Consider the following 71289-nt stretch of genomic DNA (forward strand, 5'->3'; position numbering starts at 1 on the left):
CAGTCTAAGCGGGGGGGTGGGGGGCAGCCGCGGAGGGGAGAGGGGTTGGAGGAAAACCAAAGCAATTCCACTCGTCAGAGGAAAGTGTCAGCCAAGGATGAAACTGAAACCGAGGCAGCAGCTCGAAGGCACCAGCACCCTGGGATTGTCCCGAGGCTTGGGTTCCTCCCACTCCCCGCCCCCCCCAGCCAGCTGTGGAGATTAGTCAGCCTGCAACCTCGACTTGGGGTTGAGGCAGTGAGGCCGTGGCTAGCACGTGACCCCATTAGTGCCCATTATCACATTAACACAAATTAGTATATCAGATCCTCTCCCAGTCACCTAGTGGGGCGCAGGGCCAGGCTGGAGGGAGAGGCCACAGCTCAGGCCCTGCTCCGGGAGGAGAAGCCAGCATGTGGGCATCAAGGGAGGGGGCAGGCTGAGGACTGCGGCAGGTCAGGTTGGGGACAGAAAGAGGGGACGGGGGACATCAAACTTTGACAATACGATCCTTTTCCTAGGTCGTGCTCTGGGAGGAGACACTTTGGGGAAGGGGTTGGTAGAAAGGAGGGGGTTTCCAGGAATAGCTGGGCACCGCCCTGTAGGAAGGAGGCCCGGGCTCTGAGGTCTGGGCGGGAGACAGACGGTATTTCTCCTGGCACACAGTGAAACCTGGGAACGTTTAGGATCCTTTGGGTTTTTTCCCCCCTTTCCTCTCCTTTATGGAAAATCCTTAGATAACTTTCTCAGATGGCTTTGGACATCCTGAAAGCAGAGGAGCTGGACTGATTGACGGAGGAGAAGAGGCACCCAGAACCGTAGTACAGGGCATAGCTTTTATATCTTGGCACCGATAAGGGAGACACACTCTATCCATATATTTATATGTAAAGTTGTATCATGGAAAGAGCCAGCCACTGGAGCTTCTGGAAAGGGTGAGGCTTGGAGCCCCCAACAACTTTTTTCTTTCAGCTTAAAGGTGTCTGGCCACAGGTTATTTTTGTGCCCTGATACTCTCAATATGTTAACTAACCAGCCACCACATAACCATGAACCAACATGGGAAGGTCAGCTGCATCATGACTACTAGAGCTCAGGGCCTGCACGGAGGTAGGGCACAAAGTTCTATCAACCGAGGCCAAGGTTGCAAGTTTCAGCCCCAGATGGGCATCTTCGCTTTTTTTTTTTTTTTTACATAGTTGCTGAAGACCGGGTTGACAAGCATGGAGTCCCTAACCATCGCCCTACATCCAGCCCAAAGCTGAGCCCCTACCCCTCATCTAGCACGAGCCCTGGTCCCAGACTGCACCCCAACGCCGGCCACAGCCTGTCCCTTTGCAAGAGATGCATCCTTGGTCTCAAGGGAGCCAGGCTGGAGAGTGGTTGCTCAGGGAAACCCACCCCTAACGCTGGGGAAGCGATTCAAAGTTTCCATTCTACTGCCCGCGGGTCAAGAGCGCCATCCCCGGAGAGGAAACGCTGCCCCTAAACCGCGATCCCTTAGCTGGAGGCGAGCTTCCCCGAGCTCTGAGGGACCCGGTAGGTGCCCCGAGGGACCCTGAAGAAGCGCGCACCAGGCGGCCCCACGCCTGGACGCTAGCGTAGCAGGTCGGCTCTCCGAACTCTGCCGCCACTCGGGTGGGAGCGCCGGGCCCGAACGACAGTGGGGGTTGTGGCGGCCCCTTGCGCCTTCCCCTCGCCATCCCTTTACATGGGCCGCCCACCCTGCACCCCCGGGATTCCCCTCGGGGGCAGAGTTCCCCACCCAGACCCCCAGCAGCGCGCCCACGGCGCCTCAGCAGCGCCACCTACAGGCAGAACGCGCGCCACGTCTCGGGCCGAGGCGGGAACTGGCTGCGGCGGAGGAGGAGAGGGGGAGAGGTCTGCGCCGCTGCCCCGAGCGGTCCCCGCTCGCCAGCGGCCTCCTCGCGCCGCCCCGGCCCCGAGCGACCTGGCCAGCCCCGAACCCCGTCCCGTAGCCCCGCCCAGCGCTCCGACCTTCCACTCCAGCGGCTGCACTCCGAGCGGCCTCTTGACCCGGGCGCCTCTCCTCGGGAAGCAGTGAAGTCACACTGAGCCCGATCCGCTGACTCATGAGAATCCTCCCCCCTCCCCGGCACACCCCTTGAAACTTCCCCTCAATCCCTTCTTTCCTGCCCACCCCCCTTCCTCGCTCCCCGTCGGGCGAGAAGGGGCGGGTGCGGACTCCCGGAGAAGGACTCGGTGGGGCAGCTGCGAGAGGAGCGGCGGGAGGGCGGGAGTCCTCGTGGAGACCACCAAGCTCGGTCTCCGCCCCTCCACGCCGCTCTGTTCTGGGAGAGAACAGGTGGTGCCCGGGAGGGCAGTGTACATTTGCAACTTTAGGCAAAACTCCCATCAAAGTATCCTTTTGCAGTTATCCATCTCACGCAGTGAGCCTCGCTGCTTCAGGACTGGCTGGGGAGTTCACTTGGAAGCTGAGGTCTCTTTGGAACCTCCTGTTCTAGTGAACAGGCCAGCACAAGGGCTGGCGCCACCAAGGGGACAAAGGCGGAGGGCTCTGAGCTTTGAGCTGCCCTCCACCCCCTGCATTAAGTCAAGCTGATCAATTGCCTGAGAGGTTGATGTGGCCTTTCTCCTAGAACTTGGTATTGGCCCCGGCCAGGTTGAGGTGAGGGTGACTTTGAGGCCAAGGATTCCCTGTTTTCACCACCAGTCTCTGCCCCCCGCACTGTGCCACTAGTTTGAGGACTCCCACTGTAGTGGGAGACCAGAATCTCACTCAGGCTGCTTGGGATATTAGTCGCAATAAAGGTGGCCGAGGACCTCAGGCCTGGGCCAAGGAAGGCTTCACGCTGGCGGGGCTCTGCAGGCCTGCTCTGAAACACCTAAAGCTCCCCTTTCCCTCTGGAGGGACAGAGATCCTTAAGCATCCTTTTCCACCTAGCAAATCACAGTGCTGGATTTTCTTTCTTTCCCTGTATGCAGTTTCCTTTTGTCTCTATGGTAAGAATCGGGTGGTGAAGCTTGCCAGCTTCCTGGCTCACTTGTCTCTGCACTTCGGGGCAGGGCTCTGCCAGGACCATGGCCAACGTGGAAATGGCCATGGACTTAAGAGCAAAGGGGGTGTACAAGCTAGTCTCAGGACTTGGGGCTTATGTGGTATGAGGGGGGTTTTCTGAGCTAATTATCTCGGCATCAAGTTGAAAGCTGCCTGGGTTAAGGTGGCTGTTCACCGGCCAGCTCTGCAGGGTGTGTTTGTTGGGGATTGGGAGCCACTGAATGGCTGTGTAGGAATATATGTGCTAGGATCATGGCTGAGCATTGTCTCGCCATAAAGCCTTCCTGGGGAAATTCTGGGCTTTCATGGAGCGTAGATTTAAGGCTGTCAAACTCTCCATGGTGAGCAAATCTGGCAAGGAGCGATTTCTAGGGGCCTAGGTCTAAATGTTACTTGCTGAGTCAAAGAAGAATCGTAAGCCTCAAACTAAAACAAACAAATAAACAAAAATTCTGTTGAGCCAAAGGGACAGCGGAGGCAATGTGGGGAGACATTTGCCAAAGGCTTTGGGTCCCATTAGCATCTGCTATAGACTTAAGAGATGAAAGGCAACTGAGTCCATGGAGAGATGAAGAAAGTCCTGGGCAAGCACCTGAGAGACGTTTCCATACACAGGACGTTAGAGCTGAGGGTGGAGGGATGATCTGGTCTGTTCTCTTCATTTTACAGATGAGGCTGCCGAGACCTAGGAAATTAGCTGCTCTGGGTCATCCAGGAGTGAGTGGCAAAGCTGAGATGCAAATCCCGAAGAGCGCTCTTTCCGCTGTGCTCCCCAGCTTCGGGAGGAAGAAACACGGGCAGGAAGCACTTACTGGAACCTGAAGAAGAAACACAGGGAGAAGGAAAACAAGTGGGCGAGGAAGGAGGGAAAATGAAGGGGCTGAGGAAAAGTGAAGAGGAAGAGGGGTGATCTCTTTGGGCAAGGAGGCTGGCAGCTCCATCCTCTGTATTCAGGATATTATACATATTTATTTAAGAAAACATATTCATGTTCTGCTCCTAGAGATGAGAGAAGTTACAAGAAGAGAATGGAGGAAGAAACACGATTTGGCCGGTGGAAGAAAAGCCTGGGCTAGATGGAAGCAGAACAGTAAAGCCATCTGAGGAGTGACGAAGTTCCGACGTGAACTCACACGTCATACTCCCAGCACTTCTGTTGCACTGATGGTTCCTGTTGACCCGTCTGTGTCCGCCACTAGGTGCTAAAGCCATTGAGGGCAGGGACTGTATGTTACTCATCTTCTTATCTCTGGGGCCTATTGGCCCACGGCATGCAGCAAGTTACGCAGTATGTTTGCTAGCTGACCAATAAATCCATTTACGAACGTATGTATGTATTCATAAATTCAACACCCATGTTGGGTGTTCCTCCAGAAGCATCTCCGTGTTGTGCTGCAAATGCCAAGAGAGCACAGGCGGGAAGCTGCTTGGGAAGCCAGACACCTCTGTCCAGGCACCAGATGCGACTCCTGGCCTTCTCCAACTGAGACACAGACCTTGGAGGCTCCACTGGGACCAGGTAAGGTCTTTAAGAAGGTATGAGACTAGGCAAAACTCACAGGTGGGCCTCCCGAAGGTATTTTGGCTCTTTGTCTCCAAATTTTCAATGCCCACCAGCCAAAGACCACCAGGGCACTCTTGTGGTCGAACAAGTTGAGTTCATTGCTCACTGCAGCGAGGGAGGATGCATGCCCTGGGGAACCATGGGGTGTCTCAGAAGAGGGTGCTTGCTGGGAAGGACTTATTATAGGATTCAGGCCAAGGTGGGGGATTTGCGGGAGGGTTTAAGGAAGCCGGGCTTTGCTCTGAATTGGATGCTGTCAGGGAGTGTCTTACTGAATCAATCATATCCAATAGGAGGGCAGACCGGAGCGAGGCTCTTTATGTAATTGGTAAGGAGGCAGCAGTCACTTAGATTAGCCAGGACGGAGGGCGATATTTGGTCATTTCTGTGGCTTGGGCAGTGTTCATATTTTTGCCTGTGTTCACACATGATTCTGGAGTAGTCTTGCTTTTGTTTCCAGCCACCATGATCAGGGTGGCCTTGTACGATTCTAATGTCCCGTGAACCTGTTTACGTTCAACAGAACACCCAGGCCTAGTGGGGCGTGTTAAGCCAGTTTTTAGTGACACCAAGGCCTCGCTGACAGTCCCAGGCCAGCTTCCAGATGTCAGGGGCTGCGTTTCTCTTTCTCAAAATGTTCATTTTGAGACGATCCCTGTCTTCCAACCAGGGCTTGGCAGTCCAGAATTTAAATATTCAGACCCTCCCTATACTCTGACCCAGTTCACACCCATCTGTAGAACCAGCCAGCCAGGGGAACGTCATCACTGGCCTGAGCTATGTGTCTCTGTGTGTGGTTCTGTGTACATCTGTCTGTGCCCGCCAGAAATTCCCCGATAAGATGGGAAAGAGGCCAGAGGCGGTCTGACTTCACCTCTGGGCCCGGCAGGACTTTCCCTCTGTCCAGGGAGCGGGGCACTGGGATTCAGTCCCAATGGTCTCTAGGGCAGCAAGGGTGCCCAGCTTTAGGTGGAGTCAGGGAAGGACGGAAGGGATATTGCAGCAGCCAAACTTGAGAGGAGCGGGAAAGGGAAGGGGTAGTGGTGGAAGGGAGGGGAGAGTTCCTTTGTATAAATGGGTCTCTAGAGGGGCTGCTGATTTTCCTTCAAGGAAGCAGCCTGCAGTAGGTCACTGTGGATTCCCCACCCCCCCTCCCTTTCGCTTTAAGCCTCTTGTCTCCAAAACAGGCCCTGTTGATTAGAACAACAAAAAAGTCACACATGTTGACCTCATCCTCCACTAAGAGGCTTACTCTGACCCCTTTCCAATCAAACACACTTCCTTCCCTCAGGTCCATTTCTCCAGCTAAAGTACGAGGACAGCCCTCGCCGTGCCTTACAGGTGGCCAGGCAAATGTTAGTACCATCGTGAAGCGGTGCCGAGGTACCACCAGATGTCAGTTGTAAAATGGCAAAGAAAAGTGAGGTTGAAGTCAAGTGGGTGAGCCCTGAAAGCTTGATACTTTGGCAGAGCCCCAACTGTGCAGGGTGTGGCTAGCCCTGTACTGCGCTGCGCTGTGGCCCAGCTAATCACAGGCCAGCTATCAAGGGCCAAACCTCAGCTGGCACTGGTCGTCTGTACAGTCAGACATTGGTCCTTGGGATACTTGGGGGCCTAAACAGGTTAAATGCATCTGGGTAAAGTGGCAAGTCGTGGCAGTGGGTGAAGTAATGGGGGTCTGATAACCTGGATCACAGAGAACTGAGGCTACAAGGCAGAGGCTCACTCTTACAATAAGCCCTGGTATCTAGCATCATCCAACCAAGCAACCAAGGACTTGGTCAGCACTTTGCCGGGGTTTTGGGGGATGGCGCATGTTGTCCCCATCCTGAGAAAAAGAAGTCTCTGCTCTGGGATAGCTTACAATCAATGTAGGGAGTGAACACTAATAATGCAGAGAACGACTTAAAGGACAATCAAGTTCAAAGGCAGTTAAGTGCAATCGAAGTTCAGAGATGAAATCATGCACGGGCACTAGTCCAACTGGTACTACATCACCATGGTGGGATTTCATCTGGGCCTTGAAAGATGAGCAGGATTTGGATACGTAGAAGGGAATAGGGACGGTGTTCCAGATGTGAAGAGCACAAACAGAAGTTTAAAGGTGGCAATAAACCAGATGTATATGTGCGTGTGCACATGCACGTGAAGTCGTGGCAGAGGAGACCCGCAGGGCAGAGTGGGCTGAGGTCAAGAGCGCCATGGAAGGCTACGGACTTGATGTGACAGGGAGTCAATGTACGTTGGTCACCAGGAGGTAGGGTGGGGGGATATGGACCAAGTGATGCTTTAGGAAGTGATCTAGCAGCAGTAGTTGACAAAGGACGGATGCTCTGGCTGATGTCCATTCTTGGTGTGTCTCTTCCTGTGGACACAACTGACTATATTATACTTCTGCGTTCACGTGTCTGCTTTCCTCACTGACACCAGGAGCTCCTTAAGAGAAGTGGCCATGTTTTCTCCATCTTCCTCTTCTGCCATCTACCTGGCTCACAGTAGGCACTCAATGAACACTGAATCGAAGAATACATCCTTTCATTTTAATTAACTGAATTATTATGACATTCCATACAAGGATGACAACTGTCAAAGAACTAGACTACATTGCACCTGATACTAAAACAGGCAAATCACAATTTGATCTTTTTGAAAAATGATTTGTGAGACACTTCAGGATCTTACAGTTGTAAGATCTTTGTAAGCAGCAATTACTGTATAATAAGTCCCGTTTCACAGGATACTAGATGAGTTTTCTACCTAAATTATGGACTTAGATATGTCATGCCTCAGATCATATTTCACTAAACCTGTATACATATAGTAAGAACCTGTTCTAGTACAGCTAATTCTTAAAGTGGACATTTGTCCTGTTCTAGTGTTCAGAAGGGATTTCACTGTAGCTGCAACTCCCTTTAAACAAACCCAATATCGAAAAAATCCAGCCTGGTAATAATTTTCTCTTTAGAAAAAGATTCACAATAGGACTCTTGAAAGTAGTAAAAATGTCCTCTTGATTGAAATAAGATTTGATTTTTTAAAGTTAAGTAATTTGAAATGCAAAAAAATGAGTTGATTTATGAAACTCTGACTTCTCTTCCCAGGAAATCATTTGTAAAGTGAGGCATGCCTATAAGCCTATTTGAGATAGAAGGGGTTAGGAGAGGGCAGATTTCTGGTTTGGGGGACAGTGGGCGGAGGAGTTGAGAGACCACAATCCCTCAGAGTCAGGCTCCAGGCTTAGCCATGAAGCAGCAGGTCTCCGAACCTTCGTTTCTGTCTGCAACAAATGCCTTTTCTGCCCTCCCCTCCCAAGACCAGTTCAGTTCTGGGCTGGGTGGGTACACAGGGGAGCTGTCCCAGGTAGAGCGGAGTCTAGTCCACATGTTTATGTGTACACTCATTCAACGATTCACTAAGCACCTACTGTGAGCCAGACCCTGTGCTCAGCTCTGGAGAGAGAACCACGAGGAAGACAGGAAAGCCATGGTTCTGGCTTCCAGGAAGCTGCAGAGCAGCAGGGAGACATGTAAACAAGGAACAGGCTTGGAAGGATCAGGAAAGTCTTCAGAGACCGGGACGTTCCCCAGAGGAGGGGAGAGGGGTCAAGTGCTGTGGGCAGAGGTCACAGCAGGTCCGTACCGGAGGTCTGGAGGGGTGAGGGAGAAGTTCAGTGGACTGAAAGAAGCTGAGAGCGTGTAGCAGGGAGTACAAGGCCGAGGAAGATGATGCACTTGGGAGTGGCTCCAACTGACTTGCTCTCTAATATGCACAGCTTTCCTCCCTTCACCCACTTGCTCCCTTTCAAAGAGAAGAGAATGTAATTTAGAAGAATCAGGTTTTATTTAGTGATGTGAACATTAAGAATTTGCCTACATGGTTGAAATATTCACAAAGGACTTGATTATTCACACTCATACATACAGAGGAAGTCTGCTGAATAAAAAATGCTCCTTTACCCGTCCATGCTGCTGTCGGGGACAGCAGAGGGCCTGCCTGTCCCACAGCAGTCTTCAGTCTTCATGAATGTTGAAAAGCTTCGCTACTTCGTTGAGATCTTCATGTTCCTCACCGTCCTTAATGATCTGAGGGACAGAGGAACAAGGAGCGTGTGGGCCGGGCCGCACACCAGGGCAGCCCGGGGCCAGTCGCCACTTCACGCTGGGAGGGAGTTGTGGGAACGGCTTTCTACGAAGCCCAAGTGAGCATGTGCCAACGCCCACGCTACCCAGCCATGTCCCGAGTGAAAAAGAAACATACCCGAGCCAAGGCGATACCTTTGTTCTGCTCAGGCACAGTCTGACCTCGGTGGACAGTGCGTGGCAGGACATCCGACGAAGTCACAGGGACGGTTTCCGCCCACGCCTCCCATCTTCCCCTCAGAGCTCTGACGTGCGGCACCTACCTTCCTTGCTATTGGCATTCGGTTGAAGATGTTCCACAGCACGATTCCCACCACCACTTTGTCCCTGAGGTAGAAGATGACGCCTTTGCCGTAGTCCTCCCCTTGGGCGGGGGCCTGGGGGACTACAGGGCTGCTGGGAGGAAGAGTGATTTCTGAGGCCTCAGACTCTGTCTCACTCTCTGATCGGATACCAGTCCCTGTAGCCAATCCCCAAAACAAACAAGCAGAGTCAAAACAAAACAAAGTCAGTTCTTATGAGCTTGGAAATTCTAGAAGGCAAGTATCTTTCAACACCTGCTTCAAGCTGCTTCTAAATGATTTGTTTTTCTATGCCGCCTCAGTAAACACTGGCCTATTCCAGCCCCTCTCCATTGACAAAGCCAACAAAAGCTCTTCCTTGCCAGCTCCTGGGCACTGGGTCAGTCTGACCCCAAACTTCCTATCTCATTTTAAATTTACACTACGGATATTTCCTGGTATCTTTTTTCAAACTACAGAAGACTTGCTCTTGTCCCCTGAGAAACATTCTAGAGCTACATGGTCAGTACAATAGCCACTAGTCACATATAGCTATTCTAATTAAAATTAATTCAAAATGGAAGTTTATTTTAGTTAAAATGAAACAAAATGTAAAATTCAGCTCCTCATTTGCACTAGCCACATTTCAAATACTAAAGAGCCACATGTGGCTGGTGGCTAATGTATTGGGCAGAGTAGAGATAGAACACTGCCATCATAGCAGAAAGTTTAATTACTTAGATGGCACTGCTAGAGACACTCTGGCCTAAGGAGAAGGTACTTCCATATGGAAAAACCATAGTGCAAGTGTTTCCTCCCGTGCAGGGTGGTGGCAACAGCCTGGGGAGAGGGCATTTTGTCTTCTGGGAACAACCAGGCTTCAAGTAATACTGCCCAGTGGACAGAGTAGTGACCTGTAGTTTATAAACACCTACTGTATAAGTCCCTGGGTCCCCCTCCTGGATCCACTTCCCAGGAGAGGTCCGAATTAAGGAGTGGGTATATGTAATCCGCTTAGATTACACAGGAAAAGGACCTCATATCCATATAATGTCTTGCTTTCTCCTTCTTAAAGAGCAACTTGTCCTTGAAACGCCTCTAACAAGAGGACACAGAGGTTAAATAACTTCAGCCAAGGTCACGAAGGGAGAGAGGAGAGACCTAGGAGTTAATGAAAGAGATGTGTGTCGGAGAGAAGTTCATTCCGAGAGGTGCCTCCCGTCTAAAGAAAACCCGCTATTAAGATCTGACAAATGGAATTAGAGGCAGCTCAAGAACTACTCAGCCCAGTTCTTCACTGTTCAGGGCCCAAGGAGGGGAGCAGGTCCCAAACTAAGGTTCTCAGGCCTAGTTCTTGGGATCAGCAGGAAGCAAAAAAAAAAAAAAAAAAAAAGCCATTGAAAAAGTTCACGGTTTCTTCATCACGCAGGTCTTCCTAGTCCCTCGGGACAAACTAGACTTACAGAGTCGTTGAGTTAGCCACCGTCCAAGAGTCCAAGAGTTTAGGACGACAGCCACAATCCACAATATCTATGCTTTGACCAGGATACCTGATTTCGCCAGCTCTCAGACCACTAAAGAGTGAGGACTTCGGGTTTGGTTTATTTTAAAGCACAGCACGAAGAGAGGCTTTCACTGACAGTTCCCTCTGGCCAATACAGATACACCTTGTTCAGGAGGATTTGGACCATGGTTTCTCAACACTCTTCCAAGAGAAGTGGTTGGGCTTCCTTACCTGACTGCTCTGTGGCAGATTTGGGGTTGTCTTGTGCAGTTGCTTTTGCAAAAACGCCGACTGTGGGCAAACTACTGTCCACAAGACCAATAGCTTCATAGCCAACATCGGGGCCCAAATCACTCCTAAGGAAGGAGAGAGAAGAGGGCGTTCTGTCAAAGGACTGTAAAGGATGGTGCGGTAGAATGTTTCCTCTAAGGCACCACACTTTCATGCCAACCAAAGAAACTGGTATGTGCCACAGCAAGAGAAATGCCAAACTGATCTGTCGCCTGCTAGGACATCTGGGGACAACTGTGAGAAAGCACAATTATTCCAAACAGGTTTTATTTCCCTAACAAGCCACTATGTATATCACAGGTCCATACAGTGATCTATACTTCCTTAAATTTAATCATTTAATTTTTACCATATCACATTTGGGGGGGGGGTTCCCCACATTTACTATTCACTACTTTCCTTTACTCTTTTTAAAACTGTCTTTTTGAAACTTTAAAGAGTGCTCCATATTTATGGAATCCAGAATCTGGGATATTTTGTGGTTTTATTAACTGACAATATTTCCTCTTAGCCTTCAATTTTCAAGGCTGAAGCGCTTTCTATAAAGTGGCACCTTCACTCACTTGGTCATTTTATTTTCATTGTTCTTCCTGGAAACTTCTCCTATCATCATCATGCTGTTCTTAATATGCTAGGAACTTCACAGAGTACTTGTGGCACAGACACACTATGGTTCTGTAATCATCCAAGCTACTTGAGCTATTTTGTTTCTTGTGCTCTACATTTTGTTATCTTCTTGGCCACAGAAGCTCACTGGACTGGTGTCTTCAGGGAACAGTCTACAATGACTTCTTGGATTCTGTTCCTGGAACCTAACTGATAATTGTATAGCTACAAACTACTTTTTTTCCTAACTGCATTATCTTACACGTGTTGACCCTGAAACCCATCTGTTATGGTTTTTGCTGCCCACTCATGAAACTGTGTGTGATCGTCTTAAAATGTACTCCCATCAGCTGAGAATTTCCCCAACAGAAACTGCTTAGAGGCTTCTGAAACCTTGAAGTTTTATGTACCCTATCTTTCACATCAACAAGGTGACACTGGGCCAAACAGGGCCAGCTCCAGTATTCAAGAATGTCCACTGCTAACTTTCTACTATCCAGAGAGCTGCCTATATGCGTCTGACTCTGAGTTGCTGATCTTAAGGGTTACATATGAGTGAGCTGCCTTTTTTGTCAGTAGGTTGGGCTCAAGTAGAATTAGCAGCAAAGAGCAAATAAAATATACTGCTGTCTGTATCTAAGAGCACACTTTTGTACTACCTATTGTAGCTCGAACTCTGAGCTATTTTAGCAGAAGTGCTGATGCCATTTCCATTCATTCACCTAGTCTAACTTGTGTCAGATGGAACCCTTTTACCAGAAGATGGCTCGGGGGTAGAATGCGTGGACACAAGATGGAATTTTTTCACCCTCTGTATGAAGCTAACTGGCCCACCAGGAAACCAAAGCATATAACTCCGGATCCATTAATTCTGTGTTCTAACCAATTGAGTCCTCAAGGCACAAAACTATTACCAGAACATTGACTGATGCCAGTACGGCTTAGCAGCTCCAGTCATATTTTCTCCAGCCAATCTTCCGCTCACAACAGCGTGATCATGGTGCTCCACCCGCCTCCTACCCAACTTTATATCGTAGAAACATGCCGCATCTCCTGCCTTTGGAGACAAATACATTACATGAGCACATGATACAAAAGCAAGTTAAGGACAGAACATACACTTTTGGGGCTCAAAAAATGCTTGTGATGTTAACTAATGATTTCCAACCACAGGCCAGAATCATACCTACACTATCAAAAACAGCTGCGCTTCCATTTTTACAAAAACCATTCTATGCTTCCACAAAGGTAACCTTAATCTGCCATGCTCCAGCTTACACCTATTTCTTCTCATTCTGCCCTCAGCAGAAACAGGATATTTAATAACCATGATATGCAGAATATTCTTTCCTGTGTGGAATCCAGTTTTTAGATGTGACTGCCTCTCACCTAGACATCTTTTCCAAGATAAAATGTTTTGGTCGTTCACTATTCATTCATTCATTCAACAAGTATTTACAGAATACTTACTCTGTACAAAGCATTATGCTGTCTGGGCTGCAGAGACACGCCTGACATAGACCTTGCCCACGAGGAGTGTATAAGTGAGTTGAGGAAGGTGTGGCACTCTTCCTCACTAGGGTGTACCATGCCAGAGGTACGCAGTGAGTGAGCTCAGTGTTTCAAGCAGAGAGAGAACCCCCGGCTGGAGGTGAACAAGGCCAGCTTCACAAAGGATGTGGTATGGGAGCTCTCTCACCCTCTGTTCATCTTTGTGGCTATTCAGACACCCCCAAAGCAACCTAAAAATCCAACATGTGAGCAATGGCGAGATAAACTCTGAAATCCACCTAATGGAATATTATACAGTCGTTACACTGTTTATGGAATCTGAAGCAATGTGGAAAAAACTTACATTCGAATGTCAAGTGAAAAAGAAAATACAAATGTTTATACGTAGCACGCTCGCCATGACTGTCTACAACAAAGAAAAAAACTATGCGCGAGAAAATGAAGGGAAGAAACTACACCTAAACATCAGTGGTTGCTGCAGGGGAATGTCCCTTTCTCCTTTTTGCCTGTGTTTTTCATACTGAGCGTGTTATTGCTTTTATAACAATTTTTAAAAATCCAGTACACTGTAACTTTAAAAAAAAATCTTTACGCAAAAACCACCCTGCAAAGTTCCTATGTCCTCAGTTGCAGAGTCCATAATCAAACACAATACACTTGTAATGATCTAACAATAGGGAAATTACCTCATGGTTCCTACATACTATAGTCTTGTTTGTGTCATAACAGATTTTTTAAAACAGCTAAAAATAGCACTCAAGGAAAATGAAAATGGAGTAATTTTCCTTTCCAGAGAATGTTATAAAACTGCCTCATCCTCCATTCCCTGGACTCGTGTTCAGGCAAGGGAATAGCAGATCAGTCTGAAAGCTGCGCACACGCCCGCCAGGGTCATGTCGATGGCTGCTGCCAACGGTGGAACCAGCAGAGACCTACTCCTGTGGGCACGCACACCGTTCATTTCCTTTTCCATGAGCCTGCGGCGTGAGGCCAGACCTGATCTCGTAAACCAAGCAGTTCACAAGTTTCTGCTCTCCACCCTCAGCTTCCAAACACGCTGACCCTATTTGGGTGAGCTGCTGCTGAGCCTTCGCACAGCACCGGGCAGACCTGCTCCCAGGCCGGGACCAAGGCGCTGTGCCTGGTCAGGCTGTCATTGCATACTTACCACCCAGATGTTAGAGCGGGCCTGGAGCTCTGCATTTACCCGGAAGCCACCAAAATCAGAGTCTATCTCCAGTCCGCCAGTCTTGGCCAACTCAACATTGGGCTCCAGGCCCACGGCTGCCACTATGTGGTCAGTTTCTACCTGAGGACAAAAAGAATTCAGTCAATTATTACAGTTTCCTCGTATGCCTATGAACCCAGCGACTGTAAATCACAGTCACAAAAAAATCACAAAATAATCGGGGCTTTACAAAAAAAAATCATCGGGTAACTCTGGTCAAAAGATTTTAAGTTCCATTTCATAAAGTGCCACCCCTCCACACACACGTACCCCCTACCATCTGAAGAGAAATCTGCCACCCTAGGAAGGTCTCAAAAATCTGTGATACACATAGGAAGAGGCTATGGGAAATGGCTCCCAGGCAGCTACTCTGGCTCTCATCATTCTTCTTTTAGCAAAAGACAGTTCATTAAGAAAATTATGACAGGTTAATGGTGACTGCCAAGACAACTAATCTACTGGTATCAAATGAAGGAGTAGAAATGAGGAAAGGGCAGAGCAGGCTTGGAAGGTGTTCTGGCAGCCTGTCTTCCCCTCCTTACCTTCCGGCCATCTTTCAGCTTGATGAGTAACCTGCCACCGCTGACTCCAACTGATTGCACAATAGCACTGGGCAGCACCTTAACCCCCTCTGTAAAGGCAAACGAGACCTGAGGCTGAGCCTGTGAGCCTACCACCTTCATGACAACCAGAGAAGCTGACGAGAGTAATCATTAGTACGCAGGCAGCCTTGGAGAGCCACAGGCACCCACGCCCACAGTTCACTTCCAGCACTTCCAGGAATCTGGTGTGTCAGATTCAGAACACCTACATGAAGCTGGCTGACAGGAGAATGGTGGAAACTTTTCGTCGGGCAGCTGGTAAGGCTTATGGACAGGGGGTTCCCAAAGAAGCAAATTTTGCCTTAGTCTTCACTCAAGGCAAGAGTGGGAGCATATGGAAAGAGGGTCTCTACCTTGCCTGACTTTTTCCATGGTCCAGTTGCTGAGGTATTCGGGAAGGATCTTTCCCATATTTCCTTTCTCAGGGAAGAGCTGAATCACTTCTGTGCCCGAGGCTCGAGCTGGGAAGAAGAAACAGAGTAGGTATAGTGGAGGCAGAAGTCAATCCTAGAAGACAGGAAGAGAAGTAAAGGAGCCGCAGGCAGCCATCTACTGCACACAGGGCAATGCCGCAACCCAGGCCAGAGCGCCCATTTGTGGGGCACTAGGGCACAAGGGCATCCACAAGGCAAATACAACAGAGGCCAGAACTTGTCCCTGGATTCAACTGCATACTGTGAACTCAGTGCACTTATACTTAGGCTTACACAAGTGCCCTGCAAGCTCTGAATAGTAAGCACCCTCCCGAGAAGATGCCCTGATTTCACACAGCTGAAAAATAACATTAAGAAAAAAAATGGTTGCCATGAAACATTCAAACTGGAACTCACAGATCTGTCAAGCTGGGAACCATCATGTATCTGAAAGAAGTCTTTGACTTCTACAGGGAGCAGCAGTTCAAAGATACATACAGTTCTGTAGTCTACATTGCCCCTACCATCTTAATAACTCACTTTCCTTAATATTTTATTTCTAAGGAGTCCTGGCCTAGAGGCGAGAGGAAAGGAAAAAGGAAAGAAAGCGGCACTGCTCAGCTGCTCAGATGACAGCTTTTCTATCACTAAGGCATCCCTCATCAGAGCTAAGCTCAGTGATTAGTTTTTCACCATGTAAACCTTAATCAAACTCTTTCTACTGATCCTGGTAAATGCATCTCTGAAAAGCATGTGATACAAGACCAGAGAAAGAAAATCGAGGTCACCCCCCAATACTCACCCTTTCTGCCAAGCGCACAGGCCAGTTCGCTACCAAGGAAGCCCCCACCGATAATTGTAATCGACTTGACTTCCCGGGAAATCTTCTCTAAGGTTCTAAAGTCTCCAATCTGCAGGATCACACAAGTTTAGTCCATTGATTTCCCAAAGGGGCATAGGATGATAATACCAGGAAATATTTTCGCTAAATCTTTGACAACAGTAATTTGCACATAAAATCTTCTCCTTGTATAAAGTGGCTCAATTATAGCCTCTATTTTATTGATGTAAATTTCTTTCTCCAATGTAACACTCTTTCTAATAACAGTGGTTCTCAACTGGGGGCAGATATACTCCCCCTCCCCCAGGGGACATCTGGCAATGTCTGGAGACATTTTTGGCTGTCACGACTAGAGTGGGGAGATACTAGTTGAAGCTAGTGGGTAGAGTCCAGGGAGGCTGCTGAACACCCTACAATGCACAGGACAGCCCCTCACAACAAATGGTTATACGGCCCAAAATGCCAATAGTGCCAAGGTTGACAAACCTCGTTGTATCAAGAACTTAAAGGACAGTAAAAACCTTTTCCCATACCCATAGCGGTGGCTGAAATTTTTCAGCAGTTTTCCTAAGTAAAGCGTGGTGTTAAGAAGCAAACCCCCGCTTCCTTTTTCACTTAGGTACTCTTAACTTTTCTCCCTAAAGTCTCCACAATAGCACTTGCAGTGAAAAATGCCAAGAGGCTATAAGGAGTTCCAATGACTCAAACGCATCAGGAAAGAACAACTGTGGAAGGGCAATCGAAGGAACTATAGCAAGCAATAAAAAACACTAAATCTGTTTTTCTCCCAGGAGCTCAAAACCCTTGAGTGAGGTATCTGAGGTGCAGAGAGAGGAAGTGACTTGCTCAAGGCCAGATAACAAGCCTGTAGAAGAGCCATAGTTAGAACTTCAATCTCCCAATTCCCCGGTGGGTACTTGGGGACCACAAGATTATGCTACCTCTTCAAAACCGCCACAACGAAAGCACTAAAGCTGACAATTACCTTTCTGAAAAGTGTTGTTCTACTCTTCACCTCTGCTCCAGCCCTATCAATGGCAGACAGACTTCTTGGAGTGCCTCCTGGAAATAAGAGGAGAAAAATCCGTTAGCCCAACGAGCAGGAGCTAGCCCAAACAATCCCCCCACAAAGGTGGTGCTGTGGTGTGTGCTGCTGGTGTCACAGCAGCATCAACAGGATACAAGGCTTTGTGTTCCCTCCACTCACCCCACAGTGGGCTTTAATCAATTTCCTTTGAAAAGCAGATTTGAGAGTCTCTCTTCAAAGGGCCCACCATTCCCACAGATGGCCAGAAGCTCTCACTTTTTGCTCCCGTTCTCTTCTACTTTTTCATGAGGATTCACCAGAAAGCATGGCTATGTTTGTTTAAGCAACTGCATCCTTCTCCTCTCTTGATTTCTGATTGGAACTGGCAATGAAGCCATGAGGTTATATCACTTTCAGGACACAGGGCAGAGGGCAGAAGGCAAAGGCTAAGCAGGGAGAGAAAAAAGAAAGGCAATCCTCTTCAATACCCATCCATCATGCCTTTCCCAGAAGGAACAATACGGATAATCCAGAGGGGCAACTGATCAGATGCTTGTAGTTAGCCAAGCTTTGCACCAAGAGAAGACACCCACTTCAGAGTCTGGGTTTCAGTTTTCTTAAGATTAAGTAATGCCTTTATACTAAAACTCGAATGAGCTGTATCAGGGAATAAAGCCATCTCCAGAAATACCCACCTGTTGCAATCAAGCACTTTTCATAGGTTATTTGAGAGCCATCATTAAGTTTGGCCACATTGCCTCTCACATCCAGCTGTACTACCTGGTACAGTCAAACACATACACACACAGAAAGATATAAATTGGCTTTAAAATTTTTTACTGAGATATACAACATAAAATTCACCATTTTAAAGTGTACAATTCAGTGGGTTTCAGTATATTCACAAGGTTGTGCAACCATCACCACTATATAATTCTGGAACATTTCCATCACCCCCAAAAGGAACCCTGTACCCATCAGCCCAATGAGAAGAGTTAATTCTTGACCTAAGGTGATCCTTAAGAAATAATTTCTAGGTAATCACTGGCGCTACAGTTTCTGGTACCCAGTTTCTTCAAGTAGTCATAATTTCCTAAGCAGCCAACATTAGAGTTAAGTCCCTACTGTCCCAAAGTTCCTGCCCAATTTGTGGAAATGGAGAACAGGGACAGACTTTTCTGCCTGGCTCTTTGGGACCCTTACTTCTTTGTTAACAACTCTCCTACATCCTCAACAGCTTTGCAGGATGCTTTCTCCAACTTCTAGCTTTCACTAAAACTGAGCCCGCTCCCCCCGCTCCCAGGAAAGCTCATACATAGAGACTGCTCACTCACCCAAACTCCTCCCCATCACAAGGAGAGGGTGTTGGCTGCTGGTGGTTCCAAGTTATTCTTGTACTATCATCCCCTCTGAAGGACACCGACATATATCCCTACAAATCAGTGTTATCCAGCCTCCTCCTGGTCACTCCTCATTCACTGAAGTCCTTGGCAGCTGGATTATACTTCTCCTCTGAGCCACATCTAGAATCCTATCTCTTAAACTTCTACTTCAAACATCTCACTCTTTGGTCACAATTTTCCATCCTTCCAGCTTTCTCTTGGTTCCACCGTCACCTATCCTTGCTTTTGATTTTCTCCATTTACCCAGTGGGCTGTTCCATTCCAACTAATCTGGGCCAACAGTAGATCATCCAAACTGTGCTCTTGCCAGCATCCCTAATTTCCTTGCACCCTGCTCCTTAGGGTGAAAAGCTTGAGCTTTGCACTCAGAGAGACTGGGGTTCCTCTGCTCTACTCCTTATGAGCAGTGAGACCATTCATTCAAGACATATTTATTAAGCACCTAGTTTGTGTCAGGCACTGTGGTAAGCGCTGGGGACACAATGTTGAGAAAAACAGATACCTTCCTGCCTTCAGAGTGTAGTAGCCAAGACAGACAACTGAACAAGTACTACAACCAAGAGTGAAAAATCGAGTGAGAAATGCTCTAAGAAGGACAGTACAGGTAGCGCTAGAGACATATGACAGGTGCACTCAATCGAGTTTTCCGGGGTGGGGGGGGTGGGGGGGCAACGACATAAACTGAGATTGGATGGGTGCGCAGCTTCCTTAGCCGCCTTTGATTTGTCCTGGGTAAGATCCCTCTTCAATCCAACCCCTGTACTCAACCCTCAAACTGATAAACTCTCAGATAACCACCTGGTGTCCTAGTTTATTGCAAAGACAAGTAAAGCCATCAGATGTGATCTTCCTCAGCTTCCCGTACGGATTCCCACCTCCCAATGCCCAAATAAAAACTTTACTTCCTTTCTTCCAGCTTCTGGGATGAGGTGGCCTTTCTGTCTGTTTCTATGCCTGACCCCCTTCCCTTTCTTTCTCTCCCAGAACATTCCCCTATTAGTCACCTGCTCATTCCCCCATCTCTCTCCTGACATCTTACCCCTCAGCCCATTGACATGTTTAAGTCTGTCCCATCCTAAATGCCCCACCTTTGATTCTATGTCCTCCTCAAGCTTTTGTCCACTGTCATCTCCGTTTTGTCATTTAAACTTTCTGAACGAGAAGTTTATCCTCTTTTCTAACTTAACAATGATATCTGAACACCTAAATGTAGTGGGTCTTTTTGTGTGTGTGTGTGTGTGTGTGTGTGTGTGTGTGTGTGGTACGTGGGCCTCTCACTGTCGTGGCCTCTCCCGTTGCGGAGCACGGGCTCCGGACGCGCAGGCTCAGCGGCCACGGCTCACGGGCCCAGCCGCTCCGCGGCATGTGGGATCCTCCCGGACCGGGGCACGAACCCGTGTCCCCTGCGTCGGCAGGCGGACGCGCAACCACTGCACCACCAGGGAAGCCCCATACTGGGTCATTTTATGATTCTTTTTTTAGCAGATTCTTTTGCTGCGGTAATACTATGGATCACATCCTGCTTGTTGAAACTCCAACCTTGGCCCCTGCCCTGGGTTCTCCTCATCCTATGCTTTTAGTGCTTCTTTCCTAGTCTCCTTTTTGGACACTTTTTCTTAAGCCTGTTTCCTGAAATTTGGGTTCCTCAGGGTTCCACCTTTGCCTCACTCCTTTTCTGACTACCTCAGTTCTCCACGGGAGGCCTCACCTACTCTCATGGTTTCAAATCCTACTCACATGTGGATGATTCACAAATCTGTATCTGAGCCCAGAACCCTCCTCTGAAAATTATAGTCATGTATCCAACTGCCCTCAGGACATATCCACACAGATATCCCATTTAATACTTAACAGTCCAAAATGAAATTTTATGTCCCCCTTAAACTAGGTCTTCCTCTTGCAATGTCTCTCTCAGCTGGGGGTGTACCACCATCTACCACACAAGCTGGAAATCAGAAAGGCATCTTTGCCTCCCCCTCTCCCTCACGTTCTGCCTCCAATCAGTTGCCACCACGCCCTACCAAGTTTGCCTTTACGCCGTCAGTCTGCTCCCTGCTCTTCACCACCTTTCTGTTAGGAAGCTATACAATGATGTAATTAAAGAGCTTGGGCTCTGGAATCAGAATTCTCCATTCAGAGAGATCTGGGCTCAAACTCTGTCTCCACCACTGATTAACTATGTGATCTTGAGCAAGTTACTTAACCTCTTTTTCATCTCAATTTCTTTCTCTATAAAATGAAAATAATAATAGTATCTACTTCATAAGATCATTGTGAGGGTAAAATGATGTAATACACGTAAAGCACTTAAAAAAACTATGCTTACTTCATCTTCTTCATCATCATCTTCAACATCATCACCACCACCACCACCACCACCACTACTGCCCTAATTTGGGCTCCCATCATCTCTCACCTGGATTATTATAATCGTCTTCAAAATGGTTTATTTCTAATCTTGTTCCCCTGAAGACCATATTCCTCACAGCCAACCGAGCGATTACTTAAAATTCAATCCAACTGTTTTATATCCTTGTTTAAAGCTCAACAGCTCCTCAGTGCCAATGGGACAAAACTCAAGCTCTTTCACATGACAGAGCTCTCGACGATCAGACCCTGCACAACTTCTCCATTTCATCTCCTGCCACTCCTTAACTTTCTGCTCTATCGGTACCTAGCTGCTTGTGTTCCCCTGCACCAAACATGCTTTTTCATACCCTTGTGCTTTTGCTCATGCTATTCTTTTTTACTTGAATGCTTTTCACTTTTCTCTAATCTGGTGAATGCTTCTTCATTCCATAAGATTTCTCATTCTGTAAGACTGCCTTCTCCAGCAAGCCTTTCCTGAAACCATCATTATACTGGGCACACTTCCCAATAATTCCCACTGTATACTGAGTTTCTTTCTTACTTCAAATCTGTGTTATGATTATCTGTTCATGTTTCTGCCTAATACTGTTAGCCCCTGGAGGGCAGGGCCTGTGTGCTATTTACCCATAGGTGATACTTAATACATAAGGTCTTCTTACCAGCTTATCCACAAACCCATATCCACCTTCTCTGCCTAACACCCCCTTATAGGAGAAGGGGGCCCATCCCTATCAAAGGTCAATGCCTCCACTTGTGCTCTGGATCCCATCTACTCTGGGCTTTGCTCCTTCTGATAACCCTTCCCTCTCTACTGGAACATTGCCATTAGTTTACAAACACACTCTAGACCTCCCTCTTGTTAACAAAAACAAAACATAACAAAACAAAACAAAACCCTCCCTGGACCCTAAATGCCCTCCAGTAACTGCCCCCAGTATTCAGGCACTCAACTTTGTAAAGTCTAACAATATTTTCCATGCTGATGTCATGCCTGACTTACTTTACTATCCTGAATAATATACATTTGTCAATGTCTTGCCATCAATAATCCCAAAGAAATGTTAGTGTGGAAAAACAGGAAGAAGAAGGAAAGGCAGAGGAGCAAATTAGAAAAAGGAACAGCTTCACAATCACGGTCCCCAATGATTTGACTTCCCCGGGAAAGTTTAGCTAGCCTGCTACTCTAGGCTTGAGACTAGTGCTTTCCCCAGGAAGACACACTAATTAGTGTAGACTGGCAACATTAAACCTAAAATGACTTGATCTTTCTTTGATGAACTACAATGGCAGGACAGACGTAAATGGTAGTGGGAATACAAGTCACCGTGTTCGCTGCCCACATGGGCAGATAGGTGGAGCCTGACAAAGGAAGCAGCTCACCTTCTTCCCGGTGAGGACGGCCACACCACCATTCTCAATGTGAGGCAGCTCCTGAGCAGAGACATAGAAAGAAGGTGGCTGGAAATATATGCTGTATGGAGAAAATGGAAAAAATGTTATAAGTACCTGGAACTGCTATCAACATCCCCCAGAGCTTTAGTAAAATTGCTTCCACCATGGAAAACTTTTAGGAACATTTTCTAAAGTAAGTCTCCAAGGCCACTAAATCTTGGTCGCGACTTACTTATACAGAGGTGTTTTACACTAGTGAGTCTCAACTGGGAACAGTTTTGCCTACCAAGGACATGTGACAATGTCTGGATACATTTTTGGCTATAATAGCTTTGGGGGAGGATGCTTCTAGTATCTAGTGGGTAGAGGCCAGGGATGCTGTTAAACATCCTATGATGCACAGACAAGGCCCCCCAAACAAAGAATTAACCAACCCTAAAGGTCAATAGTGCCGAGGTTGAGAAACCCTGCTCTGGATTTAGGTTCCTTTCAAAGTTAGAACACGAGGAGTGTCCAAGGAGTTGGTATGCACATCCACCCAAACAAGCTGTCCAGAATGGCACTGGTCAATGGACAACTAGGTCTAGCTCCTGAGATGATTTTGCCTCAAACAGTAGACAGTAACCATGAAATATTAATTAAGGGATGGATAACATAACTGGAAGCATGCATCCTGCCTGAGTATAGGACATGATAATACGAGTGAGGGAGGCAGGTAGATTTATAAAATTTAGTCCAGTGTCAAAGGCATCCACTAATGAGAAAAAAAATTGACACCCAAAGAACATGGTACTGGACTCAGGAGATCCAAGGAGTCTTTTAAAAGGAAAGGGCTTCTTGACTTGTATTTCCAAGTCTCTCATGCAAACATTTTAATAGAGGTTCTTCCTCACAGTGTTCCCACTATATACCCCCAATTCTGAGTGCCTCCTAGGGTACCCAAAGGAGTGCCACCGAACAGTTTCTTTTCTTTTTTTTTTTTTTTTGCTTTTATGGGACATGTCTAGGCAGGTGCAAAGAAGTGACAACACAGGCTGAGCTGCTCTTCACTAGAGAAGTCCAACACAAAGGTCCTGGAAACAGGAGCATTAGTGCTTCAGAGGCCAACATTACATCTTTAGTTGTTGGTAGATCTGGTTAACAGAATCCAGGACTCTTGCCACTACAGCCTGTTGTTGCCTCTAAGCTATACCAAGTGTGTACCACAGCCGACTCCAGTGTGCAGCCAAGTCATCTGTCCTACTCACTACATGCGGTTCATGCAAAATCCTGATCTACTCTTTGTGCTTAGCTGAAGTTGCTGGTTGGACTCATCTTACATAAGTGAACAGACCTCCTCTCTTTCCCATTCCATTGTTTGAATCGCAGTGTCTTTGTGACATTTGGATCATCTGAAAACCACAGTTCTTTTGAAAGAGGAGGTCTCATGTATGGCAGCTCGGGATCTTCAGATACGATTAGTACCTTTAGACACAAAACAATGATACTTATCAGAGCCAAGTCACTTAAGAGGCAAATAAAGTGTTCACATTGGCTAAGTGCTTGCAGACCGCGCCCTCCATGCCAAGCAAGACAGTATGTGCCTTACCCTGGCCCCAGGATCCCGAGCCCGGATGGATCTGGCTGCAGCAAAGGCAGCAGTGCCTCCACCGATGAGCAGGAATGGAATGTGACTTGGTACCCTGACTTCAGGAACTGGCTCTCCTTCTGGAGCTGTAAGCAAAAGACCAGACAGGGTGAATTTTTTTTAAGCCTCAGATAACTCCTTGCCACCATTTAAAGAAACAAACAAACAAACAAAAAACACCTTGCACTTGACTCAATCCTTTACATAAAAAGCTAGCAAAACACTGCAGCTACATTAATCTTATCAAATTTCATTGCATTCTGATAGTATAGGAGAAGGAAGCATCCCTTTTCATAAGTGAAAAATACCCCAAAAAAGAGGTGAATAATTTGGCCAATGTCATTCACTCAGTAAGTCTCTCAGAACTAGAACCTAGCTTAGTGTTTAGCTATTTCTAAAATATATTAGAAAGTATATATTAGAAAGCTTCTGCCCTTCCCATTAATTTCTTAATGACCAACAGGAACATATCAAGTTCAGTTTCACCTTTTGTTAGCAATAAAGGGGGAAAACCCAGCAGATCAATTGTGGATTATTAAACAATGTTCAAAACTAAGGAGGTGGTATGAAGGAAAGCAATGGAAATCGCCTACCCAGAGTCGTGGGGCTTATTAAAGGATTAAAACATTCCTCTCTGAAAAATCAAGCCAGATGTGTGGGGTGGAAGTGATGGCTAGAGCTATATGCTTTAGGGAAACAAATATATCTTTAACAAATTGAAATTCCAAAGACTCAAAAGGGGAACAAAACAGACCAAAAGAAATGTCCTCATGGAAAAAAAAGGCCTTCATCTCTTTTCCAATAATTTTCCTTGCCAAGCTTGCATTTTTTATTTAAAGCTTGCCCTTAAGAGTCTAACATAAAGAAAAACAACCAATCATAATTATCACTAATTTTATTCTCAGACCCAAATTACAGTCAAACACTGTAACAAATTGCTCCCCAGTCTGGGGTAACACCATAGTTTCTGGAAGCTTACAATCTCACAGCATCATCGTGTCTAAACAGTATACCCGCAAGGCATAGCACCCAAATAGTTTATAACTTTCCCTTTATATACTGAGTCTCAAATCATACTCACCAGATGATGTGGCCCTTTTCTGTTTCTCTTCTGGTGTCAGCCCTAACCCTGAAATTCTTTCATTGTATCTTTTTTGGTCATCTTTTATTGTCTTGTAGGCCTGAAGACCCAAACATGGAGAAAATTTATTTCATCACACAGCTAGCTAGCTCATACCATCAGTAACATTCATTATCTTTCAATCAAATGAGAAGCTTTTGTCTACATGAGGTAAGTTCTTCTATGTTAGAATCACTAAGGCAAAAATTATTTTCTTAAGAAATAAAAAATACCGAGTGTGTACACACTTGGTGTGGAAAGAATACAGGTAAGCAGATGGAAATGTTGCAGTTTCAGATTTCCTTAGGCTCTATGTGAAGAATTTTCCTCATATTTAATTCTGAAGGTACAGCTAAAGAAAAAAGAAAAACATTTTATACTGGAAGAATAAAGTGCTAGGAAGAGCTAAACTTTATAAAAGGGGTTTTGGACTATGCTGGATACTACCTGTGAAACCAATCTATATGGTCCTGAGTAGGAAGCTGGGACATAGGTTTTCTTGGTAGACGTCCCAAGTTTCGCTAAGTACTTAGATAATGCCCTGAAGCATGTCCACCAGTATGCCTGGTCTTCTAGAGTAACCCATCTTTCCCTCAATGGCCTATCCTTTTATGACACTCAGATACTTAATGGGCAAACATCTCGCTTAAACACCTACTGTATTTCAAATATACTATCTTCTCTATCCTTTCAAATTGAAGAAGGGTACCTTAGCACTGACTAGTTTTTTCTTTTAATACAGCATCAGAATTTATTGAAGATTTTTTAAAAAGCAGTAGGCAAGAATGACTTGTTTTAATTACAACACTTTTGCTCTTTTGTAACCCACAGGGTCAATAAGATAGGAATTTAAGTGACCATATGTCAGTTGAAATCCCAGATTGTTAATTAATTGGAGGAGAAAGTAAGGACACTAAGAGGAAGTATCATAAAACATGTTATAAGAATACTTCTATGAGCCCCTTACAAAGCAGCCCACTAGGCAATGTGCTGCAATAAGGAACCTGGACTCCCAGACCTGGACTTGACGTTTATGAGCCTGGAAACATCTAACATATGATATGAATGGATTAGAAAAGTTAAGTACTGTATGTTACAAGATAATGGTTATTCCTTGAATTTACCACTAAATTCATCAAATTCATAAATTGAATTCAACTAACATTAATTTCAGGAAGAAAGTTTTTTTTATCTTGGCATCAGATATCATACACAAGTCCAGCATTTACTCATTCCTTAAAAAAATATTTATTTTAAGAAAGGGACGTTTACCTAAAAAGACGGCTTAAGCTGGTCAGTGTGAGTGAACAGAGAAAATAAACTGGGGTCATGTGCACATTGAGAGGGATATCCAAAAATAGCCTAGGGCCTCTCATACCTCCTAATGGCTTCACACACGAGGGGAAGAGCAGACCAAGAAATATCTTGCGGTTTAGTGGGGAAAGGACAAGAAAGAGGTTTGTCACATATTTATATACATATATATTTATATATTTAGCTTTTAAGTAAATGTTCCAATATAAAAATAAGCTTACAGACATACTAAATAAAAATTTACCTTTTCCCCCCGAGTGTTTCTGTCTCCCCAGTTTGCACAGATTTTCAGTTAGTGACATGAATACATGTCAGGTTAAGAAAAACTACAAACTTATGAAATATGTTAGCAGACAACTTTCCTGAACACATGAATATAACACCATATATTCATCTTAAAGGAATATGAAAGGAAACAGTTCATGTTCTGAGTCAGGCAACGTGGTCCTATCAGTTGAACAATGGCAAAGGGCCCAAATACTAAATCTCATTAAATATTCTAAAGGCTACCTTGACTCTGCTCGCTGACAAATCTAAGCCACCTCATTATTCAAAATGTAATATAAAACTATACAAAATAGTTTGGTAGACAAAAGCTTATCATTTAACCTGAAATCACTATAATATAGCAGCTTTATTATTACCAGTGTTGGATAAACCCAGAGGGCAATGAGGCATTTAACTGAATGGCTTGAGAGGAACTTGTGCTTCACAGACATTTCTAGGCAGGAGAAAGCAACAGTGAGTGGCCCTATCTTGTGGCCTGGCATTAAGAGATTCGCCTGGCCAGCTCTGTGGAGGCCATCCAACTCTGGTACAGCAACATAAACCAGAGGTTTAATAGGTTTCAACTGTTACAAACATATCAGATGCAAACAATTTAAATCTATTTCTGAATGAATGGGGTGGAACTGATGGGAAAAGTTGAGAGAGCTATAAAATGGAAAAGTTACGGTTTAGAGGGTAGTATCTGAATTATGAAAGAGAGGCATTTAAGAAAGCAATCCACACGAATGCATTAGCTTGTACCACTTCAGCCACTAGTTCGACCAAATTACAGATTACAAAAGGGACACTGCCGAATGAATTTACTTGAAATAGAGGCTGGGAGTGAGCGGGAAGAACACTGCAATTTCTATGGCTTTTTGGACCTCCTCCGAAGCATTCAATAAAATGCCTTTTCACAATAAAAGTAGGGTTAATTTATTGTTTCCCACAAAACACAAAAATTACATTTTACCTAAAATGATTCAAAATGGATGGTGTTCAAGTTACCTTTACTTGTATTCAATGATTACTCTTTTAGACTGTCTTGTTAGGTATGCAGCACTAAAGCACAATATAATTTAGCATCATAAAAAAAAGAATTATGAAACTGGCAAAAGTTTCAAAGAAAGGGTTGATGATGAGGATTTATAATAATCATTAAATGTATGGCTTTAGATATATCTGGTAAGACTTCCACAGTCTGAAGAATGAGACTGGAGGACTCCCTAGTGACTGACAATGTCCCTTTAATAAATACCTAGAAAGCACATGCTGTGAATATTTCATCGTATTCTAATGGATCAAGTTTTCATTAGTGCCATGGTCTCACCCACCCTACCCCAAAATATATTTTACTGTAAGTATCTTACATAATAAACTCCTGCCCCAGTGACTGTTGCTCCTACAATTAAGAAGTATACTAGGCTGCTGCCATCTTTCCCAGAAGCACCTGTAGACGCTAGTGATCTAGAAGGGGATCCTAGGTGATGACACAGCACAACTGTAGGTAAAGATAAGGCCAAGAAAGAAACAAAAGGAAATAGAAAAAGCACTAAGTATTAATGAAGAAACATTCAACACAAAGGCAGGGAAGCATTTTTGGTTACCCTGTGCTAAAAAAGAAAAAAATGCTGCTCCAGGAATGGAGGAGAATGTATATTTCCTCAAAGTCTGTTATCAGACAGAGCTCACCTATTTCTTACTCTGATTTGACCCACAACTGGCAAGAGCTGTCTACTTTTCTTGTGCACTTGGGAGTTAGGTCAGGGAATGATAATCTAAGTAGCTTCGAATAATTTTCATGTCCCCCCCGCCTTTTTTTTTTAACCTAGATCAAGTAACAAAGACAAGTTCACCGTCTTACCAGGGCAGAAAGAACTAAAACTGTAATGTCATCCAACCATTTGCTCTCAATAAGTAAAACAAACAGCTTCCTTCAATCAAGGGTGTTACTAGGTGTTATCTAAGTTGGTTCACTCAGCCTTACATGATCCAACTTTAGACTGATCTGCTTAGTCACAGTAAACCCTGCCAAGTTAAAGAAAAATGCCCACCGAATAACTCCTCTGTGACCAGCTAAGCTGATCAGAGTTCATTTAAGGAGATATTATTGTGGTACTACTACATAGCAGTTAAAACCATATTTCTCACCTCACACAAACTCCATCCTAAAACTGGAGATACTAGGCCTACTTCTATAATTTAGTATTTGGGTGAGATTCAGGGATAGTTTTCCTTTCAGGAATGCCAGATTGAAGGTTGTTGTATTTAAATGTTTATTATCCCAAACTAAGGAAAAATAAAATATTTGACAAATGGGTCAAAATCAAATATTGTGCTAAGGAGCTGCAATGAATTTTGACCATATTCACAGGTTAGTATGTCACATCCAAGAGAAAAGGTACAATTTTGTGGATTAGTCAAATCTAAGAAAACGCAGAGGCTTTCAAGTAAAAAGACAAGTGAAAAAAGCAAAGATAATCAACGTTGAGATTAAATTTCAGTCATTCCCAAATTGGCTCTCATAGGATATTAGACAGTAGGCACTTTAAAGAAGGCTTTTTGGAAATTTTTCCAAAAGGAGAATTAGTTGTAAAAGTCTTAAAGCAGAGTAGTACTGAGTCTATTAATGGGAGCTGTTTGGCAGCTTCTTTACACAAGCTGCTTTTCTACTTACATATGCACCAGCTCCTATTGTTGATAAGCCCACAATAAGGACTAATACAGAATTATCGATTTTGCCCCCTGATGCACCAGAGCTAGTCATTTGTCTTGTCATCTGGAGTTCTAGAGGAACATGCCATCGCTGGAACAAGTTGCCTAAGGAACACAATTTATTAAGACACACACACATACAAAAATAAAATAGTTAATACATGTTTATGACTAAACATCAATGCACTGTACAAGTAAAGACTTAACTGCCCATTGGGCTGTGTGATATTCACTGTCAAATGACCAAGGGAAAAAAAATCTTCAAAACTGTACACACAAATACAACAGATATCAGAATGCACACTCTTTAAGTTGTTGGAGTTTTAACAGTACAATTCAATGCTGTCCAGGGAGGAATTTATAGCTTCCAGAAAAGGTAATGAAAAACACACGGGCAGTTCATCAAATACCTCTCTCTTCACATCTTCACCGTCAATGCAGTAAACATGGAGAGATGACTGAATAGATAGATATAACAAGTTAACTACAGGCTACCTGGGACACGCTAACAACTACTTAAGGAGTAGTCTAAATGGCTGGCTCAAACCTTGCACAAAATAATAAACTCCTGCAACACAATCTAACCAGAATACAGTTTAGTCTTGTGTGAAAGGTAATGCGTCCTGGAAGACAGAAATGGTAAAGCTTAGAAGAAAACCAGAAAAAAAAAAATTTAGGTGAATTTCTCTCCCCTAAAGAACTGAAGAATTTTGGACTATGAAATATTTTTTACAATGACAAAATTTAAAATATCTACCAACTATCAATACTTGGCTCTCAGTCCTCCAAAATAATACAAAGATTATGTTGATGTAAAAACTCGGTACAGCTATGTAAGGATCTGAGGATCATAACAACGCTCACACATGGAAATGTAAGTTTCATAGACTTCTTTCTCCAGGAGGATGCTGGCATTTTCAGATGAAGGAAGAAGGTCTCAGCACCTTCTCTGCTTGTGATATTCCTCGTGTTGACTATTGACCTAGAACAGGGGTTTGCAAAACTTTTTCTGTAAAGAACCAGATAGAAAATATTTTCAGGTTTGCAGGCCACGTGGTGTCTGCTGCAACTACTCAATTCTGCTGATGTTGCACAAAAGCCATAACATATAAATGAATGGGCGTGACTGTGTCCCAATAAAACTTTCTTAATGGACACTGAAATGTGAATTTTAAATAATTTTCAAAAAATAGTCTATTAACAATTTTTTTCAGCCATCTGAAAAATGTAACAACCAATTTTAGCTCAAGGGGCATACAAAAGGGTTTGTGGGTTTGGCCTGTGGGCTGCAGTTTGCCAATCCTGATCTAGAACAGTGGTCCTAAAACTTGAGTGTGCATCAGAATCCCCTGGAGGGTTTGTTAAAACATGGATGGCCAGACCTACCCCCAGAGTTTCTGAGTTGGGGGATCTGGGATAGGGCTCAAGAATGTGCATTTCTAACAAGTTCCCAGGTGATGCTGATGCTGCCAGTCTACACTTTGAGAATCACTGGTCTAGAGGCAAGTAGATGTGTTCTGGTCTGACCAAGCTTTAAAAGACAAACAGAATGGCGCCGGTAGCTATTCCATATGTACTTGCAGAGATGTGAAATAGGGAGCTTTCCCCCCTTGCTTTCACAATTACAGGGCTCAGAGGGGTAAAAACACGTCCAAAACGGGGCTGCAGTCTCTTACCTGAAATCCTTGGGAACATGTGCATTCCAGAACTTGGAACTGTTAGATTCTAAGTATATAATGCATACACCATATAGTAACACCCAACACAGTAAGGGGCAGCAACCCAGTCACACACATTAATGTTTCTATTACCAAGCACACTGAGTGGAATAAACAAAAGATTCTAAGTAGCTTCTCTCCAGTTCAGGTCAGGTTTTACTGACAAATGAGTTATAAAAACTTGATTTTTAGTCCTATTTTGATTTCTAGATTATACATAAGAGACTATGGACCTATATTCTTAGAACTGGAAATGTATTTTTCTCTACTGTTTTTATTTCTTACCTGTTTTAGAATCCTTCATCACCACATGAAACAAAACGGCTTATATTTGGAAATGACAACAAATCACTAAAATAACAACATGTGCAAGAGTGGAGAAGGTTATCTCGATCTGAGCAAGCTTTTGATTTTCAGAAGTCCATAAAAACGATGAAGCAACAGAAATTGAAACTGACAACGCTCAGAGCTTAGAAAATGAGACTGGGTAGAAAAAGTTCCACATGGCTTAGTACAAAGAATTTAGTTTTGTCCCTTACCTTCACTCCAAGTTTTTTTTTTACTGAAAATAAATGCTTTTAAAATTCTGTTTATCCCTCTAGAGGATCCTAAATACAGAAATAATAATAACTTTGCTTTAATATAATAATTTAATATAATATTCTGATTTTGCTTGCTTTTCACAAACATAAAACTAAAGGTGTAGATTTGGGTAAGTTCAGCAGTTCTTGCCTCAATTTGCACACAAAAAAAGACATTTAAAAGTAAATTGGTTTTCTCAGGGTACATGCCCAGTAGTGGGATTGCTGGGTCATATGGTAGTTCTATTTTTAGTTTTTTAAGGAACCTCCATACTGTTCTCCATAGTGGCTGCATCAATTTACATTCCCACCAACAGTGCAAGAGGGTTCCCTTTTCTCCACACCTTCTCCAGCATTGATTGCTTGTAGATTTTTGGATAATGGCCATTCTGACCGGTGTGATATGATATCTCATTGTAGTTTTGATTTGGAGAGAGATGCAAGAGGGAGGGGATACGGGGATATATGTATACATATAGCTGATTCACTTTGTTATACGGCAGAAACTAACACACCAATGTAAAGCAATTATACTCCAATAAAGATGTATTAAAAAAAGTAAATTGATTTTTTACAAAGTAAATGGGTTTACATTTAAACTATTGCTTGAAAAGAAATATAATACTGTCATTAACAAACCAACTTTTTACATACCTAGTGACTTTAATTTTGTAAAAGGTGATAATATTGTATGGATGTTCATATTTTCCCTCCAATTTTCTTTTACCTATAAAATTATTCCCACACCTTTCCCCCCATAGCCTCAAAGTTTTAGGAGATTTTACATTATGACTGAAACATGCCTTTTCACTTGTCTTATTAATGTGGGAAAGCCACCTTACTCCTTGACTTCTCATTGCCCCAATCTACTTGTTTTAGATTTTCTGCAGTCAGACCACATGTACAGAGGTAGAGCTTCCTTCCTCACACTTAGGATTCAATTCTTTTTTTTAAAATTCGATCATTTATACATAATAATATGATTTCCATTTTAGCGATAATTAGAACCTCTACTGTGTCATATAATTATCATTTCTTTTTAGTGGTTGGAATAATTAAGATCTAGTCTCTTAGCAAGTCTGATAATATAATACAACATTACTGTCTATATTCATTATATCGTGCAAAGATTCAATTCCTGTAGGTGTTTGCTCAACAAATATTTCTTGAATTAATGAATAAAATAAGGAAATAGAAATTCTTCCCAGTTCTACTGATAAGGACTGAACATTTTGAAGAATTCTTTGCAAAGAAGTTTTGGCCATATCTCGCTGTACAGGCTGCTTAATAATAAATTAGTAACTTCAAATACCACAGGCTAGCATTAGAATAGTACCTAAGTTAGCAAATTCATTTTTGTAGATTTCATAATCTCCTGTTTTTCCTTACCCCCAGAAGGCCTTTACTAGAAATACATCCGCACAATTGAGGCACCTAGGAATCTCAAGTGGTTAAGAGGTCTATATGCTCTCGAATCTTGTTTTCTGAATGTCAAACTTATTTTTCTGACATGGATAAAACACAGGATAGGACAAGCCTAGATGATCTGTCCATTGTAGTTAGATGCCTCTTGTGTGAAACACTCTGAAGGCACCAGAAGAAAAGTGATTTAGATGAAAGAAAAAAAAATCTAACTCTATTCTGCAAAGTTAAGCCCTTCACAGTACTAGGGTTCAGTCACTGAGAATTCACCACGTACCAGAGACTGTACAAAATGCTGAGGACACAAAAATAAATATGACATAACTCCTGTCTCAGATAGTGTATAGTTTAGGAGGGGAGAATGGCTGCTACTATTCTGAATATCAGAAAATGAACTTGACACAAATCACAAGAGACTCAAGGCTGCTCAGTTTGTTTTTTAATCCTTAGGTCAGACGAATGGAAGGGAAAGAGTCATTATTCATCAGAACAGTAGTTTCCAAACTTGCCTGATCATATGAATTACAACAAGGGTCTTGTTAAATATAAATATGAATTCCCAAGGCTCTCTCCTAGAGATTCTCATTCAGTACTTTTAGGGTTGGCCCTCCACTCAATTTATATGACCAGGCAAGTTTTGGAAACATAAAACTTACAAAATGTAACAACTCCCTTAAAATATTAGAAAATGTCTAGAAAATACAACATATTAATTGGTTGCAGAAAATGCTGACTTGCTAAAATTTTCTTCTGGAAAGTTTTGCCTCAGCAGAAAGAGTGGGTAAAGGCTCATCTTCTAGGCTTCAAAGAAAGTGTCATTTGGCAGTGTCCAGGAAGTCTGGATCCTTGCCCACAAGATGTCCAGTTTCCTTTTTAAAGAGGTGAGAAGGATTCTGAACACAGAAAAATGTTCAAACATTTGGCCCTCACCTCAGGGGTCGGTGATCAGTCTGATCACATCGGTGGCACAATGTTTGATAACCAAATAAAATACTACAGAACGGAAAATATCTACTTCCTAACCAATCTGCTGAGTGCTGAATGCAGATATAAAGTGGTGACTATTAATTACCTTTAATCATTTCTGGAAAGAGGCAGAGCATCCAAATAAAGTAAATAAACGAATAGTAGCAATTATGGTTTTAAGGTAAAAGGCAACATATAATGGAAATGAACCTAACAATGGAGACAGATGTGGATGAGATGTTTCAAGAGAGGTTTGAAGTTTGCTATAATCCTGGCAAAGAACTAGTGGGGAGGAAGGGAAACAAGGAGGGGAAATGGCATATCAACAAACAATGCCTCTTCCTGATCTATGCAAAAACATATGGTAAATGCTGCTCTGTGCAAAAGAAACCAGATTCAAAGCAATCAGTAATCAAGCCAGAAAACAAGGTTGATTCCTTAAACGCAGAAGCATTTCTTTTTGAAATTGTAACCACCCCCACCCACTGCTAAAGGTAATGATGTTATACTCTGGTGCTTGGCCAAAGGACAAAGAGTAAGTGTATACAAAGAAATGATGGATATGTCGAGAAGTCAGAATATATTCTACAGCAGACTGCCTTAAAATAAAGTCATGCAATGGAAAAGAACATTTTCAGTGAGTATTTTTCAGTAGTTCTAATATGACCAACCACCTCAAATGTCTCATAAATCAATTTACCTTTGCAAATCCATACTTAATTGATGAGAACTTTTGGTTAGACTTCAGAATGCTGGCAAAAGTTGTGAGTTTTAAGCAAAATAAGTACACAAAGTTTGAAAGCCCAGTGTGGATGAAAATCTTCAGCTTACCTAAATTTCTGTCCAACTTACTTAGAGCATCCTCATTTCAATGCACAAAACCCATACAGATGACATCATAGACAGGATGTTAGTTTTAAAAATCTAATCTGGTTTTTAAGTTCCCAAAGCAACATGTCTTAGAACATACCTCAGGTACACCCATCAGGAAACATTTTCTTGAGGCATAGCAACTGGAAAAACTATTCAAATGAACATTTCCGAAGACTCTCACAATCTAAGGGAAATATTTTCCACTTTTTTTTTTAAAGCACCCAGAAGGCAGTTCCACATTGAAAAGGCCTCAAGGCAGTTCCAACACAGACATAGCAAATGTGAATATATCCTCGGGTGGCCATTCAAAGATGATTGATAAAAAAAACCAAGAACAACAAAAGAGCACCTCCTACAGGTGGATAATTCTTTACCCCCCTGAAATTGTGCAGGTTGGAAATCAGCAGGCTCAAGACATGCTTAGATAAATTCAAGGAATCTGATGCCCAATGGGCTAAAGGGGAACCGGATTCATTCTTAACCTTTTGAGGTCAAACTTTAGGAAGCAGTGTGGAGTTGGGGCAAGAGGATTAGGGACCTAGAGACTGGCAAACTAACCTTTGCTCTGCCTGTTACTTAGGTATGTGACCTTGAGCAAGCAATTTCACCTCTCTGTGCCTCGGTTTATTATCTATAAAATGAGTGGGTTGAACTTTACTACGAAATCCCTTCTAGCTCTAAAATTTGCTGAAAACAACTTCATGGAGGGCAAATACAATGCGTTCTGCAAACCGTTTCTTCGAAGCGTTGAGACTACCAAGAATTACACTGACCAGGCATCTCAGACTAATTCTGGGACAACTCTTCCCGGTGGCTGGTGCACGGCGGACTGACTCCTTACCTGCACTGATTGCACTGTTTCTGTTTCACAGGGCACTCAAATCTATGAATCTGATCTGGGGTTTGGAAGGTAGGCAGGTAATATGCTCATTTACAGAAGGAACTGAGGCGTAGGGCTTAAGTGTCCTGCTTAAAGTCTCTCAATCGATAAATGACAAAGTCTACTTCACCTCATTGCTCTAAAAAGGCGGACTGGGGGTGACCGGGAGGTGGCATTGGACAATACGAGACAGCCAGCTCTTCTGTTATCCCTGAACAGCAAACCCTCCCAGGAAAAGGCCTCAAGCCGACTACTGGGCTCAAATCCCTTGAAGGTCAGGCCGGCACGGCTTGCGAAACTCACAGTTTGGATCCCGCCAATTCGGAATTCACGCGACTGTGAGTGTGTTTATAGTTTTTCCCCAGGGGTCGGGGGGAAGGCCTAAGAGGCATAGGGAGCCTGTAGAACCCAGGCCCTTGGTCTTCAAGGTGGGGTTTGCCCGGGATGGGTCAGTCACCTGGGAGCCGGTTCCTCTGCCTCGGGCCTCGGACGCACACTGTCCGCACCAAGGGCGCCAGCTTCTGCTTCAAAGCACCCGCCGCCAGGCCTCCACACCGGTACATTTCAGCAACCGCTACTCTGGACCTCCTCCTCCTTTCCTTTCTTCTTAAGCACGGACCGACAGGTCAAACGCCGTGGGCCTTGGCCCGTTCCCCCGGCTCCCTTCCCACGCACTCTACGCAGGCTCCTCCTCCCAGCTCCGGGTGGGCATTGGACGGACAGCTAGGCCGGCCTTCTAGAGCAGGGGAAGGGGAAGCGCGACTGGAGGCCTACTGCGCATGCGTAACGCTCAGCTGCGCATTGCGATTGGTCCGCACGGGGAGAAGCTGTGCGCATGTGCCTAGCTGTCCGAACACTTGGAAAGACCCCAGGCCGAGTTGCTTGCAAGTTTCTGCGGGTTGATGGCAGCGCGTTCCACTAAGCGAGCTCAAAAGCTGTCCAAGGAGGGACCGGTGGGGCCGCTTTGCCTGGCGGTTGTGGCCGGTGCTGCCGCTGTGTCGATGGCGGGAACCTGTAACGGCACCTCACAAAGCGTGGCCCCAGCACCGCAGTTTGTTCTAATGTTTTAGGCCCTTAATTACTAGGTACTAAGCTTTCCGGGTTCTCCGGATGTAGTCCACTTCCAGTCTTTCCGTAGGTCCAGCCGGGGCACCTGGCTGCCCAGATTCGGAGTGGACTTCCGTCTTTTACAAATTTCTGGCGCCTTCCCACCCAGCCCCTGTTTGCAGGACAAGTAATCATTCCGCGCTCTCTTTCCCAAATCGCTTTTATATTGTGCAGTTCTTTGTCCTAGATGCTGTACGAGGTGCTACGGACAGTCTCCTGCTATTATGGCTTCCGTGCTTGAGAGCAGGATGCTGACAAAAAGAGTTCGTGCTTCACAGACTTTCTGTGAGAGTATTCCTAAGCAGGATTTTAAGAGTTGTGGGAGGAGTAGGGTGAGGGGCTGAGTGTAAATAGGTGTTTTGACTCTACCAAATGTAAGCTAAATTGGAAATAAATTATTGGCTGTATGCAAAACATAACATATGCCTATTTCAAAGTTTTGAGTTACATGTTCATTTAACAGGTATTTATTGAGCACTTGCCACTTGGACTGTGCTATTAAAGGGGCTCTGGGGGATATGAAAAGTATAGGAAGTGGTCACTGTCTAGTTGGGGAGATGACATATACTGGCCATTTAAATAATAATATCTGATGTAGTGCAAGAGCAAGAGAAAATATGGGATAGAATAGCTAAGGAAGGACTTCATGTAAGAAGTGTTACTTGAGCTGTGTCTTGAAGGATGAGTAGTAAAATTCAAATAGTGGAGGGGAAGGAATGATATTTCGGATAGTGAATACTTTGGGACCAAAGGTAATATTTTCAGTGGCTAAGCACCATTGACTTTGCATCCGGTCTGCCCCAGGTTGAATCCTGGCTCTGCCACTTGGGCAAGTCACTTAACTTGTGCCTCACTTTCCTCTCTTACCAATCTCACAGGGTTGTTATGAAGATTAAATGAGCTAATATTTGTAAAGTATCTTAGAGGAAGCCCCATGCTGCTTGGAGGTATAAAACAAAACCCAGGGCTTCCCTGGTGGCACAGTGGTTGAGAGTCCTTCTGCCGATGCAGGGGACACGGGTTCGTACCCCGGTCCGGGAAGATCCCACATGCCGCGGAGCGGCTGGGCCCGTGAGCCATGGCCGCTGAGCCTGTGCGTCTGGAGCCTGCGCTCCACAACGGGAGAGGCCACAACAGTGAGAGGCCCGCGTACCGGAAAAAACAAAAAACAAAAAACAAACAAACAAAAACAAAACCCAGCACGTTTTCAGGGGACAATGGTAGAGAGTACATACTGGGAAGTAAGTAAGGACAGGTGAATATGGTGGGGCCAGATTTGAACAGGCAAAAGAGTTTGGCCCTAATATTGTAGGTGATGAAGTTATTATCTTTAGTGGAATAGGGATAGAGAATGAAATTACAAAGTTGTTTTAGGAAGTTTAACCCAGGAAGCAGTATTTATTGGGTGAAAATGATCCAGGGTTCCCTTACTCATTAAGAATAGGTTAATGTTCAGAAGTGCAGGTAGTAGTTGCCTTTTTCTTTTTTAAAATATATTTTATTTATTTATTTTTATTTTTGGCTGCATTGGGTCTTCGTTGTTGCACGCGGGCTTTTTCTAGTTGCGGCGAGCAGGGGCTACTCTTCGTTGCAGTGTGCGGGCTTCTCATTGCGGTGGCCTCTCGTTGCAGAGCATAGGCTCTAGGTGTGCAGGCTTCAGTAGTTGTGGCTTGCAGGTTGTAGAGCGCAGGCTCAGTAGTTGTGGCGCATGTGCTTAGTTGCTCCACGGCATGTGGGATCTTCCCGGACCAGGGCTCAAACCCGTGTCCCTTGCATTGGCAGGTGGATTCTTTTTTTTTTCTTTTTTTTTTTTTTTTTTGCCTTACTCCACTAAACTGACATAGGACATCTGCCTCATTATATTTACTTACAGTGTATCTAGAAAGTTGTCATTTGCTTTTCCTTGTTAGTATTAGATAAGAGTGTCCTTTAGCCCCAGCCAGTGTTCTGATTGGTAGCATTTGGCTCAGGGAGCACCAGAAAGAATGTTTAGGAACATATGCAACTCATGTAGACACTTAATGTCTACTTGTTCCGTAAACATTAAGTGCAGCTCTATTTTTTTTTAATTTATTTATTTATTTTTGGCTGCGTTGTGTCTTTGTTGCTGCGTGCGGGCTTTCTCTAGTTGTGGCGAGCGGGGGCTAGTGTTTCTTGCAGTGGTGGCCTCTCGTTGCAGAGCATAGGCTCTAGGTGTGCAGGCTTCAGTAGTTGTGGCTTGCAGGTTGTAGAGCGCAGGCTCAGTAGTTGTGGCGCATGTGCTTAGTTGCTCCACGGCATGTGGGATCTTCCCGGACCAGGGCTCAAACCCGTGTCCCTTGCATTGGCAGGTGGATTCTTTTTTTTTTCTTTTTTTTTTTTTTTTTTGCCTTACGCGGGCCTCTCACTGCTGTGGCCTCTCCCGTTGCGGAGCACAGGCTCCGGACGCGCAGGCTCAGCGGCCACGGCTCACGGGCCCAGCCGCTCCGCGGCACGTGGGATCTTCCCTGACCGGGGCACGAACCCGCGTCCCCTGCATCGGCAGGCGGACTCTCAACCACTGCGCCACCAGGGAAGCCCGGCAGGTGGATTCTTAACCACTGCGCCACCAGGGAAGTCCCAGTCGTTGCCTTTTAACCTAGGACTGTTTGGGGGGATAAATATTGAAAATATCAATTCCACAATAAGGTAAAAATTATTTCTACTTATTTCATATTTTAAACGTCTTGCAGACATTGAAATTTATTGCTATTTCTAAAAGCCAATAATAAACATGGATTGATTAAATACAAAGTTAATCATATCTGTTGGTGAAAGAAGCTTTGGAAAACACTATCAAAATCATGACGATCAGATACCTATGAAAACAACTGGGTGTATTTGAAAGACAGTCATTTAATGATGCACAATTAACATACAAAAAAGACATTGTACAGCACATTTATTTTTGCAGTAGGTACAATGAGGTTTTCTTGTCCTCTTAATAAAAAATTATATTTTATCATTTTGGGTGGCAAAAGCAACTTACACATATTGAATAACTCCAAAAATATAAGTGAATGTTCCCCAAAATCTCACTCCCCAGAGTATTTTATTAGGGCATGGGGCCCATTTTGATATACCACATTTCCAGAAATCAGTGTTTCTACCTTACAAAGATAATGTGAACTCTCAGACTCAGTGACAAGTTTTTGCTGGGAGCATATGTCTAAATAATCTTATTCTTATGTGGATGTAATATTTTTTTATATCTCCCAGAAAGTTAGCATTAATTATGGCCATGAATTAGCAAAGCTTCTTTTCACTCTTTTTTTTTTTTTTTTTTTTTTTTTTTGGCTGTGTTGGGTCTTCGTTGCTGCGCGCGGGCTTCCTCTAGTTGCGGCGAGCGGGGGCTACTCTTCACTGCGGTGCGTGGGCTTCTCATTGCGGTGGCTTCTCTTGTTGCGGAGCACGGGCTCTAGGCACATGGGATTCAGCAGTCCTGGCACGTGCGCTCGGTAGTTGTGGCACACGGGCTTAGTTGCTCCGCGGCATGTGGGATCTTCCCGGCCCAGGGCTCGAACCCGTGTCCCCTGCATTGGCAGGCGGACTCTCAACCACTGCGCCACCAGGGAAGCCCTTCTTTTCACTCTTACCTACTGGATATGCCTAATTAATAGTTACCTTTTTTAAAAAAATAGCTGCTCTTCTGTAGATAATGATCACCAGGAGCATTAGCTTCAAATTCAGAGAATGATTCGGCAAACTATTATCTAGACATCAACCAATCAAAACCAAAATAGTGTACCATGAGGATAACTATTCACAGTGGACAATGATAATTGGTATTCATAATGATGACCTTCGATTAGCCAACTAAGATTAAATCCTTCTCGAGGTTTAATATTGAATAGTATAATCTAGGGTTTTAGAAATGGGTGACCCACATATATGCTAAAAGAGTTAGCTATAAATATATCTGCTAACTCAGCTTAAAAAGCTTCTTAACTAGAAGACCCCATTTTCCCAGCCATTTTGAGTAACTTGGACTTGGCTGAACAGTCACATTCCAATTTGCTTACAGATCTATCACTGATGCACTGAATTGTTTTCCTCGTAGTGGGAATGGATTTAGTCATATTTGTCTCTTCTGCAGCTCAGCCTCACACACAAATAAGATGGTAACTCACGTGCGCTGCTGGAATCCCTGACCTTGATGGCGTTAGCAAATAACTCATACGTTGGTGCTATTGGTATGTGTCAATATTACCTTAGCTTATGAAATATGTGGGAGGAGGGATAAAGTCTTAAAAGCAAACATAAACGGGAGCATTTTATTGTATGTAAATTGTACCTCAGCAGAGTTGATTTCAAACAAATTCTGAACCTGCAAATCACTTTCAGCAGAGGGAATACTGGTCTTGACCAAGATGCGTGACGCGTATTAAGCCTTGGGAAGCTGCCCCCTAACACCGTAAGAAAGTTCTGTTCATTTATCATCTTCCAAGCATAACCTAGGCTTCTGGCAAATTAGACCCAACCACTTTGTTCTACATTCAGTTGCAGAGGGGTGAACACTCCTAGGGGTTTCTAATTCCTTTTGAAACTCCACCATTCTGGAAGGATTTATGACTATATGGAGGGCTCGGGAATGCAACACACTGTGAGGTTTATGCCATGTCCCAAGATCCCTCCACCTGGACCTGTAATGGTTAGCCCCGGAAACAGAGTCCCCTTTCGCTGAAGCCGCCACCACCAGCTTCCCCCTTCTACCCCATGTTCGGCCCTCTCCCGTGGCGGGCCTTCCCCATTGGCCAGACAAACACAACCGACTGCGGCAGCCAATGGAAGCCACTCTCCTGAACATTCAGAGGATGGGTGCTCGTGGTGTGATGAGGGGAGGTTGGCGCCTGGCACGCGCCCCCCTACATCTGACAAGTCTGTGACAGAAACACTAACTCCCCCTACACACGCACACCCGTGCCCCTGCCTACCTCTCGCAGCTGCGCGGGCCCCCATAACCCACAGCGTGTCTTGGCAGCGCCCTCCCCGGCTCCTTGGGGCGCGCGAGCGCACCTGCTTTCTCAATAAGACAGAGCATTGCTTTATCCTAAGGCTTGGGAGGGGGCTGCGGAGGCACGGCGCAGCTGCCGGCCGCTTGGTGAAGGAGGTGAAGGAGGTATCTCCGCCCCGCACCCCACCCCCGCCGAGTAGTGTCGCTCCGAGGCCGAGGTGCTCCAGAGATGCCTGAGGGTGCAGCTCTCTTTGTCCTCCCCAGCTGTGCCCGCTGACCCCGTGCGCTCCGAGAAAGTGGGGGTGGGGAGCCCGAAACCTATAAACCTATAAAATAAATGGGGGCAAGGAGAAAGGAAGGCCATCCTGGGGTGGTGTGTGCGGCTCTCCCCACCCACCCGTTGCTCCTTAGGCTTCCTCCCTCCGGTGTGTCCCTGGAGTCCAGGCAGGGGAGGGTCTAGGCAAAGGTGCGGTGGCGGCCGCGGCGGCCTGGGGAGCGCGGTAGGATCGTACGCCCGAGCGTCCCATCCCAGCGCACAGGCGCAAGGAGAACGCTTGCCCACTCTCCTCCATCTCTCCTCCCCTCCCTGGCTTTTGTGTCGCTGTCTCAGAGCTGCTAGGAGAGTGCGCTGGAGGAGGTGGGGGGGCCTGGGGTGAGAGGCACCCCCTTCACGCGCGCGCGCGCACACGTTGCTGGCGCACGCACACACGCGCGGATACAGACACGCACACACACACACACACACACACACACGCACACACACATATACACATACATACACGCACAAAGCTCGCTCGCCTCGAGCGCACTAACGTGGCCGTTTTCTTTGTGTGGAGCCCTCGAGGGGGGTTGGGGCCCGGGTCCGGTCCGGGGGAGATGGCGCAGCCCATCCTGGGCCATGGGAACTTGCAGCCCGCCTCGGCCGCTGGCCTGGCGTCCCTGGAGCTGGACTCGTCGCTGGACCAGTACGTGCAGATTCGCATCTTCAAAATCATCGTGATTGGGGACTCCAACGTGGGCAAGACCTGCCTGACCTTCCGCTTCTGCGGGGGGACCTTCCCGGACAAGACTGAGGCCACCATCGGCGTGGACTTCAGGGAGAAGACCGTGGAAATCGAGGGCGAGAAGATCAAGGTGATCCAGATGGTCAGGTCCGGGAAGGGAGGGATCTGGGAGGGGGCCTTGTCAGAGGCGTTGCTCTAGTGGTTGTAAATGTCCAGCGTGTGGCTGTGTCGCCGCTTGCTGAGCCCAAGACCCTCGGCACGTCCTCATCCCCTTCGCCTCTCTCAGTGGCCCAGTACCCACCTCACCCGTTTTCTGAGGGCAGGCGGCAGTGGTTGCATTCATGCCCTTTGCCCCTGCCTGACAGCTCCCGCTCGGAAAAGCCTGTTTGATCCTATCCTTGACCCTGAGCCGGGAGCAGCGGCGCCTGTGAGCAGAGGGCGGTATGAGGGGTCTCCGTCCTGGTCTGTGGGATGGATCCCACAGCGCTTTACACATCTTGAGGTCCCTTCTACCTCGTGGGTGCCAATAGGTTGCAAAAACCTGCTTTGGCTAAGCCCCCAGGCCTTGCGAGGGTGGGGGGAGATGGAAATCCATAGAGAATGAAAGCTGCTTTATTTTCAATTACAAGTTATAATTAAGTTTAAGGCTGATTTGGAATAGGAGTGGTGTGGGGTGCTTCTGGCACAAAGCCATGAGCCGTTTTAAAGAAACTGAGACAGGGTTACCTGCCAACACTTCATAATAGATAAAACTAGTTCTTTTGGAAAGTACCCCTTAAATGATATCTTCTTTATTTGTCTGGGTACCTCATGCCCATTACTCATTCTGTTGGTATTGTCTTCAGCAGGCCTTGGTAAAAATGCAGAGCAACTTACCTGAGGGCTAAGGGAAGTGTCTTGGTGGCCCCCTCTCTTTAGTTTGTCAAGTAGGCTAAGTACAGATATTCTTGTCTGACCATTTGTGCTCACTTTTGGTTCAGAAGAGGTAGAAACTCGATAGGACAGTAATATTTCAATGTGCAGAGGATGGAGGGAGGGAGGGCATGGCAAGGGCAGCTTCATGTGTCAGAGGAGCAGAGGGGGCAGGGTTATGGGCAGGAAAGCCACCTCAGAAGGCACTGGGCACTAAAGACCAACTTCTTTAGACCCATAGCTGGCCTTTTCTTAATTCTTTTTGTCTTTTAATTAATTAATTAATTAATTTTTGGCTGAGTTGAGGCTTCGTTGCTGCGCGCGGGCTTTCTCTCGTTGTGGCGAGCGGGGGCTACTCTTCCTGCAGTGCGCGGGCTTCTCACTGCGGTGGCCTCTCTTGTTGCGGAGCACCGGCCCTAGGCGCGTGGGCTTCAGTAGCTGTGGCTCGCGGGCTCAGTAGTTGTGGCTCGCGGGCTCTAGAGCACAGGCTCAGCAGTCGCGGCGCATTTGGCTTATTTGCTCTGCGGCATGTGGGATCCTCCTGGACCAGGGTTCGAACTCATGTCCCCTGCATTGGCAGGCGGACTCTTAACCACTGCGCCACCAGGGAAGTCTCACAGCTGGCCTTTTCTTGAGGCTATGGTCAGACACTGTCGGGTGAAGGCAACCCTCCCTCCTGCTGGGTAAACAGCCCCAATGACCACAGGGCCTCTCTTCTGAGTGATGTGGAGAGAAGGACTGAGTAACTGAGGAGAATGATGAAATGCTCTAAACTGTACAAGATTCCTGACTCCTTCATTATTAAAATGAATGTGTTTTAAAATGGCTTCAGAGACCAGGCCAAGGCACTAGGTGTCAGGAAGATGGGCAGCTCAGTATTGGTAAGGGAGTGCTCTTGAAAACAACTGAGACCCAGGATCAGGAAGATAGGAAATAGTGATCTTTTTTGCCCCTCGCATTTTGGAGGGAATTGCTACATTTCCTTTTAAAAGTCACAGTGGGTATCTGTCTCCATCCTTTCCTAGGGCTCTTATGTCAATATCTGCTTGGCTAGGACTTCTTTAATGTAACATTGTAAGACTCTGGCATTTCTAAAACATGCCTTTTAAAATCCAAAGTAGAAATGTACTTATGGATGTGCTCTTAAACCCTCAAAACCTTTTGAATTTAATGCTACCGCTTGTTTAAAATCGTGTCACATTGAGCCAACAAGTCCTCTGGATTTAAGAGAGGGGGAAATAAGTCCCCTTGAAATTTAGATGGAGGAGAAAGGAAGCGTTTGGGAGTCTAGGGAAGGAGAACAGGGGGAGAGGAGAGGAGAGGAGGAAGCTAGAAAGTGGGAGGTGAAAACGAGTGGAAGAGGGTCACTACCCAACGGCCTTGCGGAAATTTTGCAAAGATTCCTTCCCTTCTAACACCCAGTACTTGATCAAAGTGGATTTTAGTCTCTGCCAAAGATTCCGGACTTCTTCCCAGAGGGCAGAGCCTGTGACAATGTGACTCACTAGAAACAGAGCCCAGCACAGCACCACGTGCAGATAAGTGCTTAACACAGGCTTTTTTTGGGAAGATGATATTTTCAAGAGGGCAAAACCTTGTGACACTGCTCATGGAGGAGCCCTCTGAGTGCAGATTCTGAAGGAGCTCAGGGTGGGGTGTGGGAGTAGCAGGATGGGGACCCTGCCTCTGGCAAAGCTGCTGCAAGCTCAGGGCCCGAGCCGGCAGGCGAGACCAGCATGTCCTGGGGGAGATGGCAGAGAATGGCAGCTAGCAGCAAATGAGCTCCACAGGAGATGATTTTGCCCCGTACTCCAGCTGGCCTGGAGTTTCTCAAGGAACAGGTAACAAAATCACGCTAGGAGGTGACTGCCTTTGGGGAAGAGAGGAAAGTCCCCAGGCTGAGGTGGCCCTAGACCACAGCCAGCAAGAGAAGGCTGTCAGGCTCTAAAATGCCATTGCTCACAGGAGAGTGGCCGAGAGGTCTCAGCAAGCTCTTCTCTCAGTTCAAGAGTAGGGTGTGGCCTCTCCTGGGGTGCGCCCCTGTGTCCCAGGGTAGCACATAGTGTCAACCCCTGCAGGGGGACGACTAATTTAGCATATTTGGGGCTACTGTCTTAATTACCAGGGCCATCCCTAGGGCCTTGAAGCCCCGTGTGGTGTCTCCAATCAATGTGTCCCCCATGCCCTCACAAGATTTATAATCCAGTATTTCCTGGTTCACAAGAACATCAAGAAAAGCCTACAACGAGTAGGCAATAATCATAATCACAACAAGTTCTATTGATTGAAGAAACAAAGAGCACAGGCTAGGCACTTTCCATGCACTATCTTATTTGGTCTTCTCAGCAACCCTATGAAATTAGGACTATTCTTACCATTCTTGCTTTAGAGAGAAGGAGACCACAGTTAGAGAGACTAAATAATTTGCCCCAAGGCACGTGGCTCTGAGCTCCAGTCTTTGACCCTTGAGCCCAAGCACTTTGCCATCGCCCTCTCCTGCCTTCCCCGTGACAGGGCCAGGATTTCAACCTAGATTCCGAGCTCATGCTCTTTCCTGCTGCTCTCTCCTCTCGCGGGGCAGCATCTGGCTGGGGGGCATTGGGCTCAGGGGGAGTTGGCATGCCGGGCAACCAGCCTTGTGGTCTCTTCTAGGCCAGGGGCCCAGGGTTTCAGCCCCAGAACCCAGGAGCCTTCAAGATGTCACCTTCGGCTGCACCCCAGACATCGAGCCGAGTACCTGGGTTTTACTTTTTGCACCTTGACTGTCTCACCTTGGGTATGCGAATCAGAGGATGTTCAGAGATGGAAGAGACCTTAGAGCATCTCTAATCCGACTTCCTTGTTTTACAGAGAGGAAACTGAGGCTCAGAGAGGGAACGTGACTTGCTCAAGATCACCCAGGGCCCGGCCTACCACTCAGGTCTCCTAATTCCCTTTTGGGTGCTCTTTCCACACACCATGCTGCCCGGCTTAGAAGAGCATGTAAATCCCCACTCTGGGCCAGCCCCATCGTCCATCCAACCCACAAAGTTACCTGTGACAGGGACACGGTGAGACATCATATGGCAAAGCTGACAGTCCTTCCTGACATCAGCCTAGGAAGGATGGAGGCCTCCCCCAATCCCCAAAGGCAGGGTGGAGCTTCCCTTAATGACCATTAAGCGTCTGTCACCTTACAGGTTTAGCTAAATCGTATTGCGCCTGTCTCAGTCTAAAAGCATTGGAAAATGCCGACTGGGACGTGTGTTTGGGGGTGGGCAGGTAGTAGAGGGGAGGCTCAGTTCTAATTTTTGAGCCATTACTTGTACATTTTCAAGCAAGCAGCCCCTGCTGTCCAGTTGGGTTCCTCCTATAGCCTGGGCAACCCTCTGCCCCAGCACTCCAGACCAGGCACGCTGCAGGACAGCCGAGCCTGTGGGCAGGTGCCGCTCAGGACTGTGGATTTCTCTTCCTCCACCGATCACTTGGAAAAACACCTTCGTGTGTGACATTACCGAGTGGCGGAGCTAAGCGTTCCCTCGGAAGCTGCCCGCAGTCAGAATGACATCATGTCTTCCTTAGGGCTTCTGAGAGCCCATCTTCTGCCAGTTAGCTGAATGGTTAATTATCCAGCAGTTTTGTTGTTTCTCTGTCTCCCTTGCTGCCTCTCTTGCCGTGGGTGAGTTTCTCTTTGTCGTCCTCCTTTGCCATTCTCTGTGTCAGCCTGGTGTGTGAACGTGGTGTATCTTAGATGGGACAGCCAGCTAGCTGAAGAAAGATTTACCTTAAACTTTTCCCGTCATCCACTCGGGCATCCTCCAAAGGTTACAGATGTATTTTCTCTCTTTTTCCACTTCTACCCACCCCCTCCACCAGCCTCCAACAAAAGGACATTCATGCCTCATCTGGAGAAAGACGCCAGATATGTTCCCTAGGGATAAGAAATACCCATGTCAGCTAAGAGCACGTGCAGGGGTGAGGGACTTGACGAAGCTTGCTCAGGCAGCGGTAGCCCAGGAAAATGGTTTACAAGGCTAGATCTATCTTTGGCAGCTCCCCACCCTGTGCCCCTTGACTCTCCAGGGTCCCTGTCACTTTGGGCCTTCCTCTCTCTTCCCCCTCCCCACTGACTGCGTTTGCCTTGGCTCTACCTCATCATCAAGAAGCCAAGCTTGGACTTCCCTGGCGGGCCAGTGGTTAAGACTCCGCACTTCCAATGCAGGGGACACAAGTTCAATCCCTGGTCGGGGCAGTTGGATCCCATATGCTGTGTGGCACAGCCAAAACAAGAAGCCAAGCTTTCTGCGCTTTCCAGGACGAGAACCAACGGATCCAAGGAGCAGTGCTACCAGGACAGGGCTCATGGGCCCTCTGAGACAATGGCAACAGTTAATATTTGCAGAGCACTTTGTATTGTGCAAAAGCTCTTTCTCGCATGTTATTTCATTTGGCTGGTCATTGACTCAGCTAGAAAGCTGAGGGGCTAGAACCCGACTCTCCCAATTCCACATCTACTGCTGCGTTTCCAACGGCGCCAGCCCAGTTAGCTGTCTGGCCAGACTTGATGGTGGCGGTTTCAGGCCAGGGACGAAGGGGGAGTGTATTAGGCACTGTGTCCTGTACTTACAAGGAATGCTAATCCTCACAGCATCCCTACCAGATTGCTGTGTTTATCCTTAGTTTCCAGAGGAGGACACTGAACATAAAGTAACTTGACTGAGGACACCTAACTAGCGGGACATGATTGCGTTGAGATTTGCACCCTAGCTGGTTTGACTCCACTATACCCCACTGGCCCTTGGAGAGAAAAGAGGGCCCTGGGGGCATGTGTGTGGCTAAGGGGCAGGCGTCAGATGCAGTGCCCACAGGAAGGGAGGACTGGGTGAGGGAGTGCCAGCTGCCAAAGGGAGAGGAGATGCTTTCATTGTCCGACAGAGGCCAGGGGTTTATGAGGATGCTGAGAAGGACAGGGACACTAAACCCAGAAACAAAATGAGGTCGGTCGTGTTCCAGCGAGCCTGACTGCCGTGCTGTCCCTTTGTGATGGCTCTTGAGGCCACAGCATTGGCTCTTCTGATTCTCTGCTGTGAGCAGCCTGCTTCCCGGCTCCCCTCTCACCACAGACAGGGGTGCAAAGAACTTGGGGTGGGGTTTCTAAAGAGCTGGAATGAGAGAAGTAGTTGAAATTCTGAGCCTCCGAATAAAAGCTTCAAGGCTCCCCAGGCACTGGAAAGGCACAGGAGGTCTCCAGCAGAGAGGGCCCTCCCTGCAGTTCTGGCAGCTTGGGTGGCCTGCATCATTCTGAAGCCATAGAAAAGCCAAACAGCCAAACTACTCAGCCCCAAACACCTCATACACTCCCACCCACGTTCCTGCTAGTGGCAGGTATTTTTAGAGTCCTGAGCTCATGGTGTTAAAGCATCTGCCACATGCCTGAGGGCTGGTAGGCATTCAGCCTTACTCAGAGGCAAGAGTTACGACTACCGGAGCGTGGGGGTGGGAGCCAAGTGGTAATGATATTCTCGCAGGATACCTGCCCTCTTCCCACTAACCTCCATTCCTTTCCTGGCCTGCTCTCCTCTTTCTTCCTGCTCAGAGCACCAGGGAGGTGGAAGAAATGAAAATCTCTTCTGTCTCTGCTTGCCGAAGCAAATCAGCCTTTGACGGCTTATGATGTTTTTCTGGGTAACCAACGTCGAATGTTGTCTCTGAAATCACCTTGGCAGATACCGAGGATGCCAGACAGTAGTTTTGCTGGCTCAGGCCAATACTGCTCGTTGATCACGACGACGATATTGATGACAAGCATGATGACGAGTGATCTGATGCAGAAAAAGACTGCTTACAGTCTAGCTGGAGGGATGCCAAGAACACTGATGAAACGACTAGAGAACAAATACATATATTCTAAATGGTGTGGTGCAGACTCAAAGTGCACTAGGAATGCCTAAGGAAAGAGAATTGAAGAAAGGTTGGAGAAGGTTTTAGGAAGAAGGTGCAGTGTGAGCCGAGCCTGGAAGAGTGGGTGAGATTTGGATAGAGCGATGAGGGGGCAGCCACTTCTGTAGGGGACCGAAGGTACAGAGGAGAGCATGAAGCAGGTGCAGCTGAGTAGTGGGAAACCGGGTCTGAGGATGGCAGACAGAAATGTTTCCATTTTGATGCCACATGCAGTAGAGGGCTATCGGAATTGGATGAAGAGGAGGATGATGTGCTGATACAAGCAGGGATTTAGGAAGGCTAGTTTGAAAGCAGTATGCAACAGGCACTGGCGTGGAGACGTCTAGAATCCAAAAGACTTTGCTGTAGTTCAGGAGTGAGGAGAGGAGAGTCTGACCAAGAGACATGGAAATCTAAATAGAATAAGGAGATGAATTTGAATGTCGTGCCAAAGGAACATGGCGGCCGTCTCCACTGAGGAGATGAAGGGAAGCCTGAACAATGAAAACTGATGATCACAATGATGACTCTGGGGCCCTGTAAGATCTTCATTCAGCAAAGAGATTTAATTATATTTACTAGATTATACTTACTGACTGCTAACTCCAAATAAAGGCTATACTTCGTTTTAAGAACCATAGTTGTCAATTAGTGACCATAATCACATTTTCTTTCATAACTGGGAATTGTATAAGGCCTTGGGACCGTCGTTCTCAGCATGATTTCTCTTGTCCAAGACTTTGGATGTATAATGGGAAATAGATTGGGCTGAATGTGTTTAGACTCCAGAGTATCCCCTGGAAATTGTATCTTTACATATGTTACTGATTGGCCTTATCCCAAAAGCTGAGATGCAGAAGAAAAATCCAGTGAGCTAAATTACCTTTTACATAACAAAGAAGTGAACTTAAAATAAATTGAGCCACACGGTGAGATTTTAACACGAACTTTGTTTTCTTTAAAAAGTCATGAAGGGCTTCCCTGGTGGCGCAGTGGTTGAGAGTCCGCCTGCCGATGCAGGGGACACGGGTTCGTGCCCCGGTCCGGGAAGATCCCACGTGCCGCGGAGCGGCTGGGCCCGTGAGCCACGGCCGCTGGGCCTGCGCGTCCGGAGCCTGTGCCCCGCAACGGGAGAGGCCACAACAGTGAGAGGCCCGCGTACCGCAAAAAAAAAAAAAAAAAAAAAAAAAAGCCATTAAAAAAAAACCCAAACCAAACAAAAAAAAACAAAGTGATGTATGCATGCAGTAGAAAATTTGGAAAATACAAAAAAAAAGAAGAAACTAAATATCACCTAAGTTCCGCTGTTCATAAATAACCATTAATGTCCTGGCATATACACTTCCAGTCTTTCCTATGCATTTGTCTATGTTTAATTAAAAAAAAAATTGGGACCATAGCATATGAAAAATTTTGTTTCCTACTCTTTTAACTTACTTATATTTTATGTGCATTTTCTACACCATTTATTCTATGAAAAGGTTATTTTAATGGCTGCATAATAGCCCATTGTATAGATATATATTGGGTTGGCCAAAAAGTTCATTCAGGTTTTTCGTAACATCAGATGGAAAATCCCAAACGAAATTTTTGGCCAACCCAATACATACATTTTAGCTGCTCCTCTCCTAGTGAACATTTAGGTTGTTTCCTGTTGTTGTTGTTTTTTTTTATTTTTAAGTGATTAAGATCTTTGTGCAGAAGTTTGACCACATATCTCTTTCTTTTCTATTTTTTGCTCCCCCCCGTTTTATTGAGATATAATTGACGTACGTCACTGTATAAGGTTAAGGTGTGCAGCGTAATGGTTTGAGTTACATATATTGTGAAATAATTACCACAGTCAGTTTAGTGAGCACGCCTCATCTCATACAGATACAATAAAAAGAAAAAGCCAAAAAAAGAAAAAGTTTTTCCTTGTGATGAGAATTCTTACGATTTATTCTCTTAACAACTTTCATATATATTATACAGCAGTGGCAACTATGGTCATCATGCTGTATATTATATCCCAAGTACTTATTTACGTTATCTGCTATTTCTTTTGTATAGATTTCTGGAAGTGGGATTCTAGGCTCTAAGAGTTTTGTACATTTTTAAGGTTTTTGATAATATTGCCAAATTGCCCTCCAGGAAAGTTGACCAATTTACATTCCAGTTTTTCAACTAAAAACCTTAAGAAAGACTTAATAAACCCTGAAAGACACTTCTCTCTATATGTCGATAAGTCCATTCTGCCAATTTGTCAAAGAACCACTTCCTGTGTCAGGGCTTGTCACCTCATTTTTATAATGCCACAGAACCATGTTTTCTCCTATCTGTTCATGTTTCGTTTTCTGACTCCAAATACGGGTCTTTGTATCTTCCAGGTTCAGGTGTGGGACACCGCTGGTCAGGAACGCTTCCGAAAAAGCATGGTCGAGCATTACTACCGCAATGTGCATGCCGTGGTCTTTGTCTATGACGTCACCAAGATGACATCCTTCACCAACCTCAAAATGTGGATCCAAGAATGCAATGGGCACGCTGTGCCTCCACTGGTCCCGAAAGTGCTTGTGGGCAACAAGTGTGACTTGAGGGAACAGATCCAGGTGCCCTCCAACTTAGCCCTGAAATTTGCCGACGCCCACAATATGCTCTTATTTGAGACCTCGGCCAAGGACCCCAAAGAGAGCCAGAACGTGGAGTCAATTTTCATGTGCCTGGCTTGCCGACTGAAGGCTCAGAAATCCCTGCTCTATCGTGATGCTGAGAGGCAGCAGGGGAAGGTGCAGAAACTGGAGTTCCCACAGGAAGCCAGCAGTAAAACTTCCTGTCCCTGTTGAAACCAAACGGTGTAAATACAAGAGCAATTATCACTGGAGGTTTTTTTCTTTCCCCTTTTTCCGTGCCTGTGTAACACTGACATCTGCTTGTTTCCATACAAATTGATATTAAAATAAAATTTGTATAGATTATCATATGCCTTCATGTCTTGCTTTCCTCCAAGAAGACATTTCTGATTGTGATGAGTAGAAGAGGCAGCTCGCCCTGCTAGAAAGGCACACTCCCTACCAGCCTTCTACGCTGCCTGAAATGCTCATCCTTCGAGTCACTTCTTCAGGACTAATTCATTCTCTCACATGATGTCATCAGCGGGCAGAAACACCCGGCGGGGGTGGAATACAGGACAGGTATGTGGTTCTAGAGAGCCAGTGCAGGTGGAGGGATAGAGAAGTTTTGAAAGGAGACATTGACTCATCATTATCTCCTAGGTTCCTTGGATGTCGAGAGTAGGCTGCTCTCTTCTTATTTCCCAAAATTTAAAAATAAAAATATAGGTTGTCCAACAGGCCCATTTCCTTCCAACGCCGTTAGCTCCTGCTTCCCCATTTTTCACCAAGCAGCCCCTGACACCAAAAGTATCTCTTTCCTCCTGCCCTTTCTTGAAGAGGGCAGGGTTCAAGCTAACATAGGTCTATGATGCCCCCAGATCTTTGCTGGAAGAAATGTAACAGGAGGATTCATCCCCTACGTTCCAAGACCCTCTGATTTAGTTGTGAGAGCAATGCACACACTGAAACTCCTTGGGAACAAAAATTAGACAAGAATATTACCAAGTGCCAGACTGTGCTATGGACATTGAGAGCATCATATACTCAACATCAGGGAGGAGTCACCAAAAAAATCATTGAACTTATTTTGGTTGTTGAATAAAGTGTAACATTTGGATTGGTAAAGAGGAGGGGAGTGGGCAAAAGTAGGGAGGCAGGAATGACCGTGGGGCTTGAGTAGGAGGACAGCTAGGAGTCTGGCCCACCGACAGCTGAGCAGCCCACGCCTCAGCAGGACAGTTTATTGCTTTTTGAGCCAGTGGGAACTTCTGGTGGCTCTCCCGCAGAAGTCCTGTAGGTACTTCTCGTACATCTGGTCCTATGGATGTGAAAGCTCCTTGTCCAATGCTTAAAGAAACTAAAAGTGGCTCTGAAGGTGTATCTATTGTACAACAGCCCCAGGTAGATTTCTTTGCTTGGGGGTGCTCCGAAAGGCAGCCCACTTGTTGGAAGCCCAAGAGGAGGGGAGGGGGTCCCAGACAGATAGCCCCTGAGCACTGTCCTCTGATAGGCAAACGCAGCTCTGGCCCTGCCCCTGACAGCAAAGGGTAACAGATGTGCTTCCCATCCAAACAGCCTGTCTGCTCCTGCGTCCCTCACTGACTTCTTCCCCACCCAGCCCCACCCCCGCCTGCTCTCAGCCTCGGCCCAGCCGCCAGTCTGGTTCTCATCACTTTGTTTCTGCCTGGATCCTGGTTTGGGGAGTCTTCCTAGTACCCCCAGTTAAGGCTGTGTTTTCTGACCGGTTGTCCCCACCCAGCGTCCTGCCCCCAACTCTCACCCAAGGGGCTGGGGTCCTGTTGTCTATTGGTGAACTGCCCGCTGAAGCCCCTGTCGCTGTGCTCCTCCCCGATGGAATACCCCAGGACCTTGTCTCAGACTTCAGATGCCGACTTCTTGCCCAGGATATGGACTACTGTTGTGGCATCTTTTGGCTCTTGTGACCTGGCTGCAGGGCCGGGCCACCTCTCAGTGGCTGTGGGGACACTTGTCCATCCTAATGGATGCATTCTAGTCCGGATCCCGGCCCGTCTTGGTCATGCCCCTTTCTGCTTTAACAGGGTCAAGATGACAACATTCCAAGTCCTCTGACCAGGATTGCCTCTGACACCTTTCAGGCGTTCAACAGACGTTTACTGAGCACCTACTGTGTGCCACTGTTCTAGGCCCCAGGGATACATAGGTGAACAAAATAAAATCCTACTCTCATAAAGGAGACAGACACTAAACAAGAAATGAGATATATAAATGAGATCGTTTGAGAGAGTGATAAGGACTCTAAGGGCCATAAAATGGGGTAAGTGGACAGAAAGTGCGGGAGGTGGGGGGAGGGCAACATATTAGATAGAGTGGTCACAAGGGGCATCTTTGAAGAGAGAACATCTGAGCTGAAACCTAAATGAAAGAAAGCAACCACCTGTGAGGGAAAAGAACCCCAAGCGGAGGAAACAGCAGATACCAAGGCCCTGAGGCAGGGGTAAGGTTGGTGCATTTGAGGAACAGAAAGGGGGCTGGTGGGGCTGAGCAAGCAGGGAGGAGAATGTTGGTTTATTTAAGTGCAGTGGGAAGCCAGTGGAAGGTCTTAGCATCATCTAGATTCAGTAACCTTTGGGAAGATTCAGCAGGTTTACTGACCGGCAAGAGGGAAAAGCCTCCACTTTCCTTAGCTCCTCTGAGAGGAAGAGGCAGCCTTCCCGGGTGCCTCCTGAGTGTGGGCCTCAGGGCTGTCCCTTCCACGCTGGCTGGTCCCCACCTTAAAATCCAGACTCTGAAACCTGCCCCCAGACAATTACCTTTTGGTAATTGGTACCGCCAAGGCTCTGGTAGTTTTGCTGCCAAAAGCAGGCACTCACCAATCCTACCTGCCTGTATCTTCTGCAGCTCACCTGCCCAATCCCGTCCCTTCCTGTAGGATGACATTGCTCTCGCTCAGGCACCTGGGGACAGCCAAGAAGTCAGGGGGTTCCCCACTGTGGCCCCAGGAATCCTGAGAAGCTCTGGGCTCCATCCAGTCTCCCAGCCCCAGAACTTCCTGCTGGCAGCAGCAGGGTGGCATGGTGGCCCCCAGGCCTCCCACGGACTGAGCAAGAGGGCCTGGGAATGGGCTGTTCCCAGAGTGCACCCAGAGGAAGGGGACTCAGGAGGCCAGAGAGCGGTGACACCCTTGTTGCTGTGAGGGTGGTGAGGAGTGGGGGACTTCAAGAGACGCAGGCTCCTCATTCAGCCTCAGTAAAGCTCTGGAACGATCCATGATGGCCAGTATCTCCCCTCTACAGCCCCCCTTCACTTTCCAGACCTGTACCCTTGAGTCTTCAACTGTGCTACAGAGACAGGACCTGGAGAAATAACTACGAACATTTCAATGCCTAGTGGATACCAGACCCTGTGCTAAAACACTTTATATTTTTTTCACTAGCTCATTTAATCTTCCTTCAACCCTGTGAGGTAGGGATAATACCTTCCATTTTACAGATAAGAATATGGGTGCTGACCTGTCCAAGGTAGTAAGTGGTGAAGGGAAATTTGTCTTACTTCAAGTCTAGGCTCTTTCTATGATATTATACTGTCTTTCCAGCTGGTTCCAGGCTCCAGGACTTCTCCCCTTGCAGGGATTGTGGGTTTGCTCCAGCCAGTCCCCCTGACCCATGGAGGCTTGACCAAGAGGCCACTCAATATCCGGGAGGTCAGACAGGGACATTCTTCCCTGAATGGGACACCCCTGACCAGATCCTCCAGGAAACCCAAGTGGCTGACAGAAGAAGTGTTAGCTCCGGGCCAAAGGAGTCCCTGAGATGTCCTTGGCTTGGACAATAGCTAGGAACCACACAGCCAGCCGGACTCCGCAGCTCAGCCTTTGGGGGCTGTAGGATCCTGTCACTGGGACCCCCAGCACCACCCTTCCCCCAATATCGGAGCATTTGCTCAAGCCCCCGATTCAGCCTGAGGACTGGCTCTGGCTGAGTTCAGTGTGGCTGAGAACTGTCTCAGCAGGGTCCTTCGGTCAGAGAGACCAAGACCAAATCCTTCTCTGAGCACCTCCGCCTGGAGCGTGCTAGGGAGGGAGGCCCAGGCCGGAATAGCTGGAGAAGCCCACCCCCCAAGTGTAGCTGACTGCCGCCCACCCTGTGTACATGCGGGGCCGGGATGGAGGGCTTGGAGACGTGCTGAGAGCTCCCTGGAAAGCAAGGCTTAGCTTCTCCTGCAACTTTGAGCGGCAGATGCAGAGAGGGGTCAGTGATGATTCTGTTATAGCATCTGAGGGGACAGAGTTGCTGCCTTAACTTATAGAGACCTCCCTCCACTCACCATGCGTCATCCCCTCACTGGGAGGGGCCTTGCTCCCTCTGGAAGGGCTGGCCTAGGCCCCACTGGTTTCACACCTACTTCTGACTCCATGACTGTCCATGTCCCTAAGGGCTGGAGCCCTTAGGCTTAGCCCTTAGCAGCAAGACTGAGACGTGAACGCCAGAGATTGCCCTAGATTAGCAGTTCCCAAACGCTGGTTCACATCTGACTGAATGAAATCCGTTGGCACCGTGTTAAAGTATAGATTCCTGGTGCACCAGCCTGGGCATTCTGATCTACTAGATCTGGGGGCAAGGCCCAGGAATTTATTTATTTTTAATATCCATAGTTGATTCTGATGTGCCTCCAGGTCTTTCTCCCCCCCACCCCCAGGCTTCCTGATAAACCTAAGATCTGCAACTACCTTTCCTGAGCCATGCCTTCAAAATCAGTGGTCTAGTTAACATGGAATCCAGCCTGGTGAGGTGGATCCTTTCCTAAGATAAATGAAACTGTTCCAGTCATACCAAACGTCCTGTGCTGTGCGTCTGAAACTAGTAGGCAAGAGCCTCTTAACCATGAGAGGCAAATGAAGAACTAATTCGGAGCATAAACAGCTCTGCACTATGAGGACCACTCTGGACGCAAGGTTGATAATTCAATAGAAATTGCATGTCTGTTGTGCGCCCTCTGCTGGTAAAATTAGTGAAGGCTGGAAAGTGTTTACCGGTAGTTTTTTCTTTTTCTTTTCTTTTTTAAAAAACGTCTTTATTGGAGTATAATTGCTTTACAATGGTGTTTTAGTTTCTGCTTTATAACAAAGTGAGTCAGGGAAGCAGCCGCATAGCACAGGGAGATCAGCTCAGTGCTTTGTGACCACCTGGGGGGGATAGGGAGGGTGGGAGGCAGGGAGACGCAAGAGGGAAGAGATATGGGGTTATATGTATATGTATACCGGAAGTTTTTCTAATGGGTGCTGACCATGTCCTGGCAAGGAAGTCCATACAGAAGGAGCTAATCCTGGTCCCAGTTTGGGCACTTAAGACACTGGGAACTAGAAAGAAAGGTTACTAATTAAAAAATATTGAAGTGGACTTCCCTGGTGGCGCAGTGGTTAAGAATCCGCCTGCCAATGCAGGGGACACAGGTTCGAGCCCTGGTCTGGGAAGATCCCACATGCCGCAGAGCAACTAAGCCCGTGCGCCACAACTACTGAGCCTGTGCTCTAGAGCCCGCAAGCCACAACTACTGAAGCCCACATGCCACAACTACTGAAGTCCATGCGCCTAGAGCCCGTGCTCTGCAACAAGAGAAGCCACTGCAATGAGAAGTCCGCACACCGCAACGAAGTCTGCTCGCCGCAACTAGAGAAAGCCTGCGCACAGCAACGAAGACCCAACGCAGCCAAATAAATAAATAATTTTTAAAAATATTGAAGTGTAATTGATATATAAAAACAACATATTGGGCTTCCCTGGTGGCGCGGTGGTTGAGAGTCTGCCTGCCGATGCAGGGGACAGGGGTTCGTGCCCCGGTCCGGGAAGATCCCACATGCCGCGGAGCGGCTGGGCCCGTGAGCCGTGGCCGCAGAGCCTGTGCGTCCGGAGCCTGTCCTCCGCAACGGGAGAGGCCACAACACTGAGAGGCCCGCGTACCGCAAAACACACACACACACACACACACACAAACACACACATAGACTTTATACAGTTTGATGAGTTTGGACATATGCACACACCCCATGAAATCATCATCACAGTCAAGGTAATAAACGTATCCATCACCTCCAAAAGTTTCTTTGTGCTCCACGCTTTTGTGTCAAGAACACTTAAAATTTGTTAAGAGGGTGGATCTCATGTTAATGGTTACTCTTATGAGTAAGCTACCTTCATTAAATCACTGGGGCTTAACTCTCCTAAGGGAAATCTGTGACCCCTGGTGAGAACTCTGAGCCTGGCAGCAGAGAGGGAGGGGCGACATTGAGAAGCACCTCACCTGTCCAGGAAGATAGATTTTGAATCTATCCAAGGGAAGTAACCCTGGGAGCCTTAAGAGAGACCCCTGGGATCACAGGGAGAGTCCCCTAAGTCATGACACAGTTGAAATAGACAGAAATTGACTTCATGACCTGAGCTGACTCTGTGGTTGGTCCTTAGTCTCTTCTCTAGTAATAAAGTAAGTATTGTGACCGGCCTCATTTAACCTTTTTTTTTTAACATCTTTATTGGAGTATAATTGCTTTACAATGGTGTGTTAGTTTCTGCTTTATCGCGTTTAAAGTATTGGAGGAAGCATCAGGTAAAAGCACGATAGGAAACCTGGCTTATCTGATTCTTACTCACCAATTCCAGGTGGAAACCCCGATGCTTCAGATAAGGGGGAAGTACACAGGTATAGTGGTCCTGCCTATCCTTCCAGGGGGATCATTCCATGGGAAGGATGATATCAGATCTAGCCTAATTTTCAATCTCTATACCTCCAACTCAAATAATGACAATTATTAATGGCAGCTAACCTTTATTGTTTACTCTGCACTGCTAAGTACTCGGTTATTTGCTTAACATGGACTATCATGCTTGAACCTCACAGTAAACTCTGAGGCACAGAATGATCAAAGCAACTTGCCCAGACTCACACTGCTGCCCGGGGTCAGAGCAGGGGCCAACCCAGGTCTGTCTAACTGCAGAGCCAGAACCATAACGCTAACTTCTCTTATCTCTATTTCTTTCAAGCCTGGAAGGAAGCCGTGCTCCTGGGCCTGAGACTAATGGCTCTGCTCCTGCTGCATTCAGGACTAAGTAGTAGATTAGTTGGGAGTTGATCCTAGATGCCAGGTCTTGATCTGGTGAAATCACTCTTAGCCCAGGGGTAGGTCCAGAACCTGGGAGTAGGGGCTGAGGAGGTACCTGAGGATCGAACTGTCCTCCTAGGAAGAGAGGGCAGGGCAGGGGAATGGAAAGGCTAGGAATGGGCTGGCTCTAACAGTTGGAACTTTAAAAAACAGATACTTTAGAAGAGCATCTTGCACCATTTGAGAGATGGGAAGAAATGACCTTTATGAACCTTTCCAGTTTGCCATTCATATGGACAACACCGAGAATAGTGTGATTGTGCCCTAGCTTTTTTCGATGGCCATACGCATTTTAAGCCAGCTATGATGATAATGACGTTTTAGGCCTTTGGATAAGGGTTGCTTCCTTGTCTGCAGATCAGAAGTCAGCTTTGAAATTGTGCAGATCTTCCACTAGAGAAAATGCTCAGATTTGACCAAAGCTGGGGCAGGGAGGATGGTGCTTCTGAGTCAGTACTTCCTGATACCATTTTATTTTCAGAATAAGTAACCTGTTTGTTCCTCTGTAAAATGGGATTGAAAATCATCTTTACAGGATTTTTTGAAGATTTAAATAAGATAGCATGTGAAATGTAGTGTACGGGTAAACATTTGTATATTATACTTTATTCAATTCCCCTAATATAAAGGGCATTAGGAAGAAACAAAAATGGAAGACTATTCAGGTTTTTCCAGATGATTCAGTTTTAAAAATAAAGCAGTATTGAATAAATTCTTCTCTTAAATTATTCAGAACTGAGGTAATTTGACCACAAAGCCACTTGAAAGTTACTGAGATAACTAAATCAAGTCTTTAAGATAAATAAATAATTAATTTGTGGCTGCACTGGGTCTTCGTTGCTGCACGTGGGCTTTCTCTAGTTGTGGTGAGCAGGGGCTACTCTTCATTACAGTGCATGGGCTTCTCATTGCGGTGGCTTCTCTTGTTTTGGAGCATAGGCTCTAGGCGTGCGGGCTTCACTAGTTATGGCACCCAGGCTCAGTAGTTGTGGCTCACGGGCTCTAGAGCGCAGGCTCAGTAGCTGTGGTGCACGGGCTTAGTTGCTCTGCGGCATGTGGGATCTTCCCGGACCACAGCTCGAACCCGTGTCTCCTGCACTGGCAGGCGGATTCTTAACCACTGTGCCACCAGGGAAGTCCCTTAATCAACTTTTAAAATCACTTCAAACTGTGGTCTTCAGGACATTCAAGTCAATCAATAAATAGACAACTGGTTAAATAGCCTAATTTTCTAAGCTTGAGATATTTACTTACCCAAGGATTCTTATGCTTTGAGGCTCTGAAGATTTGCTAGATAGAAATACCCCATTCTGTTCTCAACATTTTATCAAGAAAGAGAAACTTGTACAACTTCAAACGTTCCTTCTGTTCTATGTTATAATTAATCTATTCAGGTAGATATACTGGAGAAAATGGAGGACAGGAAAGGAGTTAAGGGGCAAACAGATGGAGCAATTCCCAGGTTGAATGAAAACATCCCTAACTTCTGAGAAAAGCAGGTACTTTTAAATCATTTCAAAGTCCTACTAAAGGAAAGGCCACTTTACTGCTGGTATTTACAATTACACTTTTTCATAAAATTACTGGTATTAGATAAGAAGGTGAGATTCCTGGAAATGAATTCCTGGTAATAATCATCAAAAATTTTCCTGTAAAGATGGGATTCTCTCAGCACAAAAGGAATGTTTTCCCCCAAAGCAAATAGGATTCTGTACTCATTTTTAACAAGGCGGTGTCTCTTCATTGTCTTGACAGGAAAAGCCAGAACTACCCTCATTTCCGACATTAGACAATTATATCACGTGTAATGGAAGCATTGTGATCAGATGTCATCCACCCTGCAGTCTGGAGGAATGTACTGCAGGCCATCTGAACTACAAGCCGAAGTTACGGATAACCACAGGGCTGACGGATTGCCTCTCAAGCTCTCAATGAGAAGATTGCACTGATGTGTAGTCCCCAGGGTCTCCTTCCAGCAATGAAGGCAATCACGGAGCAGCAGGAATAGCACTAATGTTAGTAGCACTAGGGTGAGCAATAGCATTTATCGAGTGCCTACTTTTTGTCAGGCCACTGCCAAATTATATATATATATATATATATATATATATATATATATATATATATATATATATAAATACTTTTCACTGATGAGGAACCTGAGGTGTGACAGTTTAGGTAACTCACCCGAGGCTACATGCCAAATTATATATATATATATATATATATATATAAATACTTTTCACTGATGAGGAACCTGAGGTGTGACAGTTTAGGTAACTCACCCGAGGCTACACAGCTGGCTAGGTTCAAACCCACGACTTAAACCTAGGACTGTCTTATTTCAAGCCTGAATTCCCTTCATACCACCATATATCCCAGTGGTATCGATAAATAGATATTTTTCAGTATGAAGGATTAAAAACAGTAGAAGAGGGGCACAGTAGCCTCTCCAAGTTGCTTGACGACAGCAAGATTTTCCACATGGTCGAATACCAAAGTGAGGCCATGGAAGGATCTCAAAATCAGAGAATCGAGGTGTGTGAATATGAGTATGAGGTGAACCATGGTGTGATCAAGTACAAGGCAGTGTAATTTAGGAGAAATACCCTAATAGTATTTATAAGAGACAGTTATGACTCAAATGAACCTAGGAGCGTTCATGCACGTTCCCTAAAAATAGAAGTCTGGTGAGCTTGAGACACCAAAAGCTAATGGTATGCCTACCTTTAGTACTCTGTGCTTCAACCATGATTCTCAAGAAAGACATACTGGGTTAAGAGAAGAAAGTTAACAGAAATGATTGTGAAAGTGGTGTTGGAAGGTGGGAATGAAAAATAGGGAGGAGGTTGGTGGGAACGTAAATGGATACAGCCACTATGGAGAACAGTATGGAGGTTCCTTGAAAAACTAAAAATAGAACTACCATATGACCCAGCAATCCCACTACTGGGCATATACCCTGAGAAAACCATAATGCAAAATGAGTCATGTACCACAATGTTCATTGCAGCTCTATTTACAATAGCCAGGACATGGAAGCAACCTAAGTGTCCATCGACAGATGAATGGATAAAGAAGATGTGACACATATATCCAATGGAATATTACTCAGCCATAAAAGGAACGAAATTGAGACATTCGTAATGAGATGGATGGACCTAGAGTCTGTCATACGGAGTGAAGTAAGTCAGAAAGAGGAAAACAAATACCGTATGGCTAACACATATATATGGAAGCTAAAAAAAAATGGTTCTGATGAACCTGGGGGCAGGACAGGAATAAAGACGCAGACGTACAGAATGGACTTGAGGACATGGGGAGGGGGAAGGGTAAGCTGGGAGGAAGTGAGAGAGTAGCATGGACATATATACACTACCAAATGTAAAATAGCTAGTGGGAAGCAGCCGCATAGCACAGGGAGATCAGCTCCGTGCTTTGTGACCACCTAGAGGGGTGGGATAGGGACGGTGGGAGGGAGACGCAAGAGGGAAGAAATATGGGGATATACGTATAAGTATAGCTGATTCACTTTGTTATACAGCAGAAACTAACACAACATTGTAAAGCAATTATACTCCAATAAATATGTTTAAAAAAAAGAAAAATGGGGAGATTAGGGTCATTCCTTCTGAATAAAATGAAGGTAGAAATAAAATCAGGAAGTTTAGTAATAGACTAACAATAATAGTAACAAAGATGACTTACACTCCTGGGTGCCAGTCACCGTTCTAAGTGCTATATACATGTATTAACTCGTTTAATTCCCTCAACCCTATGAGTAGGTGCTGTTATTTGCATTTTACAAATGAGGAAACCGAAGCACAGAGCTCAGAGTGAAATATCTAGTTGCTGGCGGGGCAGGAACTCCAACCTAGGTAGTCTGCTGCAGGCCCTGGGCTCTTAAGTCACCCCACCGAACTGCCCCTTTAAGGTACAGGGAGGCTTTACTGTGCAGTTTGGGATCGAAGCTCGTAATCCTAGTATCAAGGAAAATCTCCTGAAGCTGTTTAAGCAGGAAGTAAACTTTACAGACTAAGAAACTCCTTAATAGATAAAAATTGGCTGAAAATAGTAATATTTTCAAGAAAAGTAGGCAAATGTGTAGATTTGATAAGCATGAGTTACAGAGAGAAGCTAGACATAACTTCAATAAGAGTCTGAAGCCTCTTGAGTTTGAAACAATGTAAAGTGACCATATACTCCAACACAAATTACTGGTCTCTTCCAGTTATGTATTTCTTATACTTTACGACCACAATCATGAGCACACAAGTTTCTCCTGATATAATTTCCAAAACTATGAAAATGGATATTGCTAGCCTCCAGTTTCATACTCCATCTTACAAATGATTCATGAATGTGAATGAAATGTCTAGAAGTTCATCTTAGTCAACACTCTCACCCAACTAACTTTTTTATTTCCCAGTTCAGAAAATCTGACTAATGATTATTCTAGGTCAGCATTCTCCACACTGTATCTTATGGAGATTAACATTTAGAAGTTATTAAGTATTGGGGGTGAAATTCCAGAGTCAAATAAATGTCTGCTAATTTTTTTCTTAGAGAACCATAAACTACATGTACCATGAAAAATCCCACAATAAAGAATCTATTTAACTGTAACCCAGCATTTCCTAAATTTATTTGACCATGGCACTTTTATTATGCAGATCATTTACAAATTATGGACAACAACTCTAGATCTATCTAGATCCCTTCTTTTGCAGAAATGGAAGAGAATTACTTTTACAAGAGTACATGTAGTGGGCTTCCCTGGTGGCACAGTAGTTAAGAATCTGCCTGCCAATGCAGGGGACACGGGTTCAAGCCCTGGTCTGGGAAGATCCCACATGCCACAGAGCAACTAAGCCCGTGTGCCACAACTACTGAGCCTGCGCTCTAGAGCCCATGAGCCACTACTAATGAGCCCACGTGCCACAACTACTGAAGCCCACGTGCCTAGCGCCAGTGCTCCACAAGAAAAACCACTGCAATGAGAAGCCCGCGCACCACAACGAAGAGTAGCCCCCACTCGCCACAACTATAGAAAGCCCGTTTACAGCAACAAAGACCTAACGCAGCCAAAAATAAATATTTTTTTTAAAAAAAGAGTACACGGAGAGAGTTAACCATGACTAGGAATAATTGGGGTATTTCATTCTCTCAGTGTATAAAAACTCTGTTTCTGCTATTGGGGAGAGCGGATGTGACATTCTGAATTCACTTTCTTCTAAGAACAAATTATAAGTGATGTTTAGGTATAACAAAAATACAATAATAAAATCCAGGAACTCCAGAACTAGTTAGTACTCACGTTTTACAAATAGGATATCTGAGGTCAAGGATACTGCCAGTTCCCTGGTGTTCTTCTCACATCACTAGCCACGCCTCAGTCTCCTCTGCTGATTCCTTCTCATCTCTCTAACCGCTTATTGTTGGAATGCCCCAGGGCTTTATCTGTGGACCTTGTCCGTTCTCTACCTCTACTCTATCCCTCGGAGATCTCATACCATCTTGTGACTGAAAAAAAAAATTTAAATGTTGACAGCCTAGACCTCTCCCCTAAACTCCAAGCTCACACATGAGAATGTCCATGACATCCCCACTTGGATATCTAATAGGCATCTCAAATTCAAACATGTCCCAAATCAAAGTCCTCATCTTCCCTCCCAAATCTGCTCCTCTTTTAGTCTTCTCCACCTCAGTAAATATCAACATTATCTTCCCAGGTGCTTAGGCTAATGACTGTGGTGTCCCCTACAACACTTTTTCTCTCACACCTCACATCCAACAAATTCTGTTGGCTCAACTTTCACGATATAGCCCCAGTTGAACCACTTATAAACGTACACTCTTACCATCCTACTCCAAACCCCTGTTATCTCCCACCTGGATTATTACAATAGCTTCCTAGCTGATCTCCCTGATTCTGCCCTTGGTCCCCTGTGTCTTATTCTCAAGTCAGCAGCTAGAGTGATCCTGTTCACTGTACTTAAGAATTTTTGTTTTTCACTGAGGTATAAAACACTCCTGTATTCATCTGGAGAGGGTGTGGAGAAAAGGGAACCCTCCTACACTGTTGGTGCGAATGTAAATTGGTGCAGCCAGTATGGAGATTCCTTAAAAAACTAAAAATAGAGTTACCATATGATCCAGCAATCCCACTCCTGGGCATGTATCTGGAGAAAACTCTAACTCAAAAAGATACATGCACCCCAGTGTTCATTGCAGCACTATTTACAATAGCCAAGACATGGAAGCAACCTAAGTGTTTACTGACAGATGAATGGATAAAGAAGATGTGGGATACACACACACACACACACACACACACACAATGGGATACTACTCAGCCATAAAAAAGAATGAAATAATGCCATCTGAAGCAACATGGATGGACCTAGAGATTATCATACTAACAGAAGTCAGAGAAAGACAAATATTATACTATATCACTTATATGTGGAATCTAAAAAAATGATACAAATGAACTTATTTACAAAACAGAAATAGGGCTTCCCCGGTGGTGCAGTGGTTAAGAATCCGCCTGCCAATGCAGGGGAAACGGGTTCGAGCCCTGGTCCGGGAAGATCCCACATGCCGCGGAGCAACTAAGCCCTGTGCATCACAACTACTGAGCCTGCGCTCTAGAGCCCGTGCGCCACAACTACTGAAGCCCGCGTGCCTAGAGCCCACGCTCCGCAACAAGAGAAGCCACCGCAATGAGAAGCCCGCACACTGCAATGAAGAGTAGCCCCTGCTCGCCGCAACTAGAAAAAGCCTGCACGAAGCGCGAAGACTGAACGAAGACCCAACACAGACCAAAATAAAAATAAATAAAAATTTAAAAAATTAAATTAAATTAAAAAAACAAAACAGAAGCAGACTCACAGACATAGAAAACAAACTTCTGGTTACCAAAAGGGAAAGGGGGAAGGGGTGAATTTGAGATTAACAGATACACACTACTATATATAAAATAGACAAACAACAAGGATTTACTGTATAGCACAGGGAACTATATTCAATATCTTGTAATAACTTAGAAAATAATAAGTATATATGTATGTATAACTGAATCACTTTGCTGTACACCTGAAACATTGTAAATCAACTACACTTCAATAAAAAATAAAAATTAAAAAATAAAAAACACAACACTCCTTTGTTCAAAATCCACTAATGGCTTCCTCTCCCAGAATAAAAGCCAAATCTTCACAATTGCCTGTAAGGCTCTATACTACATGGTCCACATTACCTCTCAGGCTCCATCTCCTACTACTGTCCCCCCTCTCCCCAACTCTACTGCAGACCCATCAGGCTTGTTGCTGCTCCTTGAGCCAGGCATGATCCTACTTCAGGGCCCTTCTTTTTCTTCCTCTCATTATGCTAGCTGTAGATTTTTATTAGGTTTAGGTTAAGGAGGTTTCCTTTGTATTCCTAGTTTGCTAAGGTTTTTTTTTGTCTGTTTTTGTTTTTTTTTGGTAGAAGATTCACATGCCATAGAATTAACCATTCTAAAGTGAACAATTCAGTTGCATTTAGTACATTCACAATGCTGTGCAACCATCTTCTCTGTCTAGTTCCTCAACACTGTCGTGACCCTGAAAAGAAAACCCTGTACCCATTAAGCAGTCGCTCCCCATAGCCCCTGGCAAACACCAATCTGCTTTCTTTCTGTCTCTATAGATTTGCCTATTCTGTATATTCCATATAAATTTAATTATACAGTATGTGACCTGTGATTTTTTTTCACTTAGCATCATGTTTTTGAGGTCCATCCACATTGTAGCATGTATCATTACTTCATTCCTTTTCATGGCTAGATAACAGTACATTTTATGAATATACTACAATTTATTTATCCCTTCATCTGTTTATGACATTTAGCCTGTTTCTCTCTTTTGGCTATTGTGAATAGTGCTATGAACATGCACGTACAAGTATCTGAGTCCCTGCTTTCGAGGCTTTTGGATACATACCTTGGGGTGGAATTGCTGGGTCATGTGGTAATTCTGTTTAACTTTCTGAGCAACCACCAAACTGTTTTTCACAGTGGCTGAACCATTTTGCATTACCATCAGCAATGAATGAGGATTCCAACTCCCCCTTCAGGGCTTTTGCCTTTGCTGTTCTCTCTTTGGAATGCTTTTCTGATAGATACCCAAGTGGCTCACTTCCTTATCTCCAGGTCTTTAACTCAGTTGTCATCCTGTCATGGAGGCCTATTTGGATAACCAAATTAAAAACTGCAACCTCCCAAGTACCAATCCATACTCACTATCCTCCTTCCGTACTTAATTTTTCTCAAAAGTATTGATCAGCATCTAACATACTATATACACTTTTCTTATTTTCTATTGTCTATCTTCCAACACTGAAAAATAAACTCCACAGGGGCAGAGATTTCAGTCTGTTTTGCCAGCACCTAGAATAGTGTCAGGCACATAGTAAGTGCTCAATAAATATTTACTAAACAAATAAATGAGGTCCAAAGAGGTGTTTTGGCAAAGTTTGACAAAACAGAGTAAGAAACAGTCTTTGTAGTTCAGAGGTTATTTTTCTAATAATGGTGATGGATTGAAACTGAGCCAATCACACTTTTTATTCAGCTGTAACCAAGAAGCATGCATGTGTAAGATGGCTATTTCTAAATCAGGTGAAAGGACTATTTAGAATAGCCTGAAAGTAAAGAGATCAAACTGTCAAGCTAAAACTCATTAGCACCAATTAAAACTCAACTGCCTATAATAAGCAAGCTTAGTACTGAGATGTTTTATTTAAATGAAGTAAAAAATTGATGCTATGGGACACAGAATTTTAAGAGCATTATACTTTAAGAAAATGAACCTAATATATACTGTAAGAAATAGAATCCTATGGAAGAACACAAAGGTGCACCCCTGCCTAAAATATTCCTATAGCAAGAATGTGGTTTCTCGTATTTGTGAACTATGACAGAGGCAGAGAAAATATCTGTATATAAAAAGAGAACCTATGTTAAAACCACAAAGAAGTTATTTCTGGGCAAAAGTTTAAAGCTTGGTGCAATTAATACTGATGAATTGTTCACCTGAAAATGGTAAGTTTTATGTTATATATTTTTACCACAATTTTTGAAAAGTAAAAAAAAAATGGATAGAAAGATGGTGAATGAAAAAAACATCTTAGAGACAGATATGGAAATAAAGACGAATTATCACCAAGTCCACTACTAAGAAACAAGCAACTTTTGGAAATTTTGGAAATCATTTACAGCAGACATCAGTCTGGAAAATTAAAACTAATAAATTCAACTCTTTTGACTATGAGTTACAAGTAGACTACATAACAAGTGGTCCTTGAAATTGGCTTTCAATATGTTTCTGCTATAGGCTGAATATTCGTTTCCCCCTCCCCGCAGCCAAATTCAAAAGTTGAAACCTAATCCCCAATGTGATGGTATCTGGAGGTGAGGTATCATTAGGTGATTAGGTCATGAGGGTGGAGCCCTCATGAATGAGATTAATGCCCTTGTAAAAGAGACCACAGAGAACTCTCTTGCCCTTTCCACCATGTGAGGACACAGAGAAGACGACTGTCTATGAACCAGGAAGCAGGTCCTCAACAGACAATGAATCTGCCAGCACCTTGATCATAGACTTCCAGCCTCCAGAAAAATGAGGAATAAATTTCTATTGTTTATAAGCCACCCAATTCTGTTATAGCAGACCAAACGGACTAAGTTTCAAAGTACAATTCAAGAAGTTCTAATGTTAAGAGGAAAAAAACCACTCATGACTGAGTCAAACAACTTCTGAGCCTGCCCACCTTAATGGTTATTAGGATTACAAAGGGACTCTTGCCACCCTTTAAAGTTCTAAAAATTAGTAAAGTATACATAGTGAGCTTTTAACTGTGCTGAAGGAAAAACCAGAAGACGGATTCAACAGATAAAGCTCTCAGTCTGCAGGCCAAGTAATCAGGCTTCCATGTAAGAAGCAAAGCAATGCTCCTAGTTGTATGACAAAATCTACAGTTTTTATTCGAAGTTATTTATTAGAAAATAATTCCAGAGGCACTTTAACAATACAAATTTTATTAAAAAAATAAGTAATAACATCAAAACTGTTCAGCAAATCTATATTCAATGTAACCAAAATAAACAAACACCAAATAAAAAAAAATATACATCTATATATATATGGGCAAGAAACAAGTGCAGTTTTTGGTCCCAATATTTTCTGGATATATTATCTTTATCCAAAGGAGTTATATTAAGGGCTAAGAAGACATTATGTGTTAGATGTACAGAAAATGTAACTTTAAAATTTGTTTTAAGGTCTGTAGGAAGTGTTTTTTGCCAATTCTTTATGTCTCTGACCTCACAATCACTAAGATAATTTTAAGGATAGTCCCAAGATAGACAGAGGATATAATAATGTCTAAGGGTCTAAACAATTACCAAATTAAGAAGCTACCAATAGGTAGCTACATAAAATCTGTGGAGAATGTTAAGAATTTTGGGGGGAGTTATTAATGAAACAAAACAAACACAAAACAAGTTTTAAAGAAAAGAAATAAGAGAGGACATAACAAAACGGACGTAAATAAATTTGGTGAAGACAACATAAAAACCAAGATAACAAAATTAAATTAGACTTAAAAAAATTGAATATTAGTATTGCTGAAAACTCCTTAACACTGCATAAAACTTTAAATGACAGAAAAAATAACTAATTTTAGAACTGTAATTTTAGAAATTTGTTTTCCAAGAACAAGAAAATAACCTTGGTTCCCTACATAACCAGTTTTTATATTCCTTGGACTGCATGCATGCTAGAGAAAGATTAAAGGGCAGCAGCCAAAATGATTAAACTTCAACTTGGATGTTGAAGCACTGATTTGATGGGCTTTTTCCTTGGTCAGAATCAACCCATAGGCTTAAGATCAAGAACCAAAGCCCCAGCTTCCCTGGTGGCACGGTGGTTGAGAGTCCGCCTGCTGATGCAGGGGACACAGGTTCGTGCCCCGGTCCGGGGGGATCCCGCATGCCGCGGAGCAGCTGGGCCTGTGGGCCATTGGGCCTGCCCTCTGGCCACTGGGCCTGCGCATCCGGAGCCTGTGCTCCACAGTGGGAGAGGCCCCAGCGGTGAGAGACCCACGTACCACCAAAAAAAAAAAAAAAAAAAAAAAAAAGAACCAAAGCCCCCAGTGGGAAGTTGTGCTCAATTTGGTGGGCCTTGAGGTCATCTCTGGCCACATTAGCATCAGTCTTATGGGAGGCCAGTCATGAAGAAACGGACTCTCCCTAAGATCTGATTTCTTAAGGCCACAACCTAGAGGAGGTCTCACAGTCAAACAATTCACATTCCTTGGAAAGAGAGAACAGGCATCAGATGTGTCCATCGAAGGGGGACACTGACCAGGAGTACCCTGGACTTTTTTTGAAATGTCTGTGTTGCTTCTGCATCTGAAAAATATGAAAAATAGAACAATGACAGACAAGGAATGAGGAAAAAGACAGCTATCTGACCTAAAATTGTAAGACTTATAAGAAATTAACTAAGAAACCAGACAAAACAGACAAAAAAAGATGAACAGTCACATCTTTTGGAATGCAATATTCTGAAAGCAAGTACAGCAGAGAAAAACACAAATTATTTTAAGCAAAGCAAGAAAAGACCATAGCAACAAAAGTTATTTTTGAAGAGAGCCAACTGGAGAGAAAAGCATATGTTAAGATATGTTAACCTGACACAAAGATAAGGTGGAATAAGACTCTAGTGCCATCTGAAAGCTGAAAAGAGCTGAATAATGAGAACTAGTGTCATGAACTTGGCTGTTAAACCGCCTTCGTATGAGAAAACACTTCAGAACTTTGAACTTAGGAAAATGCCTTTGTGTAAGAAAACACTTCAGAACTTTGAACTTAGGAAATTCCAACTTGTCTTGCACCAGGTTGCACGAGCTCCATAGAGCAGGAATC

The 71289-nt window shown here is 45.1% G+C and overlaps 2 protein-coding genes and 1 long non-coding RNA gene across 7 annotated transcripts in view; 1 reads left to right on the forward strand and 2 right to left on the reverse strand.

Moving 5' to 3' along the window:
* Positions 1-3454: 3454 nt before the first annotated feature.
* Positions 3455-36439, reverse strand: AIFM1 (apoptosis inducing factor mitochondria associated 1). 5 transcript variants are annotated; one of them, XR_003677965.1, is made up of 18 exons: positions 36133-36382; positions 29198-29340; positions 24901-25000; positions 23781-23905; positions 23526-23656; positions 22181-22271; positions 17723-17807; positions 16986-17062; positions 15962-16070; positions 15100-15207; positions 14687-14775; positions 14085-14225; positions 12319-12461; positions 10739-10863; positions 8986-9182; positions 8540-8665; positions 8223-8381; positions 3455-3837 (listed from the first exon to the last, which is right to left on the reverse strand). XR_003677965.1 is itself a non-coding variant. In XM_028482930.2 (17 exons), the coding sequence occupies exons 2-17, from the start codon at positions 30101-30103 to the stop codon at positions 8594-8596; spliced, it is 1740 nt and encodes a 579-aa protein (XP_028338731.1). In that variant the 5' UTR covers positions 30104-30244; positions 36133-36216; the 3' UTR covers positions 8402-8593. The 5 variants fall into 5 exon arrangements, 3 of the variants coding, with proteins under 3 accessions (XP_028338731.1, XP_023983894.1, XP_028338730.1); XR_003677964.1 differs by lacking the exon at positions 8223-8381; XM_028482930.2 differs by lacking the exons at positions 3455-3837; positions 8223-8381 and adding an exon at positions 30100-30244 and having other exon boundaries at positions 8402-8665; positions 36133-36216.
* Positions 36440-41936: 5497 nt separating this feature from the next.
* Positions 41937-52549, forward strand: RAB33A (RAB33A, member RAS oncogene family). The gene is made up of 2 exons (XM_007103047.3): positions 41937-42888; positions 51959-52549. Exons 1-2 carry the CDS (start codon positions 42631-42633, stop codon positions 52412-52414), a joined length of 714 nt encoding a protein of 237 aa, XP_007103109.1. The 5' UTR covers positions 41937-42630; the 3' UTR covers positions 52415-52549.
* A 16966-nt stretch (positions 52550-69515) lies between these two features.
* Positions 69516-71289, reverse strand: part of LOC129391736 (uncharacterized) — a 2481-nt gene continuing 707 nt past the window's right edge. The window contains exon 3 of the long non-coding RNA XR_008616391.1: positions 69516-71289. This exon is cut by the window's right edge and continues 15 nt beyond it. This is a non-coding gene — a long non-coding RNA (uncharacterized lncRNA).

The sequence above is a fragment of the Physeter macrocephalus genome, chromosome 21 (assembly GCF_002837175.3).
Source record: "Physeter macrocephalus isolate SW-GA chromosome 21, ASM283717v5, whole genome shotgun sequence".
Taxonomy (NCBI): Eukaryota; Metazoa; Chordata; class Mammalia; order Artiodactyla; family Physeteridae; genus Physeter; species Physeter macrocephalus.

Coding starts and splice junctions, on each gene's coding strand:
- AIFM1 (XM_024128126.1), bottom strand. CDS start 36,238: ATGTACCGGTGTGGAGGCCTGGCGGCGGGTGCTTTGAAGCAGAAGCTG. Junction 16,071..16,985: donor GAACAACACTTTTCAGAAAG/GTAATTGTCAGC, acceptor GTGATCCTGCAG/ATTGGAGACTTTAGAACCTT. Junction 10,864..12,318: donor TGGCATCAGTCAATGTTCTG/GTAATAGTTTTG, acceptor CTCCTTCCTTAG/GAGTGATTTGGGCCCCGATG.
- RAB33A (XM_007103047.3), top strand. CDS start 42,631: ATGGCGCAGCCCATCCTGGGCCATGGGAACTTGCAGCCCGCCTCGGCC. Junction 42,889..51,958: donor TCGAGGGCGAGAAGATCAAG/GTGATCCAGATG, acceptor TGTATCTTCCAG/GTTCAGGTGTGGGACACCGC.